Raw genomic sequence first — 72,089 nt, 5'->3', positions numbered from 1 at the left:
TGGTAACCTTAGTGGCCATAATATCTAGGATTCTACCCAAGGTGACGGTGGAGGGAAGGTCCCACTGTACCTGGAGCAGACGTCGGTTATACTCACTTGGATTTTCTGGGGGGTTCGCTTCACTTCGAGACGGTTAAAGTGGAGGAACTTGGTCCAGTCTATTCATTAAGCAGGTTGCCGGGGTAACTGTTCCACCCACCATTTCTGTACTGAATCCTGCGAGGTTGGGCCTAATCACCAACTAGCGCTTTTGGTCCGGAAGACTACTGTTTGTGTGTGGTTTGACGCTCTAGATTATTTAGGCGTGTGCTTCAAATTTGTTTGCTTCTTTAGAAGACTTTAGGTGGTTTGATTTGAAATTTTTACTTTGTTTTCGTGTGTTGTAGTTAAAATCTTTAATTGTGGCGGAATTACCGAGACAGTCCCGTAGACTTCGGGGCAAGTCTCCTGAGATTGTTACCAGAATAGATTTGTTAAGAAAACTCCGTAAATCGCGGGGTGAATCTCCTGAAGACATTCCGGGTCATTTAGAAGGGTTAAAGGTCCTTGTAACTCCTCCTAGTGGCAGTAGAGTAGGATCACCTGAAGAAGGAGAGTTTTCCTTGGTAGTCCATCCAGATTACCAAAGTTTAGAAACAGGTTACAATCCCGAAGCTGTTACAGTTTCCGAGCTTGCTGGTAGTTTTTCATCTGCCAGTGAAACAGGCGAAGAACCTGAAATTTCCGAACCTGTTACTCCAACTCCTAGTGTTCCTGATTCACCAAGAATAGAAAGAATTATCACCGAAAATCTTCCTGTTGGATTAATTGCTATAGAAGAACTTGTTCCAGAGGAAGAAATAGGCGTTTCTGATTCTGAAGATCTAATTACCCTTGATCTAAGGGAGCGTGAATCCATCTTTTACAGTCCTCCTAGAAGTGAATCTTGGTACCTTGCATTAACCAATTTTTTAGACAACTCAGTAGGTTTTTCTACACCTCGTACTCCGGTTCCACCTAGAGGAATTCATTCTCCTGTAAATATGTCTGGTCAGTCATCTGTGTTTTCACAAAGTCCTGAATCATTTTTACATGGCGGTCCTTCTGTTCCTACTGGGTATCAATCACTTTCTGGTACCTTTGCGGGAGCATCTCCTCAACCCGTTGATCATGGGTTATTAGTTGGAAACAGTGGTAATGTACCATTGAGTATAGGTGACGTTTATATGATGTCAGGTTCAACTCCCATTAACCAACCTCAAGGTGGCCAATTACCGCCTGGGGGGCAACCTTCGTTAATGCCTGGGGGGCAACCTCAAGGTACTTCATTCGTGACTGGGGGGCAACCTCAAGGGTATCAACCCCAAGGGTATCAACCCCAGCCTCAATATGTACCCCAAAGTCAACCTCAGTATCAATATCAACCTCAAGGATGGCAACCTCAAGGATGGCAACCCCAAGGGTATCAACCCCAAGGGTATCAACCTCAAGGATACCAACCTCAAGGTCAAGGTCAACCCCAGTATTCGTATTTACCTCAAGGTTATCAACCTACGGGTCAATACCCTGGTCAAGGTTATCAACCACCTCAAGGGCAATCATATGGGACTGCACCTTACAGTTATCAACCCTATCCTCAATACGGCTATGGATCTCAGTATCCTCAACCTGTTACGAGTCAATACCCTGGAATGTTAACATGGGATCCGTCACAGGGTCAACAGATGTCGCAACCAAGTATACAGTCGGTACCTCAAGCAGGACAACCTGCAGTTCCTGGTCCACCCCAGCAACCGCAACCTGTCCAGTCAAGTGTTCAGACCCCTGTAACTTCTGTAGTTACTCAGCCGCCAATTGCACCTGGTACTCCACCTCACACGGCTGCAGCAACTACCGCTTCATCTACCATGCTTACTTCTGGAGTATCGGCAGCTCCGGTTTCTACTGTCCCTGTAACCACTCCTCAGACATCTGTACCGTTGTCTGGACCCACGGTTCAAACCACAGTCCAGATGCCTGCAGGCCAACCTGGTACAAGTACGGTTGTTACTACTCAACCTCAATTTGTTCAACCTCCGTACCAGGGACAGTATCAACCTGGGCAAGCTGCCCAACAACCGGTTTACCAGTATCAACCGTATCCTGGGTACACTTATCAACAACCTCAGCAACCCCAGTACGGTCCGGTTAATCCTGGTTTTCCAGGAGGATATAATATCCCAAATGCGACTCCTGTTCCTAGTTATCCTGGATATCCTCCTCCTGGGGCTGGTATTGTGACTCAGAGTTTTAGAGATCCTAACCGGCAGTTACCGTTTATTGCGACTTTAGATTTACCCGACTTGACGCGCCTAACGAACGATCCAATTCAATATCTTCAGTTCTGGCCGCCAATGCCAAATAAGTTGCCCAGCGATATACCCAAGTTCGAAGGTAAGTCTGGAGAGGATCCGTCTAATCACGTGATGACTTACCACCTCTGGTGTGCATCAAATTCCATCTCAGATGATTCCATCCGCTTACGTCTTTTCCAGCGTACACTCATTGGTCTCGCAGCCAAGTGGTACATTGAGTTACCACGGGCCTCTTTTTACAACTTTAGCCAGTTAGCTACCTCGTTCTTAACTCATTTTCAGTTACCAGTCAGATACGATAATGGTACAGAATTATTAACTTCGCTAAAACAATCGACATCCACGTACATTTCTGATCACATTCATGAGTGGAGACGTCGAAGAAGATTAGTGAAAGTTTTTATCCCGGACCAAATCTTAGCTGAATGGTTTGTCAAATCATTATTACCAAGAATTACTGAAGATGTAGCTAAGGCCGGAGTAGTTACTGAGGAGCAAGTCATTGCTCAGGCACAATACCTTGACTTAGTTTACACTCAGTCGGGTACGTTACACGAGAAAATTCCGGATCTTCCAAAGTCAAACCAAATCGCTGCTGCTCCTTCGGGATCTCATGCCGCTGATGGTATGATTGGTATCGTGACTACGAAGAGTAAGAAGAAGTCTTCCAAGGCCTCCAATACTCCAATTATCACTTTGCCTGATTCTCCGACAGGAGAGTCTTCTCCTCCTGAACTTACCGCCGACATTCACGCTGTAGAGTCATCTACGGCCAAATCAAAAAACGGTGGAAAGAAGAAAGGAAAGAAGAAGGCTAAAGCAGACAAGGCTCCAAAGGAGAAAACGGAAAAGTCGGAAACCAATGACGAAAAACGCAAACCTCGATATCCTTGTCTTATTTGTGAAGAAGATCATTTTACGAGAGACTGCCCTCATCGGGCCGAGGTAGTGAAAATAGTCAAAGGTTCTCCCACTCCTGCTGTGTTAAAAAATCCATTTCCAGAGCAGGAGAATAAGATGATAGGTTCTTCTTCGAATGCCAGTGAAGAACCCATTTTGATGATGTCTCATGTCAGGATTGCGACTCGATCGCAAGATTATGGTAGTAAGGCTCCTGTTGATGGTAAGGAAGCAGAATCTTCTCACTCTAACCCATCAACCTCAGCTCCTGGTTCCGATCCACTACAGATCGAAAAACCTAACCCAGACTTAGTGATTAAGCCGCCCGCCAAGGGTGTACTTCGAAGGTCTGCTTTCAATCCACATGCGAGAGCAGCCCAGAATTACAACATTGTTGAAGACTTAGCTGTTTCACCTTCAGCAATGTCGGCACTCGAAGTGCTGCAATCATGTCCAGCGCAACGAAAATTGCTTTTGTCGGCTATTGGAGCTGTCGATGTTCAGGACCCGAACCTAATGATCTTTGATCTAGAAAGTAGTACACCGCGTCTCCCCCATCAAATGGCTTTCCAAATTCCAGTGATAGTCAAAAACAGGCCTATTCATCGGACTGTGATTGATGAGGGAGCTTCTACGTGTATTATGTCGATTCAATGTTGGAGATCGCTTGGTTCTCCTTCGTTGAACCAATCCCCCACCATCCTTAAGGCCTTTGATGGCCGTGGGTTCCGTCCGTTTGGTATTCTACAAGAATTGCCTATAGGGGTCGAAGGTAAAACCGTTAGTCTGGATGTGGAAGTGGTTGATGCCCCTCTAGACTACAACCTTCTTTTGGGTCGAAGTTGGTCATATGCTATGACAGCGGTCGTTTCATCGGTCTTCAGAGTCATTAAGTTTCCACATAACGGTAAGATCGTGACTATTGATCAGCTGACATACTTTTCATCCGACCCAACCTCTTCAGAAACTATCCAGCATGTTGGTAAAACGACAATCCCTTATAGGGACATTGGTGTAGGTTTAGTTAAGGATTCCGGTTTACTGGGAACTTTTCCTCTCCCTCCACTCAATGCAGACCCTTCGTTTGCAACAATTCATATGATCACGTCAGAAAACATTATTTATGATGATCCTTGGTATGTTCCATCTGACTCTGAGCTAGACTCACTCGGTGATGTTATGCCGTTGAGTCCGTATGAGATTGCTTATGAAGCTCTTATGTCTTTTACCGACTTTCATTCAACCGAAACCGACCAAATGAATGTGGTCAGTGAAGAGTCACTTTTCACCTCACCCTTAGAACGGATAACGTTTCCCGAAGAAGTGTCATCTGACGAACAACTTCGCGAAATCCTAAGTGTAGATGATCTACCATGGGAAGATCTCCATCACAGATCTTCGTTTTTACCTAAGGATGATGCATTTGAAAATGATTTTTCATCTATCTTTACCGCTGAATATGTCAAAGACGCTCAGGATCCAACGAAACATTCTGATTCAGAGCTGAATTTAGGGAATATTTCTCGTACTATTCCCATTGATATTTCAGTGAAGCCCGGAATCGAGGAGAACATTCATATAGGTGCCGCATGTACTGAAGAAGAAATCCAAACTTACAAGGCCCTATTCCAAGAATTCCGCGACGTGTTTGCCTGGTCTTACGAGGAAATGCCGGGAATTGATCCTGCCATTGTTGTTCATGAAATCAAAACCTACCCGGATGCTAAACCCATTCGGCAACGGTTGCGTCAGATTCACCCTCGAAAAGCGGCTGCGATTAAAGCAGAAGTCGAAAAGCTGTTGAAAGCAGGTTTCATTTATCCGATCCCGTTAACGGATTGGGTATCGAATATTGTTCCCGTCAATAAAAAACAAGGAACAATAAGAATCTGTATCGACTATAGGGATATCAATCGAGCTTGTCCAAAAGACAACTATCCTACGCCTTATATCGATCAAATTATTGATGATTGTGCCGGAAGTGAGATGTTTTCCTTCATGGATGGTTTCTCAGGCTATAATCAAATCAATATTCTACCTGCCGACCAACCAAAAACGGCATTCATTTGTCCATGGGGGACATTTGCTTATTGCAAATTACCTTTTGGACTTAAGAATGCCGGGGCCACTTTTCAACGGGCAATGTCTTATGCATTTCATGACATCAAGCACATTGTGCAACCCTATCTCGATGATTTGCCTGCTCATTCTTTACAACGAGCTGATCACCTTGTCCACCTACGAGCAATCTTTATGAGGTGTAGGCATTATCGAATTCGGTTGAATCCCCACAAGTGTGTTTTCTGTATAGAAACAGGTCGATTGCTGGGATTTGTTGTTTCAAAAGCCGGCATTCGCGTCGATCCCTCGAAAGTCGAGGCTATCATCAAATTGCCTCCTCCTTCGAGTTTGCGCCAACTCCAAAGTTTGCAAGGGAAAGCGAACTTTTTACGCCGATTCATCCCAAACTACGCCGAGGTCACTAAAGGTTTTACACGGTTGTTGAAACAGAACGCACAATTCTTTTGGGACGAGATTGCCCAACAATCTTTTGATGCACTAAAACACGCGTTGACCCATGCACCGTTATTGCATCCTCCCAACTACAACCAGGACTACTTCTTATACCTCGCAGCTTCGCATTCCACCATTGGAATGGTGTTAGTTCAAGAAGATGAATTCAAAGCAGAGCATGTGATATATTATCTTAGTAGAACCTTAAATCCCACTGAGTTAAAATATTCGCATGTGGAGAAATTGGCCCTGGCAGCCGTTCAAGCTGTCCAGCGTTTTCGTCACTACATTCTTCTCCGCAAAACTACAGTTATTTCGGATTGCAACCCTATGATTTATATTTTGACAAAACAACTGCTAGGGGGCAAGTACTCTAAATGGATTGTTATCCTGCAAGAGTTCGACTTGGAGTTCGAGAAGTCCAAGTCTAAGAAATCTTTAGTTTTTGCGGAATTGATGTGTGATTTCCCGAGTGCTGACACAGAGACTGTGGCAGAGGAGTCCATTGCGGACGAATCTTTGTTTCTTATTAGCACTTTAGATCCGTGGTATGGGGATATAATCATCTATCTCCAAACCCAAACCTTTCGGCCTGAAGCTTCCAAGGAAGACCGTCGAAAAATTCGGTTTCGATCCCAGCAATACAGAATTATTGGAGATACACTTTATCGCCGGGGGGCAGACTTAGTTTTTCGACGTTGTTTAACTCACGAAGAGGCTGAGAGAGTTTTGAATGATTGTCACTCTGGAGCATGTGGCGGTCATATGTCTGGGTATGCCACAGCTCAGAAGGTGTTGCGCGCTGGCTATTTCTGGCCGTCTATGTTTAAAGATTGTATCCTTGCTGTCAGAACATGCCACAACTGTCAAGTGTTTGATCGAAAGATGCGCGCTCCACCTGCTCCTCTCCACCCTATAATTGCCGCTGGTCCATTCGCCAAATGGGGCATTGACTTTATTACTTGTAACCCTCACTCGGCCGGGGGGCATGCGTATATCATCCTCGCGGTTGATTATTTTACAAAATGGGCCGAGGCGATGCCTACATTCGACGCAAGCGGCAAGACAGCTGCAGTTTTCGTATTCAATCATATCATAACTAGGTTTGGTGTCCCACAAGCAATCATTACTGACCATGGGAGCCATTTTCGAAACGTCATGATGACTGAGCTTACAAGCCAGCTTGGTTTGCGCCACGATAGCTCTACTCCTTATTATCCGCAAGCCAACGGTTTGGTTGAGTCAATCAACAAAGTTCTAGTCATCATGATTCGACGGATCATTGGTATCCATCGAACGAATTGGCATAACATGTTATTTTCGGCGCTATGGGCATATCGAACTTCAGTGAAAAATTCAACAGGTTTCACCCCTTTCCAGCTAGTTTATGGCTTAGAAGCTGTGTTACCTATTGAATGCGAAATCCCATCACTTCAAATGGCTGTCGAATTACTTCCAGCTACTTCCGAAGAGGAGAAACGGTTATTATACTTGGCTAAATTAGATGAGACTCGACGTGACGCTACTTTAGCTATCGAGACTCACGCGAAACGAATGAAAGCTCAGTACGATAAAAATGTAACCCCTCGAAGTTTTTCGGAAGGAGACCTAGTACTATTATATGATCAAGCTAACGATAAGCTAGGTGCCGGAAAATTCGTTCCCATGTGGCATGGGCCCTACATTGTAAAGCGAAAGCTAGCAAAAGGGGCTTATGAGTTAGTTGATTTTGATGGGGACTCTTTGGGTAAACCCAGAAATGGACTTTACCTAAAGAGGTATTATGCTTAAAATGATGGGTATGGAGAAATTTTTAGATAGGTTAGATTTCCTTTCTAGCTAGCAAGTGTGTTAGTTTAGTCAGTGTGCTTAGCTTAGCGAGTGTGGTTTTTCGTCATTATTCTGGCTTATCTTGGTTTTACTCTTGATATTGTAGATGTCGACGCCTCTCCAAACATACATTGGATTTGCTGATGGTGCTTGTCGTAATACACGGAATATCTCTTCCGCAGCTTGGGTTATCTATTCGCCCTCTGACGAGTTAGTTTCTATGCATGGGGTAAGCCTCGGTCAAACAACGAATAACATTGCAGAATACAGTGCAGTGGTTGAATTATTATCCGAATCTATTTCATTTGGAATTCGACGTTTGATAGTGAGGTTAGATTCTGAACTTGTTGTATTACAGCTTAATAGAGTTTATGCCATTAGAAATCCTGTGTTATTAAGGTTGTTTTTGAGAGTGCGTCTCTTGGAACGTGAATTTGATTACATTGAATATCAACATATTCCAAGGTCTTTGAATACATTAGCAGATGCAATTGCTTCTCGAGTGTTGGACAGACATTTACGATAATCATGCAAGTAAATTTAAAAACATTTCATCACATATGTTAAACAAGATAAGCCGGTAATAGTGATATATATAGATAGAAGTGTGTCAAAAAATATATACATCGTCTTCGATCATAGGTTTAAAACACCTTATGATCGGCAAAATGATAGTACAAAAAGTCAAAAATGTCACATGTGACTACAAAAGTGACTAGTCAATCACTGGTGGTGCTCTCTGTACGACACCACTGCGCGGGCTACCTTACGCAAAAATCTCCTAAACGGTCCAGGGACCGCGACTACGAAGCGCTGAAGCCTGATAGGAATGTCGTCCATAGTAGTCTCAGGTATATCTGCCGTGAGACGCTCTAGATCATGCTCCAACTCAGCTAGTACTTCTGCTGTCGCATCCTGTGGGGCCGGTACCGGTGCAGCTGGATGTAGTCTATCATAAGGCCGGAGGTTGGCTGGACGCTGTGGACCAACATCTGCATTTTGAAAGATTTACTATTAATTTTGAGACGATATAAAAAAAAATATAAAAAATACATAACTAGAAAACTTGTGAAAATAAAAAAGTACCTCTGTCGTCCCATTGTTCTCCCTGTGGAAGAACCATGTCCGGATCACCTCTGAAATCCATTCCGGCATACGGAAAGTCCTGTATCACAAAAAGCTGGCCCTCTAACCAGTCAAAATAACTATCTGAGAATCGAACTACTGTCGCGCCCTCGTCAGGATGCCGGGCCATCACCGCAACCCATCGTATCAGCTTTGGCTGCTGAGGACCCAAGATATCAACAGTGAGTTGCTGAGGGATCAGCATTGGAATTCTCTCCAAGGCAAAGCTCACGACTATAGGCCCATATCCAAAAGTCTTTAGTCGTCCGTTCTTTGCCTTGGTCAGTTGGCTCTTCATATGAGCCGACACAGCTTCACACCAGTTGAAAATGGTGCCTTGGTAACAGTCAATTGCCATCCGCATTTGGGATCCGGAAGCAATGTGTAAAGCGGCCGCGCCGCAAATTCTGGTAACCGTGAACGCTATGACTTTGAGTTCCGGTAGAGTGATGTGTTTTATCTCTATGCCTTTTGAATGGTGAGCCCCACGTGTGCACCAATCCTCGCGGAGACTATCAAGGGATTGGCCACCCGGCCTAGTCCCCGCAAGACTGAGTTGCTCACCTCTGTTTGGCAAGCCAGTGAGAAAGTATACATCCGAGGGCTCTATCTCGAGCTGGTGCCCTCCTATGTAAAAGCATTGTTCTTGTACGTTCCATCGCTCAACCAGCCATTCCAAGAATCTTACCTGGCCCCTCATGCCCGGTATGGTCCAATATTTGTATAATCCGCATGCTCTTAGGGCATCCAGGGAAGGTTGATGATTTATTGCAGCTTCATCTTCCTCTACATGCTCTCTTTCTCTCCAGTCTAACATGATTAATGCCCTGCATATCAAAAATAGCAATTAGAAATTAATTTGGGAATTTTTGGTGGTTTTTTGAGAGAGTTGGGGTTTTGAAATGCGCGTTTCTCGGAGGACGCACCCCGGCTTTGTAGCACAGGGCGCCCGGACGCAGCTGGCCTGAAGGCGGACTGCGTCTTCCGACCGTTTTCCCGTATGAGAAAAAGTCGGGGGACGCAGGTCACCCGAAGGGCACCTGCGTCCGCCGAGAGGCGCATTCCAAAACCAAAACCCCCCCAAAAAATGAAACTAAAACCTAAAAATTGATTCTAAACGGATAGAAATGCAGAGTAGGATGTGTAAAATACCTGGATGAGACGGCGTTCGATTCCGACGGTCAGATTTTCCGCAGCGACCACGGGAAGTTTCTTGTCAAAAGCTCCTTTTTCAACCTCAACAGTGAAACGGTAAAAATGACATGGTAAAAGGTCTTTTTATAGGTTTTTTGGATGAATTAGTTCATTTTTTACCATGAAAAGATGTTTTTGAATGTATTTTTGCCTATTTTAAACAGGTATGAGTAATGTGTTGCTTTTGTGCAGGACAAAGGGATTTCGAGGGAAATTGTAATTTTTCACAAACAAAAATATCAGAGTCATCTTTTAAGCCCTTTTCTGACTCCTAAAACATGAAAAGATCGCCGAGTGTTTCTTTTTCACTCGTTAAAACGGAATTAAAAGACGGTCCCCTTTTAGCTCTTTTCTGACCGCAAAATCAGGAAAAGATTGCCGGGTTTTTGTCGTTTCGAACTCGATAAGGAAATAAAACGACGTGTCCTTGATCGCTTTTTACTTTTCAGGTCAACGACACTATTATGAAAGTACTCCTTGGTCGCAAGATCAAGCGGTTCCCCCAGGTATTATTTTATACTTTTTCGGGCTTGAGGGACACAAATATACGAAAAAGTTCAACGTGGAGTCTCCTTTAGTTTTTTCAGACTCTCTAAAATTGAAAAACGCCGAGTTTCTCCTATACTGGGCTCGTTAAACTTTTACAGTAGAGGACCTGTTCAATTACAAACAGGAACGAACCACTCCTTCCTAGGGTTCGAATTTAAACTAGGTTGGACTCGTCCGAAGGATGAGCTTATAATCAAGCATATGTTATCCTCCTCAAGCTTGTTAAAAATAAAGAGGTACTTGCCAGAAATGGTGGGGGAAAAGAGAGAAGAATGAACCTGTTTGTCACCTTTTGTCTCAGAAGAAACTTTATTACCACTCTTGAACACGACACTTTTCATTCACCTGGGTTGGGAAATCTTTTACCTCACAGTTGACCAAATCACTTTGAAAGTCTTTAACCGGGTTTCAGGGATTAACTTTGAGTTATTCGTCACCAAGCCATCTGTTGTGTCGTTATGTGTTCAAGAGGTCTGCAAGCAAAACTTTCATCTGCAAAATACTTGTCATCCATTTGACCATCCCTGAGTCAGTCCTTACAGCAACATTTCTTCAACTTGAACAATGATTTCGTGTTGCGGGCTTGCCTGCAACGGGTCGCTTTCTATCGACATCGACACATTATCTAGAAAGATGACTTAGGAATCGACAGTACCTTGAAGTCTGCATGCATCAATGGCAGGTTTCTCGCCTTTGACGTCAGTTTACATCATTGACTTTCGATCAAAGGATTCCGTGAAGTGTTCGACATCAAAACATCTATTCACATTTCACGGGTTGTGCTTGGTACTTTGAGAACCATTGACATTACTGGTGGTTTCTCTCACGCTTGTTAACAGTTTACATCATTGACTGGTAATCAAGTGGTTTCTACCATGTTCGACATCGAATCATTTAATCACATGGCTAGAATCGTACCAATTCGGGAAGTAGAAGTGAAGACCCTGGATCTAGTTTCTACCATCCAGGCTGCGAGGAGTTTTGTATTCATTATCTATGTAGACTAATCATAAACAGATGGCTGCGTCCATACTGTGTCTACAAAAGTCTATAAAAATGATGTACTGCAAGATCATTCCTGTATCAGAATAGTTAGTCCATTAGTTAAAGTTTTGAATCTGAGTATGGGAATGCCTACCTCAGTGATGATATAATCTTATCCATGTATTTTGTGTTGAAAATTGCAGGTTCCAACCAGGCCATCCACAAGACAATCCTTGAAATGATAAAGCGCTTCACCCTTCCTAGAATTACAAAACCCTATTCTATTCCAGGCTTCGCACTTTAGGGGGCAATCTGTTACACTAAAAAATGTCACCTTGACTACTTACAGTTAGTATGGCTCAAATCAACAGTCATGCTACCCTCTTAGGCAAGTCTCATGCCTCTGTTATCCATCTCAAACTCAAAGAAGAGAGAAAGTCTTGTAAAAACTATGTTTATCTTTGGGGTCGCAGGTTCTCTCTAGCCTTACCTGCGGGGACGCTGACCATGTTCACAAAATCTGCGTCCATGGACGCTCTGTATGTTAAGGGACAGGTGCGTCCCTCTGTAAAAGGCAAAATGCGCAAGTTTTATCTTGAAAAAGTTACTTGTGGTTACTTCTAGAACATTCTAGAGGTCGGTTTGATGAAATGGATGCGCCTCCAGTTGGTTCTGTTATCACAAAACCAGTACTGAGGGCTGCAACTAAGCATGGTCTCATGTAACTATTTCAACCTATCTTTAGACCAAAGATTAGCCTCTTTGATCAGAGAGGGCTCTCTCAAAACTCTTGATAAAATCCTTCACACACTAGATGGCTAACTCTTTATTTACTTATGAAAACATAACTGGTTGGAAACACACCAAAAGATATCTCATTGGGCTATGGAGTCTATAATATCAAGTAGACAAGAAAAACACAGTGATCTCATAGAAATCAAGGCTCTTAGCATTACAAGTCAAACATATTCCACCACACATAGCTTGCTGTATACACAGGAAGTCAGAGCATATAATTATGAATTCTGAGTGATTGCATACAACAAAACCATAAAATAACATAAGGTATAACACATGATCACTTCATTTGACCATGACAATCCTTCGAGAATCTTGAGAAGAGAATAACTCTGTTTTACTATTACTGTCAAAAAAGGTCTTACAGTGGCCCAAAACAACACACTTTTTCTATTAAGTATCCAACCTTTTTTACATCTAAGTTATTCCTATATATAGCCTATCAAAACACTGCTGTACGAGACTCCTCATCAAGCATGAAGGGAGCTCGGGCTTTTGACATAAATGACCTTAACAATAACATAAACAAACTAATTGATTACAAGAGATATGATGCTACGAAAACAGAGGATTCCATCATATTGGCACTTTAAGTCTTCTTCCTTGTATACCCTGCTGTGTCCTTGGAGCTTGCCACCTGTAGTATTGCAATAATAACCATATCCAAACTTAAAACAGATTCAATGTATATACAGCTCTGGATACTTGATGCATAGATGATTCAACAACCGAAAAGAAAATGAAGCCTATATTCTTGGTTGCTGCCTCCCCTCGGTGTTCATATATTAATGATCCATCTTTAAGCCATTTAAACCTTGGATAGTCCCGTGTAACTGAAGAGAACTCATAACCCAGCCATCCCACAACTGGACAAGTGTATCATTTAACACCTCAGCAGCTCTATCCAAACCCTAAAATTTCGGAGATAAAGTGACTTTTAGGCAAAAGACAAAACTTCAGCTTTTTCTTTGAATATTTACACCTGACCTCCTTTTCAAAATATCTGACTGATCTTCTATAATCTCCATGCTGATATTAAACCATCTCTTTAAATATATGCTGACCTCAGCATTCCAACTCAAGCTTTAAACCTAACCAGTCATCTACAGCAGTTTCGTAGCGCGCTACGAAACTGCTGTAGGTCATCAAAATTAAATATATGAACCTCAAAACAGCAATATTTCAAATCTATGATTCCTTTAGTCTTTCCATACAGGTGTGAAGACACAAAAAAGTCTCAAAAACTTTTAAAAAAAACAATGGCCCAAAATATATCAAAATTTGAGAAAACACATTCCTCCTTGAATCATTTAGCTAGCTTGTCTAGCTTTTCTTTCAGGCTGATGACTTCCTCCTTCAACTTCTTGTTCTCTGCTCTTAGACTTGCATTCATTTGTTTCATAGTTTTTGCCTGTTTTAGAGCTGGTACTGTCCATACATAGGCGTCAGATACCGAACTAGCTTGACTGATCAAACTTGTTTTACCTTTCATCACAGCTTTCTTATAACTAGTATATCTCACTGCCTTCTCTTTAAAAATATTATGAACCTGAGGTATCTCCTTACTTGCTCCAGCTTGTTTTTTAATGGCAATCACATTTCCACTTTGACTAATAACCACCTTATTGTCCTTATTCTTGTTTTTAGCTGCTTGGACTATTTCAGAGAAGATTTTAAGTGCCTCTGTCCTAGGCATGTCTGAAGGGACTTTCTCTTTTTTAACCTTTTCTGCTTCCTTCATTTGCCTCCTAGTCATTGGTCTGCGAGGTTTAAAGGCATACTCTTCACCTGGTTCTTCAAACTTTAACCTTTTGGAAGCCTTTGACTTCTTAGAACTCTCAGGTGAAGATTGTGTTAGATCAATATGCATAGGTGATACCAATTGATCTTGTTCTATTTCAAGTGGTTCAACTTGAATTGGATGTTCTTGTTCTAATTCAATGGCTTCCAACAAATCATTTAGACTACCCTTAGAAACAGGACTCTCTTCCACATGAGCTGATTTTCCTTTTTCTTTGTTCAGCTGGCCTCTCGTTCTTACTCTTGAAACTCTTTCAACTTCACTAGACTTAATTTCATCTTTTCTTTTGTGAGTCTTCTGTTTAGATGATTCTGGTGTTTCTTTAAGAGGCAACTTAGAATCTTCTTTTTCAGATACTTTAGATGATTTTGAAGTTTTGACTACTGATGCTTCAGGAGTTTCTTTAACTGCTAACTTAGGAGTCTTCTTTGTTGATGCTTCAGGTGTTTCTTTGACTGTTACAGACCTCTCTGGCTTCTTTGTTTTAGCTTTGGGCTTCTTATGGTCTGTTATTTCTTTCCTAATCTCAGCCAAAGTAGTATCCTCACTCCTATCCTCTCTTTTTCTTACAGGTAATGGAGTGAGGCCCGTTTTACTAGGGAAACCGGCCATGAATACAAACGAATCCCAGTCCTTACCAATTTTATGTAGGCTATCCAACACCAATAATTTAACCAGACCATGATGAAAAAGAGATGTTTCATAAGCTTCCTTCTTCAACTGAATCTTGTCACACATCTTAGTAATACTCCTGAATAAGTAAAAAGGGATGTCTATTGAGCTCTTACCAGTGAAGTGTAGTAGCAGCTTGAAATGATATGAGTAGACTTTGTTGTACCGACCTTCACATGTCAAGTACTTCTGGATGCATGTCAATAATGTAGCATAATTCTCCTTAAGATAGCTCCTTGGGACAGCTTTAGTAAGATCTTCGTCTACATATGGTGCCTTTAAGAACTCCTTACACGGACCCATATCAAACTTGAAATTCTTGAACCATTCTTGGCCACCTCTTGGGATTTCTGTGACTGTAGAAATGACTTCAGGGGAAACCGGAAACTCCAGCATGGCCACTTTTGAATTTAATCCCGTGAAGTTCACTGCAAATGCCTTGGTCACTTCTGCATGTCCACCTTTGAGTTTTTCACAAAACCGCCAACAACCAGCACCTCTGAACGCCTTTGCTACTTCCTCATCCCTGAGGGTTACATCTAATCCCTCCGGCTCTGTTCTCACACATCTACCCGAACGGTGCTCCTTTCTTTCCATGTTTCTTTGCACAATTCTACACAAGGAAATGACGGTGGTTTGCAGCACGAAAACACTCTTTGGCTGTAGAATTCAGGCTCGCTTGCAGTAGTCTGTTTAGAATAAAGCTCACGCTTTTCATGGAGCAGAAGACATTCATATGTTATGAAAAACACATTATGGAATGACCACTTCCTATAACGTCCTCCAAACTGACACCTAACTCAATGAAATCAGACCTGATGGCAAAGTAATGGCTAATCATGACACATAAATGGTGTGAGGAAACAATCATAACCAGACTCGTGACTCACTACTTCTCGGATTAGACATTCAAGGAAAAATGCTGCACAACAGCCCGAAACCCCGATTTCGTAGCGCGGGCAGTTCAAATTTAAAGGAATGCGCTACGAAATCGCTGACAAACGGGCCGCTACGAAAACACGCAAACATTATTTAGCAGCAGAACTGACCAATCACACTCGCGCTACGAAACTGCGCAAGTACCTAAGAGATCATACCCGCGCTGCGAAACTGCGCAAGTACCAATGACATGACATGACATAACTAACCATGATGGAAGATGACTAATGCCCTTGCCTTTACACGAATTTCATTCATAACTCTTGAATTTCAAAATTTGAAATTGACATAAGTTAACAAACCTATTTACAAGACCTCAAGACTTTATAAAAACTTATGGACAATTAACATATACATGAACTATAGATTCTAGTGATAACAGGTTCATGTATCTCTATTAAGGGGGAACTTATCCCATCAATAAGGGAGCTATCCCACCCAAAGAGGGGGATGATCCCATTGATAGTGGACCTGAATAACCTCTTTACAGCACTATAAATAAAGGCATTGAGCCAGAAGGAGAGGAGGTTGGAGCTATACATTTTCTTTGGGTAAATGCTGCAGGATTTAGGTCTTCCATTAGAGCCTTTGTGAGGAGAGATTGTCTTCACTAGATTCTACTTGGGAGAGGGTGAGCTTTGTCAAAGTAGAGGAAAACCCTTGATGGACCCTGGGAGGAACTTGCACAACACCAAGGCCAGGTTGTAAGAGTTTCTTTGTTTCGTTATTAATACAAACTGGTTTATTTTTCTCAATAGCTTGTGTTAATGAGTTATTTCATGTGTTCCTTGGTCTGCATGTTGAATATATGTTTTATTATATGAAATGCAAGTGCTTGGTAATTGTTTGATTGTTTGTGGTTGCAGGAATTGACTTGAAGGAGGAGCTCATCCGGATCGTCAAGAACAGACTTCAACAACAGCGTTTTGGAATAAGGTAAGCCTAAACACTTGTAGTTTTCATGTTGTAAAAGGTGTATTTAGAGAAAGATCACTCCATTTTGTCTTGTTTGTCATTAGAACGTCTTAGACTTCTAGGAAGGTCAGTCATGTCCGCACCCTTGACAAATTCCGTGTGACATACCCAGTTCTCTCTCAACAAACAAACATAAAACACATACTTTACTTTTCTGTAATTGTTCTTAAAAGTAGGAGGAGGAGCAAGCACTTTACTTTCTTTTTACATAGGTTCTTACCTTCCGTTTTCAATACCCAATTCTTTCCCAACAACAATTATCTGATATACATCACTCTTTGTAAAATTGCGACACTCTCCCTGGCAACAACACCAAAATGTTGGCTGGTAATTGGTGTCTTTTAAAATTCCTAATTACCCCATATTAATCATCAACTTGGGCAAGTCGTTTTATTCCAAGATTGTACACAATATGTGCATGCTATAAATCCAGACAGTAATGTTTCTTAAAATGAAGTATAGACCTTTGATACGAGAGCAAATGGATGCATCTAAAAAACTCAAATTGCAATCATTCAAGGAAATATGACATCTAAGCTTCGAGACTCAATCCTCTACCGAAATTGCAATCAAATCTCACACAAACAATTAAACTAACAATAGCATCAGTCGAGAGCACATTAGCAATAAATCATATCTTTTTAGCTGATTCAATCTAAATCATACTCAATCTCTACAAAGCAATCCAAATAGAAATGATGTCAATTTGAGAGTTCAATAGCGATAACCAAACTCTTATAGTTAATTAAATCAATACGATTCGCTATCTAAATCATTAAATCTGGATTAATCGTAAATCGAATCAAATGATAGTGTTGTAAAACATGTAAAGGAAATGTACTACTTCAATACAGGAAAGCATTAATTAGTGAATAAGATAAACTCATAGAAAATAGGAAAATTATGAAACCAATCAAACTTGTGAGAATAAAAAATATATAACACAAGGAAGTAGTTTAATCCACCAAAGGCCAGGCCCTTAGCCATCAACGAACATTGTTGAGCTACTTCATAGAATACGAATGAATAACAACTTCAATTATATATTAATCATCGAACTTAAGTAGCATTACAATCTGGTTGCATTCTCCAATAGCACAAGCCTGTAAGTTAAAATTACAATTTGAAATAATAGAGATCGATTTCCTTTCTTCCTACAATCGTTTGCTTTTATAGTCAGAAAGAGGTAAAAGATAAGTGCGATCCCTAATAATTGCTATCGTCAGACACCTTTCCTATTTCGCGATGATCCTCCTGATTCATCCTCTGCCCTGTCGACAACCGACGCGTTGCATCCTTCATTTGCTGGTTTATGTTGTTCCATCATTAGGGAACAACAACTACTCCTTTTGTTGTTTTTCTGCATAAATAGGAGTAAAAGTTAGTTACGATAGCTAAATATTAACTGTGAGTAGTTCATCCATTTCTTATCATAATCCATAAATATGTTAGCATATTAAGATATGAAAAAGATAAGAAAAGAGGAAAAAGGTGATGAAATTATGAGTAATTACATACCCATTTATGATTTATTTCCAGTATGAACTACAAGATTGACACGTGGATACTAGACTTAATAACAAAATGATTATATATCTTGTTGTTATATAAAAGCATGAATGAGAGCCAAACTGTAGGGGGAAGGCACTATATGATAACCAAGATCTACTCTTCCAATGAGGGAAGGTCTAGAAATCTCATGAGGAAGGTATAATGTACATTGTTCTACTGCATTTGGTATCTACTTGATATGCACTCATATGACATGAGTAAAATGTAAATGACAGGTGGCAAGACTACCTGACTGGATTATTCTATGACAAGTCCAACCAGTGCTGTAGTGTGGTCCATATTAGGGTGTTGACCGTAGTTGTGAGGGGTGGAGGCATGTCCCACCATGTATCCTCCAAAACCTAGAATCGTGGGAGGGTAGTGGTGGACATGCTCCCCTAGATGTGTGATGATGATTGCTAGTTCCCTGCTGGGAAAGTTTGGTCGATGTAGTTGACGCTTCCACCATGTTGGTTTTATCAGTGGTTAATATGGCTGATGCCATTGGATAAAGCAACAGAGGACATATGGGGTGGGAACAGAAGTAGGACATGATGGACAGGAGGATATAGATCAGTTGGAGACTCTTGGGGGGAAGTAATGCCATTGTCTAACTTATCAATTTTACTACTACAACTCTCTCTATTTTTTTATGCTTTCAAACTCCTTGTATATTTTCACTGTAACTTTAGGACAAAGTTTTCTGAAGGAGGGGTGTATGTAATTCTCCACTTAATCTTATCATGCAAATTTTGTTAATGTTTACATTATCTAAAAATATTGAGAAATATTGGTGAATACCTTCATTTGGGAAATTGTAAATTTTATTTACTGATGTAAAATTTATTATTGCTATTATTCAAATTACCAACTTGTCTTCTCAAAATTTATCTTGGATAGGATATCCTTCCCTTATTCCAATTTAAATATTCATCTCACATCCCCAAAAATTACTCTCACATTTACTTGGGAGAAGATATGGTCCTCTCCAATTAATTACCAATTTATATATTCATCTCTCATCCCCAAAATGTACTCTCGCATCTACTTGGGAGAAGACATGGTCCTCTCCAATTAATTACCAATTTATATATTCATCTCTCATCCCCAAAATGTACTCTCACATTTACTTGGGAGAAGACATGGTCCTCTCCAATTAATTACCAATTTATATATTCATCTCTCATCCCAAATGTACTCTCAGATTTACTTGGGAGAAGACATGGTCCTCTCCCATTAATTTTCCAATTTTATATTCATATCACATTCCCAAATGTACTCTCAAGTTTACCTGGAAGAATAGAATTCAACTGTAAGGATGGAGGAGAAGTTAATGACATTAATGAGAGGAAGGGAATAAAAAGGGGAGGAAGGGAGAAAGGGGGATGTTGGGTCTTGTTTATGATTTTAGGTTGGATGTGATTTTTGGAGACCTAGGGAACCTGTGGAGGTTTCTTAGGTTATTTGAGAGGAGGGAAATATTGTTTACCTTGGTGTTGGACACACACACTACATCTGGTTCGATTTGGGATCGAAGGGCTAGGGAACATGTGGAGGTTTCCTAGGCTAGGAACTATTTCCTAGTTGGCTAGGAGGTAAATCCAGTCGGTAATCGAGAGGAGCATTTCAGCAGGAGCAGCAGCTCAAGGGCATCTCTAGCCACTAGTACAGGTATTCCTATATTCATAGATTACTCATGTAAATTATTGAAATGAAATGTTCACTATAAATGGTAAGGATTAGAATGTAAATGGTAAATTTTCATTGTTTAAATGTCTTGTAAGAAAGTAAATTATTGCCTCTTATTGCATTTAATTTCCTGAGAAGATAGATCTATTAGAAGACCCTAGGATAGGGCCTTACATGTAGCTTTTGAATTGTTTCCATAAATGCAGTATACACTGTAATCGATTTAAATGGATGAGATAATGCACAAAAGTGTGCATATATGGTAAGTTTGTCAACTACCACCATGATAACACTCTTTCCTTCGGACTTGGGTAAACCTATGATAAAATCCATTGAAACCTCCTCCCAGCATTGGCTTGGAATGGATAAAGGTTGTAATAGACCTGAGGTCTTAATTGTTTCAACTTTATTTTTTTGGAAAACCAAACATTTCGCCACAAAGTTTTGAATATCTAATTTAAGACCATCCCCAAAATATTCCTTCTTAACCCTGTGTTAAGTTTTTAGAAATTTTGAATGCCCTCCTAAGGGAGAGGTTTGTAATTTGCTAAGAATATTTTGTTTGAGGCGGGAATTCTTACATAGGTATAACCGATCTTTGTACCATAACGAATCATTTTTGCAGCTAAATCTATCAGATGTACTAGGATCTTGTTGTAACTTTTGAATGAGTGCCCACACTTCTTCATTATTCTTCCTTTCATACCTTGATTTGTTTATCCAATCTGGTTGGATAATAGAAATGGTGCAAAGAAATGCTTCCACATCCTCATTCTTCGTTACTTCTGGAGTCCATGAAAATGCATCTTTCTTCAATAATGTTGTTAGAGGTGCTACTATTCCCACATAATTCTTAGAAAACTTGCAATAATACCATGTCAACCCGAGAAATCCTCGTATATGCTTTATGGATGTGGGAATTTTCCGTTCCTTAATGGTTTTAATTTTGCTAGGGTCTACCTTAACCCCTTCATGAGATACAATATGACCTAGATATTCCACCTCTTGTACTCCAAAGAAACATTTAGATATTTTTGAATATAATTGTTTCTCCTCCAATAGTTTGAGCACCATGTCAACATGTTGGACATGATCCTTCCAAGACTTGCTGTAAAATTAGTATATCATCAAAAAATAATAACACAAATTTTCTAAGGAAGGGTTTGAAAATGGAAGTCATCAAACGTGGAAATGTAGAAGGTGCATTGGTAAGGCCAAAAGGCATGACCAAAAATTCATAATGACCCTCACGAGTTCTAAATGCTATTTTTGGAATGTCTTCAGTCTTCATTCTGATCTGATGATATCCTGAATGAAGCTCCAACTTGGTTAAGTAAACTGATCCATGTAATTCATCCAATAACTCATTAGTGACACGAGTGGGAAATTTATCTTTAATGGTGAGCTTGTTGAGCTCCCTATAATCTGGACACATGCACCATGATCCATCCTTCTTGTGAACCAATACTACTGGAGCAGAGAAATAAATTTGACTAGGATGAATTATACTGGCCTCTAGCATTTCTGCAATCATATGTCCAATTTCACTCTTTTGGGCATAGGGATGTTTGGAAGGCCTGATGTTTGGAGGAATACTTCATGGAATCAAATGAATAGCATAATCATGATCATGAATATGTGGGAGGCCTTTGGGAGTCTCAAATGCCCTAGAATGATTAAATAAGACTTTTTAGAGATCTGGAGAAATAAATGATTTTGATGTGGGAATCTCTAGTGAACATAACTGTGAAATTATGGCTCATTTTTATTTCTTTAGAAGCTTTTTCATTCCATTAGAGTTAATTATCCTTCCTAGTTTCCCTGCGATACCCATTAATTCAACCTCCTTTCCTTCTGAAGAAAATTTCATAAAAAGTTTTAGAAAATTAAAAGCTATTGTACCCAAGGATTGTAGCCATTGGACTCTTAGTACAACATCATCACCACCCATTTTAATCGAAAGAATTGGGTTATTCAATACATATTCTCCCATAGATAGCTTGATATTATGGAACTTTCCTAACAAAGTTATGTTTCCTTGACTTCCAACCATCACTTGACACTTTGGTGTTGGATATATGATGAAATTCAATTCTTTGGCTATCTTAAAATGACTAGAACTATGGGCACTGCTTGAATCAATCAACACTATTTCCTTTTACTTCTTGATATTCCCTTCTATCTTGATAGTCTGAGCAGTGGTAATTCCAGCCAATGCATTACAAGATATGGTCGGATTCATTTCTTCTTCTCTAGGGTTTGTTCCTGGTGTATATCCTCTTCTTTTGACGTTTCTTCTTCCTTTTCTTCCCCCTCTTCACAATATATGGAAAATAACTTCTTCTTAGCACACTTATGACCTTTAGTGTATTTTCTATCACAACTATAACAAAGCCCTTTGAATTAATTCAAACTAAATTTTCAAACTAAACTTATCCAAAAAGTAAAAAAAACTACACCTTTTTTCACTTTGTAGGAGCTCGATATTGAAATGATTGTAACTCTGTCATTTCAGATCTCCAATGTCTGAAATTGTGACCTTCAGTATCCCTCTAGGCACTATTTCTAATGCCACCAGTCTAATCGAAATTGGATTCTCCAAGAAAGAGTTATGCCCCACCTCCCAAGATGAACTTCTTATATCCTTTTTCCATAGAGCGAGCTTGTGCGAAGTGCCACATGTTATTGTTGCAACCTTCAGACCTAAAAACAATACACAGAAAAGTATTGTCCATCTTGTTTTTGTAGCTTCTTACAAAATTTCAATCTCATGCTTAGAGAGAAAGTTATGACGAATTTCCCAAAGTCACATGTTTATATTGTAATTTGGGAGTCTGCAAAAACCCTAACTTCCTCAGATGATATCTCCACAAATATAGTGAGACAAGATTTTAAATTCAGGCCCAAACTTCACAACGATTTAAGCTCCATTGGGTTTTAATTTTAGAGTCTTATACTTCGTAGAAAAAAAACTATAGCGAACCTTCCACAATGACATCTTTGAGATGAAGTTCTGGAGCTTGCAAAAAGCTTAACTTCCTCAGATCATATCTCCGAAAATATAGCAAGAAAATATTAGAAATATGGACCCAAGTTTCAGATTGATTTGTTCTTAAATGGGGTTTTCTTTTTAGCTTCTAAAAATTCACAGTGAAAAAGTTATACAAAAATGCCAGGATGACCTGTTTGGAGTAGTGAAACCCTAGAATTCAAAGCTCTGATACCAAATGTTATGAAACCAGCTCACAAAAAGATATAAAAGATAGATCAACAACTTAGAAATCAGCCTCCTCGAAGCGGCAACCTCCTTTACCTTACACAAATTAACAACTCTTTCATGATACAAATGAAAAAACCTCCTTTCTATATATAAGAGTCTAAGGGATTACAATATAACCAAAGCCAACTTAACAATAATAATATAAGGACACAAAAATAACAATAGTGTGCTTCTATGGGGCACAATAATAACAATATGGGGACAATAGGGGCACAACAATAACAATAAGGGATACAATGATAATAGTAATGGGGGAATCACTAGTATTATAAGGACCTAACAATTCTAGGCTTATCAAACTCAATCTTGTCTTTAAATGATACCAGAAACCTAGTGATGAATCTCTGAATATTTTCTTGCTTTCTCCTCCTCGGATAAGGAACATATCTCAAAAACTCCAAGAATTTAATAGTATTATCCTCATCAGTCATAGATCCCATCTTCAACTCATAGAACTCATTTTCCCTCTCATTATAGTATCTTCTAGATAGACACTTCTTCCTTGAAAGTCTCTTGAACTCACTCCAAGTCAGTTCCTCCTCTCGAATGCCTCTGGTATTCTTTACACCTTCCCACCAAATGTATGATTTTCCTTTAAGGATGAAAGTCGCTATCCTCACTTTTATATTTTTTGAATAATCATGCAATTTTAAAAACCTATTCATCCCAAGAAACCAAGCTTCTTCATCTTCTAACTTCTTCATTTCTACATCAAATGTAGGAGGGTTTTATTTCTTAAACTCCTTTAGAAAGTAGTGCTTCTCAATCCTCTTATATGGATGGTAGTGATGATGATGATGTTATCTGTTTGAGGCAAAACTAGAATAATACCCATAATCATTACCCCTCATATCAAGTGTATCCATGTACCTACCATCTCTAACTTTGTGATCCCTATCAAACTTGTATCCTAATTGAGACATATTTCCATATGCCCCATTACTTCTTTCCTCCTATCCATGATTGATCCTATGTGGTCCCTATCTCTCCAAATCTAATAGACTCTAAAACATGGCTACATTAACCTTTGGTTTATTTTCATGTTCCCTACCACGTCGTTTTCGTGACTGAATGATCCTATCATTACCTTCCTTACACATTTTGATTTATTCTTTCAAACTTCTCAATGCATCTGGTATCTAAGGGGAGCACTCATCTTTCTGTTGCTCAATTGATTTGTAGGGAGAATCACTTGGACTATAGTCCACCATTTTACTATTCATCTTTGATCTTCCACTTCCTACAAACATACAATGTCAGATAGAAAGCAACAAAGATATCCTTCCAAACATTTGTTTACTATCTCTGTTTCCCCATCAGATTGAGGATGATAAGATGAGCTATGAGCTAACTAGTTAACAAGAAAAGAAAATAATGTTGTCCAAAAATTTCTAGCGAAAATGGGATCTCTGTCGTTTACAATAATCTTTGGGTTTCCATGTAGCTTTTGAATTGTTTCCAAAAATGCATTAGAAACTGTACTCGCATTGAATGGATGAGATAATGCACAAAAGTGTGCATACTTGGTAAGTCTGTCAACTACCACCATGATAACACTCTTTCCTTCGGACATGGGTAAACCTTTGATAAAATCTGTTGAAACCACCTCCCAACATTGGCTTGGAATGGATAAAGGTTGTAATAGACCTCAGGTCGTAATTGTTTCAACTTTATTTTGTTGGAAAACCAAACATTCTGCCACAAACTTTTGAATATCCGATTTAAGCCCATCCCAAAAAAATTCCTTCTTAACCATGTGGTAAGTTTTTTCAAATCCTAAATGCCCTCCTAAGGGAGAGGTGTGCAATTCCCTAAGAATATTTCATTTGAGTTGGGAATTATTACATAGGTATAATCGATATTTGTACCATAACGAATCATTTTTCTAGCTAAATCTATTAGATGTACTGGGATCTTGTTGTATCTTTTGAATGAGTTCCCACACTTCTTTGTCATTCTCCCATTCGTCCCTTGCTTCATTTATCCAATCTAGTTGGATAATAGAGATGGCGCAAAGAAATACTTCCACATCCTCATCCTTTCTTGAGAGTGCATCTGCCAAAACATTTTTCTTCCCTTTTTTGTAGACGATTTCAAAGTCATAGTCCAACATCATTGTGACCCATTTTTGCTACTCTTCTGAAGATAACGTTTGTTCTAAAATGAATCTAAGACTATTCTATTTTTACCTTGAAGTGTCTTCCCATTAGGTTGGGTCACCATTTCTTAAGTGCATGTAGTATTTCCAACATTTCCCTCTCATAAATAGCTTTGTCTAAATACTTTCCTCTGATTGGATGAATTTCGAAAGCAATGGGTCTTTCTCCTTGCATTAAAACATCACCAATTCCATTTCCTAAGGCATCGCATTCGACAATAAAGTTTTTTGTGAAGTCCAATATAGGTAAGACCGCTGCCTGGCACATTGCCTCTTTAAGATGCTCAAAGGCCTTCATTACTTCTGGAGTCCATGAAAATGCATCCTTCTTCAATAATGTTGTTAAAGGCTTTGATATTCTCCCATAATTCATAACAAACTTGTGATAATACCCTGTCAACTTGAGAAATCCTCGTACATGCTTTATGAATGTGGGGATTTTCCATTCCATAATGGTTTTAATTTCATTAGGGTCTACCTTAATGCCTTCATGAGATACAATATGACCCATATATTCCACCTCTTGTACTCCAAAGAAACATTTGGAGCTTTTTGCATATAACTATTTCTCCTCCAATAGTTTGAGCATCCTGTCAACATGTCGAACATGATCTTTCCAAGAATTGCAATAGATTAATATATCATCAAAAAATACTAACACAAAGTTTATAAGAAAGGGTTTGAAAATGGAATTCATCAAACCTTGAAATGTAGAAGGTGCATTGGTAAGGCCAAAAGGCATGACCAAAAATTCATAATAACCCTCGTGAGTTCTAAATGTTGTTTTTGGAATGTCTTCAGTCTTCATTCTGATTTGGGGATATCTTGAATGAAGATCCAACTTGGTGAAGTAAATTGGTCCATGCAATTCATCCAGTAATTCATCAATGACAGGAATGGGAAATTTATCTTTAATAGTGAGCTTGTGAGGTCCCTATAATCTGGACACATGCACCATGATCTATCCTTATTATGAACTAATACTACTGGAATAGAGAAATAACTTTGACTTCGTTGAATTATTCCAACCTCTAACATTTCTGCAACCATACATTCAATTTCACTCTTTTGGGCATAGGGATATCTATAAGGCCTGATGTTTGTATGAACACTTATTAGAATCAAATGAATAACATGATCATGATCACAAATATGTGGGGGACCTTTGGGAGTCAAAATACCCTGGAATGATTGTCCGAGACCTTTTGGAGATCTAGAGAAATAGATGATTTCGATGTGGGAATCTCTAGTGAACATAATTGTGGGATTATGCCTCATTGTTCTTTATTTAGAATCTTAGTCATTCCATTAGAGCTGATTATCCTTATCACTTTCCCTGCAATACCCCTTAATTCAACTTCCTTTCCTTCTCAAGAAAATTTCATGAAAAGTTCTTGAAAATTAAAAGCTATTGTACCCAAGGATTGTAGCCATTGGACTCCTAGTACAACATCATCACCACCTATTGGAATTGAAAGCATTGGGCTATTGAATACATATTTTTCCATGGATAGCTTGATATTATGACACTTTCCTAAGCAAGTTATGGTTCCTCCACTTGCAACCATCACTTGGCACTCTGGTGCTAGATATAGGAAGAAATTCAATTCCTTGGCTATCTTACAATGAATAAAATTATGAGTATTGCCCTAATCAATAAACACTATTACATTTTTCTTCTTGATAGTTTGAGGAGTGGTAATTCTAGCCAACGCATTACAAGATGTGGCTAGATTCATTTCTTCTTTCTCTAGGGTGTGTTCCTGGTGTATATCCTCTTCTTTTGATGTTTCTTGTTCCTTTTCTTCCTCCTTTTCATAATCTATGTAAAATGATTTCTTCTCAACACACTTATGACATTTAGTGTATTTTCTATCACAACTATAACAAAGCCCTTTGAATTCCTTCAAACTAATTTTTCAAACCAAACTTATGCAAAAATTTAAAAAAAAACTACACACCTTTCTTCACTTTGTAGGAGCTCAATATTGAAATGACTGTAACTATGTAATTTCAGATCTCCAAGGTCTAAAGTTGTGACCTCCAGTATCCCTCTAGGCTGTCTTTCTAATGCCATTAGTCTGATCAAACTTGGATTCAGTAAGAAAGAGTTATGCCCCACCTCCCAGCATGACCTACTTATATCATTTTTCAGTAGAGCTAGCTTTTACGAAGTGCCACGTGTTACCATTGCAACCTTCAGACCTAAAAACAATACAAAAACAATTATTGTCAGTTCTCTTTCTCTATCTTCTTATGAAATTTCAATCTAATTCTTAGAGTGAAATTTATGACGATTTTCCCAAGGTCACCTGTTTATAATATAATTCGGGAGTCTACAAAAACCCTAACTTCCTTAGATTATATCTCCGCACATATAGCGATACAGGATCTGAAATTCTGACTCAAAGTTCACCAATATTTAGACTCCAATGGGTTTTAATTTCAAAGTATAATACTTCGTAGAAAAGCAATTATAGTGAAACTTCGACAATGACTTGTTTGAGATGAAATTCTAGAGCTTGCAAAAACTCTAACTTACTCAGATCATATCTTTGTAGTTATCAAATATATGAAATTTGGACCCAAGGTTTAGACCGATTTCTTCTCCAATGGGTTTAATTTTTTGCTTCTAAAACTTCATAGTGAAAATGTTATAGCAAAAATGCCATGATGACCTGTTTGGAGCAGCGAAACCCTATAATCCAAAGCTTTGATACCAAATGTTATGAAACCTAATCACAAAAATATAGAAAAGATAGATCAATGACTTAGAAGTCATCCTCTTTGAGGGGGAAACCTACTTTAAATTACACAAATGAACAATTATTTCATGATACAAATGAAAAAACCTCATTTCTAGATAGGAGTTTAAGGGATCACAATATAACCAAAGCCGACCTAACAATAATAATATAAGGACACAAAAATAACAATAGTGGGCTTTTATGGGGCGCTATAATAACAATATGGGGACAATAGGGGCACAACAATAACAATCAGGGATACAATAATAATAGTAATGGGGGGATCACTAGTATTATAGGGACCTAATAGATCTAAGCTCATCAAACTCAATCCTGTATTTGAATGATACCGGAAACCCAATGATGAATCTTTGAATATTTTCTTGCTTTCTCCTCCTCAGTTAAGGAACATACCTCAGAAACTCTAAGAATTTGATGGTATTCTCCTCATCAGTCATAGATCCCATATTCAACTCATAGAACTCCTTTTCCATCTCATTATAGTATCTTCTAGATAGACACTTCTTCCTTAAAAGTCTCTGGAACTCACTCCAAGTCAGCTCCCCCTCTCGAATGCCTCTGGAATTCTTTACACTTTCCCACCAAATGTATGATTTTCCTTTAAGGATGAAAGTAGCTATCCTCACTTTCATATTTTTTGAATAATCACACAATTTTAAAAACCTATTCATCCCAAGCAACCAAGCTTCTTCATCTTCTGACTTCTTCATTTCTGCATCAAATGTAGGAGGGTTTTCTTCTATAAACTCCTTCGGAAAGTAGTGCTCCTCAATCCTCCTATATGGATTGTGGTTATGATGATGATGTTATCTCTTTGAGCCAAAACTAGAATAATAACCATAGTCATTACCCCTCCTATCACGTGTATCCATGGACCTACCGTCTCTATCTGTGTCATCCCTATGAAACATGTATCCTAATTGAGACCTATTGCCATATGCCCCATTACTTCTTTCCTCCTATCCATGATCGATCCTAAGCGGTCCCTACTCTCCAAATCTAATAGACTGTAAAGGATGACTGCATTAACCTTTGTTTTATTTTCATGTTCCATAGAAAGTCACTTTTGTGACTGAATGATCCTATCATTATCTTCCTTACAACTTTTGATTTATTCTCTCAAACATCTCAAAGCATCTACTATCTAAGGGGTGTACTCATCTTTCTGCTGCTCAACTGATTTGTAGGGAGAATCACTTGGATTGTAGTCGACCATTTTACTATTCATATTTGATCTTCTACTTCCTACAAACATACCATGTCAGATAATGAAATATAAACATGATCAACATACCTCAGTGAAGTTCAGCGGAGGCTATCATGTTTGAAAGATAAATCTAGAATAGCAAAAAAATATGTATATCTAATGAAATCAACATATAAATTATCTCAATAACAACATCATAAACCTCTACATGAAAAAACTATTGTAATGATGACCATCACAATGCATTTGTAATTAACACATAGACAACTAACATGCATGCATCACAAACATGTTATGCCCATCTAGTCCAAGTGCTTGAACCTCAAAACTCTAATACCAGCCTATAACCACCCCTCCCCACATTTACCCAATTTAACTAGCCTTCCATTTTATACATAAGATGAAGATTTACTATGACGTGGACCAAACATGTAGCCTGAGTTAAATACATGGGGCCCACAACTGACCAACAATTGATAACTCACAAGATTCCATAAGGCTACAGGGACACTCAAGGGCGAAAGAACAACCCCAGGTGACCAAAACCTAAATTCAAGTTCCTTTTCACATAACTTTACCCCCAAACATGTGCATGATAAGGATTCCACATGGTGAAAGGTCTCCAACCACACTCAAAAGCATGCCTGAGTGCAGTTGTGGCCTAAATTATCTAGTTTGGAGGGTGCAACCCGACGGTTTGTGACAAAATTATAGGTCAACCTCCATACCACTACCCAGAAATTCCTGAAGGTTCTTAGAATAATTAATGATATGAAAGTAAGGCTAAATATATAAAATTAAATGCATAACTTGACCTAGACTTCCTAGGACATAGCAAACATTTTGTCAAACACATGGGAAACATGTAAGATATAGGTCATGAATTCATATTTGATCATAAAGGTCTAAGATTCATCTAAGAATCATTGATAAGGTGTTATTACCTCTCCACATCATTGCAATAACACTTATTATTCCATACATTCATTAATTGATTAATATCTAAACTTCTCATGACAAGAGCCATAGAAGATACACATGATATGAAAAACATATAACGTGAAAATAACCAACATATAAACCATGGAAACCTATCAACCTATTGCCAAAAAATATACATGAATCACAGCAGTGGAATAGCTCTTATATCACATATGTTGAATAGCTCTTATTAATATATGATGAGACCAACCAAGTCAAGGACTTCCATGTACCACCCAACCATAGATTGGGCTAAACCAAATCTCTTTCATCCAATCACCCTCACTCCATATTCCAAGCATGAATGTGGTATCTCATGGAATAAACCAAACAAAACCAAAATAGGGCTTCCAAAAGCCAAACCACCTCAACCCTCAACTAATGATTCCACCTCAAAGCCAGACATCACTAATACCTACTAGATCAGTCACTACTGAAGTTATCAAGGGCACTAGGAGCTAGTATCTCAACCCAAAAACATGTAGGGATCTATGGTGGCTTTCTAACTTGGATTAAGGGGCTATTAAATTAACCCACGAAGGGATCGAGAGTGTTTGTCCCAACTGAGGCTCCTCAACTAGCAACTCAACCTAGGTTGTTCCAAGGCTTCCACAACATTGGTTCCAACCTAGAGCCACAAGCAATTATTAGCACCAATCATAAAAAAATCAAATGGAGAAACCCACAACACCATGGCTATAGAGGAAATGGAAAGGCAAGGATCAAACCATTCTCAAACTAGGAAATTCTCCATGCCAATGACACCACATAACCAGAAAAGCACATGCATATACCATACATCCATAAATCAACAAGGAAATCACACATGCAACATGTCACCTACCAAGAAATCCAGTTGTAGTTGTTGATCCACATGTTCCCTTATTTTTTCTCGCTTTCCTTTTCCCTCTTCCTCAAAATCCAATGTATGCCAAAGTGCTCCAAGAAGACTCTAATTTTGCAAAAGTGTGAAAGAATGAGAGAATAGGAGAGATCTCCAAGCTCAAACTAAAAAAACTTGTGGGTTGATTCTCATAATCCTTTTTATCAAAAAGGCCATTATTTTCTTCATTTTCCTTTATTTTTTCCTTCAATTTGTCTCACATGAAAATCAGTGTCTCTTCACCTTCCTTTTCTCCTATTTTCATTTATGTCATAAATAAAATCCCAATTATTTCCACTTTGCCTTTGCCAATGCCTTCTCTAATTTCCATAGCCACTAATTAATCACAAGAAATACCCATCACTAAATTTTTCCCAACATTCATCTTCAAATATGTGTCCCATGACCTTGGTCTTAGTTTTATTTAGATAGGAAAATCAACCACGGGTTGTTACATTTTTCATGCTTGTTATGTGCAAAGAGTGCCTTACATCAACTATCACAATTGATTAATATTATTGGCCATTTTAAATGCTTGTTATAAAGGTGTGACATGTATGTCCATGAACACTTGTCTTCTTGTGATTATGAAACTGTTGATAATGCTGAAATCCATTAACAATAAGTGAATCTCCTGAGTATGAAGTCCCAATTTGACCACACATTGTTTGGCATAGGAGCCCCATTCGAAATATGGGCTTGATCCCCAATATGGGGATGTTAAGAATTATGTGTTGGCAGTAATAAACAACATAAATGACCATGTAAATATATTTTAGATCAACATGTGAGTAACCTTTGTGTGACACCAATTGCAAAGGTTTAAAAGGAACATCTACGAAAGGGAAAGAAAGAGTGAGCCTCTAGAAGAAAAGTAATAGTACTATCCTAAAATAGACACATGAGAGTAAGGAAAAACTCATTAGTTAACCTGAAAAATAGTTCGCAGCATAACAACTATCACAAAATCAAATAAAACAAACATTCAACCCGATATATACCAAATATAATGGAATAGTTCATTTTCCTTAGTATATATGAACATAAACATATAACACAAAGATTGAAAAAATAGTCTTACAATATTCACAATACATATATGAAATTGCGCTAGCTCTAATGGCTTGTGATGTTAAAGTTAAAGTTCCAAGTACATAATTATAAGGGTAAACACTAGCCCCAATAGTAGAACATGAAGCTACTACTTGCTTCTCTAAAGAGTTATCATGTGTCCTATGCTAAACTAGAGAAGCCAAAGCTACCTATCCAAATATCTAAATGTTTTCTTAAGTTATGAGGGTTTATTTATAATAAGTGAGGTGAACTTTCACCTTCACTTGTGACTCTTCATCTCCCTCCTGACTCTTGAGCTTCCATATACCTTTCAGACTCCTCTTAGACATTTGAACTACCTAATGAATCTTCACATTCCTTATGTCACTCCTTGACTTCCAATTAGACATTTTATATTTTCTCATTATTTTTCAAAGTACAAAATTATATATGGAAAAAATGTGGCTATAGCAAAAGAAAAAATAAGACATCATACATAAACCTATGGAAATTATAAATCGACAAGCGTGACATGTAATTCTATAGTAAAATATTGGTTCCAATATTTGTACCTTGGCTTTATGTGCTAAACCTTCAATGGTAGTTCTGTATTATATATAATTCTACTCTCCAGTGCATTTGGATATATGGTCTTGGAACCCACCTAGAAGTTTCTCAATGACATGATTAACTTCATGCTTATCTGAGTTAGCTTAGTCACATACTACATAATATATTCCTTGGTCACCTCGAGTTCATCCTAAGTGGTCACCTATTTGATATTGTTCAAAAACTATTCTATCTCTTACCTGATAATGGTCCTATAATTTACTTTTTTAAATGTACCAACATATGGAATCATGTGCCTCCTTACCAAGGCATCTAATCAATAATATAGTCACGAATATAGTGGCATGGCGTTGCTAACAATTTTTTTGAGTTGCTCATAAATCTATATAAGCATCCTGATTTGTACTCCTTCTAATTCAACATCCTGTGTTTCTTTCTTCACCAACACCTCAAGTGTATTTAGATATTTGTTTCCCCGATCCTGGATCACATCTATGGTTGTGCAAGTTGTCCTCAAAACCTTCATGATCTTCTATGATCCTTTCTTTAATTCATGCAAGAGCCCTGATGCCCCATGTTGAGTGATAATCTCATCATACAATCGGTTCATGGTATCCTCTAGTGGCTTAACTTTTTCATGTATTGTTTCCTTCAATTCCTTTCTACTAGCACTAGTGGAAGACAATCTTTAATTCTCAGCCATGAAATGATCTATATTTTTCCTTGCAACAACCAATTTCTTTGCTATTTTTTTATTTTCCGTCATCTATTGTGATTTCCCTTGCATTCTTCCTTGTATTCTGCATAATCACCCTTTCTGTGTTGATGGAAACAGTGTGATGAGGATCATTTAGAACATACATTTTTATTCCTTTTAATATTTTTCTCTTCAACTGATCTTTGGTGAAGTTTGAAATGTCCATGATCCCTTCATCTACGGAAGAACCTACTGCCATTTTAGTGAATAGGTTATGGCCACTAGTAAGAGGAGGTGTATTATAGGTCTATTTGGGCACATCACTCTCGATATTCATATCAGTACTATTAGCGCTTATCAAACTCTAATTAAAGTGTTACATGCCCTAGACAAGTCATCTCATTGAATGCTTCCATCCATGAAAGTTTCCTAGCTTGAACCCTTGCTGAAATACCTCCTTGGGATACTAGCGCAACCTTGGTCTGAGGTAACTGCACTGTAGAGTAGGTAGGTCCATTCAGGCTTGCACTGCAGTGCACTTAGGCCCTCTTTGACCTATGTTGGAAGAGATTGAGTGAATTTTGCATAGGGTTTTGGGAATATTCCTTGATTCTATATCATTCTAGAAGGATCCCATCTCTTATCTTCTCCTATGAGCTTGAAATTGGATAGGCTTAGGATCAATTAACCTCCTATCCTCTCATCCCTTGCTCCATGGAAGCTAACTCCAATTTTGGAAGGCCATTCAATACCCTCATTTATGATAAAACCACCTCCATTTCCTATAAATTGAGCACTCATCATAGTGATCAAGGGGCTAGAATTTGAAGTTTGTAAGGAAATTCTATTGGTTTGAGAATTGAGTTCATGTCAAGCAATGTTATGCTACTGGATTGGTGTGTCGTTGATGTGGCAAGGGTTGGACTGAAGCTGGAGGAGTGACACAGGATCCAGTTGTATTGGGTGATACTCTTCCTTCTACATTAATAAAGAGTTTATTCCTTTTCTCATATTTTTGTTCATATCTATGATGATTATGTGTTTCAATGTCTTCGATTGCATTGATTTATAGTAGATAGATCATGTATTATTTGTTCATTTCTTATCTATGTTTCTCTTGATACAGGTACCTTTTGAGCGGATTTAGTTCAAGTGGGAGCAATGGGAGTGATTCAAAAGAGATCAAAGAAGGGAAGGGGTTATTGAACAAATTACTGCCATGAGAGAAATGGTTCACATATGCAATGTCTTCTATGGGAGACTACTGACAAGTCGATGGAAAATACATCGACATTGATACATAAGTGTTGTCAGAGGATGCATACAAAGAAACATATTCAAAAGCTCCTAAGGAGTTAAAGAATTTGATTCCATGGATTATGATAGGTAAATAATTTTTACAAAAGTGTCCATCATTTTGACATCCAAAGGAGGAATCATGATAATGGATTCAGTTGCCTTCTACCCTAGTGGCAAATTGGTGAGAAGGTATGCAACTAGAGAATGAGAACGATCATTATCAGCTGCATCCATTTCATATATAATAGAGAGGTCATCATGAAAATAGTCAAGATGAGGATAATGATGAGAATAATTTATATATGGATCACATAAAATGTAAGGGTATTTCATGCATAAGGAATTATTTTTCATGGAAGACCTAGGTAAGGTGAGGTGCACCATATGGACATCAAGTCTTGTTGAATTGTGGCTTCAGAAATCATGTTGTTGATATGAGGAAGCTTAGGAAAATCATCAGTCACATGGCCGTGAATGTCGCATAAAGTGCATGGAGGAGTATGCTTAGGTGCTTTAGATGGAGTGGTGCCCACTTGGGTTGCCTTATCCTTGGCCCCTTTTTTCCGGGAGTTACCCCCTTCACCAAGTGATTTTGTAATGGGAGTAGCTTCTTGCTGAGAATGTGGTGGAACTGAAGTAGTAGTATGGGCACTTGAAATTGGTTATTCTGTTGGTGATGATATACCAAACAATAAGGAAAACAAACATGAAAATTTCCAAGTATTCTTTATATCTACAAAAATATTGCTAGAAAACACTCCAAAAAATAATCTACAAACACCGAAAAACATATGAGAACAACAAAGACAAGAAGACCCAATGGACACAAATTGACTTTATTATAACTAAAAAATATCTGTTGGAGAATAATATAGATGTGGGTCTACAACATTGTACCTTGTGGGATGAGTTCTTTTAGTCCCTATGCTTCTAGTAGTTGATCTATTTCTCTATGATTGCAATGAAAAAATAAGGAGTGTAGATATGATCTTAAAAGTGCAAGTCAAAAGGAATCAGATGATAATAACGACGATGAAATGGTCATGTTTGTAGAGCAAGGAAAACCCTCTCTATTTATAATAAAATATTAGGGTAGATCTGCATCTAGTCAAATAATAAAATATTATTAGACCAAATGAATATCTAATTGTTAGGAGTATTTAATTATATTTTAGAGAAATATATTACTCAAATGGCCAACAATCTTTATTTAGTGAACTAACTCAAAAAATAATGATTTATTTAGTTAATTAAGAAAAATGGTTAAAGTAATTAATAAATAAATATGATTTATTAATTACTTTAAGGAGATGTTGTAAAAGTGAGTTAGAAATAATTACTAAATAATGATTTGATAATTATTTCATGGGAGATAAGTTAGATGATTAAGGAATAATAAATAAATATTGATTTATTTAATTATTCCTATGGATGGGTGAAAATATTTTTAATTGTTGTCAGTAAATAAGTAAATATTAAAATGAAATGAAATTAATTAAATGAATTTCTAGGTTAATTTCAAGTGGATAGATACAAATAATTTAGCAAAAGTGGTTCTCGAAATTATTTCCTAAGGTGAAAGTGGGTTTCTAGATATAAAACCCATAATGCATGGTGTATTTCGATCATCCTAATGGAAAATTGATACGTGCTCACTTTTTAGGTGATAATAAATTAAACTATCGGTTGTTGGGCATGGTTCAAAAAACACGTCTCTCTTGTAACTCACATCATGCAATCCCACACCCTCCACCACGAGTTGAAAGGCTATAACTCATGTGCTCGCCCATGGGCCATATGTATGGTATGTGAAAAAGTTATGGGGATAGTGTAATTAGATAAAAGGGTCTTTTAGTTATTCAATAAGAATAATATAAATGAAATATAATTTTTTTTGTCTGATTTTGATAGTTTTGATGTAGTTTACTTAGTGTTAGTATGTTCATTATAGATCCCAATTTTCAGGGCTCCTAACACTTCCATAAATTTATAATTGAAGGGGTTGGAAATGGAAGTATCATATGGAAAATTATCAGTGCTCCTATCCCTTCCATAAATTCATAATTGAATTTAAATATTAATAGGATTGGGCCTTTCAAATCTTAGGATATTGGCTAAAAAGATTTTTCCTTGTGAAACAATCATGAATTTATTCAAGACACATATCTTATAGATTATTATTTCTTGAAATATTTGAATCCACTGAAATCTATATTTAAAAGTAATTATGAGTTGAAACTTGATTTATTATTTATATTTTCTTTTAATGTAACTCATCATATTAAAAGTTGATATCACTTGCTCAACTTGAAAATACATTGTAGCTAAGGGGTTTGAGCTCGCTAATTAAGGTCCTTTGCAGAATAATTCAACACGACTTCAAAAGATCTTAAATTATGAAAACAATGACTTTACATATTTTTCCTAGATCATTGTTTAGTTTCATAGTAACAAACATGATTCAATATGTTTGTCATTCAATGTGTATATCTAATATTTTAATTGGTTTCATTGCACTTTATGGTCAAGCTAATATTGATGAAATAAAACACAAAACTTATATCAATAAAAAAGTTCTTTGCAAAAAAAAAAAAGAATAAAATAGAAATACTAATAGCATTTAGATGATAGGCATAAATGTATACAAGATGTCATCTTAAAAGCAGTTTGAAAAATAAACCTATCATAAAAAACTTACCTGATGGGTAGGGTTCTCATCAAATTTATACAATAGAAGTACCATGTGTACTAGGTGGAAAGTAAACCATTAAATGTGATTTCTATTTTTATATATCAAAGGATTAGTTCTCATTAAAGGAGAAACTCAACACTAAAATAATTATGTTATGTAAATTAATATGTGAATGATATGAAAAGAATTTAATGCATTAAATATCCTTTTAGGTCAATTACAATCCAACAATATATCATATGATTATGTTGACAATTTCTATTATTTATTTTATTTATTGATATTTGATTGATTATGTTGAGAGGTTATCTATAATATGCAATGGGTAAATTTCCTAGTGGTAGGTTAAATAAAAAATTAAATTTAAAGAATAACTATAACAATAAAACATAATATCAACTCCATTAAAAACATTCAATTCAATTTAATTTGTTATATTGTAATTACATTGATAGAAAATGTTTATTTTGGAATAGGGCTTACCAAATTTTAATATCATTATCAATCATTACTAGGTGGGTGGTAGGGATTTAACATCCATAAAATAGTTTATAATATTCATAGTAGTATTGTACCATTCGTCAGTAAAGCTCATAAGAAATATATAGGATTAGAAAGTTTTGGTGCATTTACTAGCATGTAATATTCCCATTGACTTTTGACATAAATAATTGATTATCAAATTTTAAAGTCACCATAATTAAGTGAGGTAACCTTAGAAAATGAATAACACATCTTGTGAAAAAATAATGATCAGTGAAACTTGTTAACATAGTGAATTTTCTTGCGTTTTTGTATCTTTACATTGTTAAACTAATGAGTCCTTATTTATTACACATTGAATGATGTAATTTCCAATGTCATGCAATGTAAAAAATTCATCAAGATAACCAAATATAAAGCATATAGGTGAACACTGATATCCCTCGGAAATCCACAAGGAAAAAACCAACAAACATTTATTTCATTAAGCATTTTGTGAGCAAGTTCATGCCACTCAATGGAAGAAAGGGACTCCATACCTTGTCCATTGTTATAAATTTTTAGAAAGAAATATCTAATTTAATTTAAGCATAACTAACTAGAATCCACTATATTAATCATGATATCATGTTTGTCAAAACACTTTACCACACAATTCCTCGAGCATTGTGTTTTTGTGGCCGAGTTATTTCCTGAATTGGATTATCCTGCATTTGATGATCCTTCCCTCTGTATGGACCAATAATCAAGCATAATCGCCTCATTTGCTACAATAGTGTTAATTATAGTTTGTATATCATTGTTCCATAACGGATGTATTTGACATTATTAATTCACGCTTTGCATAAGTCAAAATTCTTTCCCACAATTACGATTTCAACAAACTTTGACATTATGATTAATATCAATTTATCAAGCCAAAATAATAAATCTCTACTAGATATGCTTTGATCATATTTTCATGTTCCACTCTTTTCCATATACACAATAAAATTAAAGGGTGTCTTTGATCTTCTTGTTGGAAATAATACTGAGAGGTGGGTGAATTAGTATTATCAGATCAATAATTTTATTTCGCAAATAGATTTATATATGCTACTTCAGTGAAGTGAACTAGCGTGTACACACTATTGTGCTTAAAGAAACCAGTGTATATGCAAATAACTTGTGATTTAGACAATTATCATGTGTTGAGCTTAAACCAATATATAAGAGATTTATTAGACAGTGCAGTAAAAGCATAATAAAGCATCACACATAAGCAAGACACATGAAAACCAAGATTTAAGGTTGAAACTGAATGTGGGTAAAAACCACCTGCTGTTGTCGTCTCTGTCTCCTTTTAATAATAAGAAAATATGTTTACAATCTTGTATTGGTGCAGACTCATACTAGTACGCATGCTTCTACTTGCAGAAGGTTACAACATTCTCTCGTTCTCCAACTTCTATTGGAAGGGAGCTACAACCCCCTAGCTCTTGTACTAGCCAATATGTTTATTGGTACGTAGGTGCCAGCCTACAGAAAACTCCACTCTTTCACCAGGGACCACATTTCCTGAATTTTCAGACTGGATACTCCCAAATCACAACAACAAAATCTGAAGGCAACGTTTCATCAAATTTTCACACTGGACCCATCAAAGGTTTTAAACTTAAACTACATCAACCAATATTTAGTTAATCTAAACATTCAGATCACTAACATCAGAACACTGTACTGAACCTAGAACCCTGCATCATCATTCAGAACCATCTGTAACCTCAAAAATCATGCATTATGATGTATACGCTACTTGGTTGCACCCAAATTGCGTGTATACGGTACTTCCGTTAATTGAACCTGTGTATACCTTCAAAACTACTGCAAACATAAACTTATGAACCAAGTCTGTACCGAATATCTACTGTCAACTTTCAGAGCTTTACACAGGGAGGGACAGAGATCACTTCTTCTCACTTATACAATCAATTAATCAAATTTCATCCTCCTTATGTATTCAGTTTTACATTCAGATCTAAGAAGGCTTCATTGATAGACAGCAATGAAATAACATAATTTGATCAGATAGTTCAATCAGATCTGAAAGAGAATATTTTCTTTTGTATACGCTACTTTAAAGAACCGAACCTACGTGTATACACTCTTTGGTCGAGGTGAACCTGCAAACATATCTGCAAATATTAACTTAGAACTTTGTGGCAATTCCAGACTTTCGAAAAACCCAGATATTGATAGATAACGAGTAAAATAGGCGCAAACGATCAGATCTAGTCTCAACCAATATCAGATCATTCAAGAATAAGTTATTTCATATCTCATGATCCTGATCCAACATTGAACTCAAGGTGCACATAAATATTTTAGACCCAGTCCCAAACACAACACTGCAACATAAAATATACTTCAGATAGAAGTATTCCTTAGAATCTTATTACTTGCATACCTTGCCTAATGATCTCCTCCTCCTTATATACTCTTAGGCCTCTCTCAATACCTTGGACCGAAGCCACTTAGGACCAATACCTTGGACCAAATACCTTGGATCAAAATACATTGGACGAAAAACTTGGTTTTCCGACATGTACATGCTTTTCCTCTTATGAAAGTGCACATATACGTTAGTGTATACACTTCTTGGACAAGGTGAACCTGCATATACCTCTCTTTCTTCATTCTTTGGAGTCTGATCTATAATCCTTTGTTGTTGACTTGCTGCACAATGAACTGTCATCTTAGTGAGTTGCCATCAAGGACAACACCTGTATCATAATGCCAACACTTCTTCTTTTATACACATCCTCAAGTGAAAAATGAATTTTTGGCACACACATCAATAAAATATGCAATGAGTATCGAGGCATGCCTATTTATTGAGACCGCACATGGATTATTTGAAAGCAGATAATCTGAAATACATGTTGATTTATGCATGCATGTGTGTGGCTATTAAACATGTTTAATAATCCAAATCTCATATTCACAAAATAAAATGCATAAATATTATCATGTCATGCACATATATCCATACTTCACATGAATTATAATGAAAGAGAATACTAACATTTTACCCATGCACACAAGAACAAGGTAATATTTTAAAAGACTCACTATGACTATTACTGTCTCTTCATAAAGGAAGAGGGAAATATTTCAAAAACATAATAACCAAAAATACTATTATTTCTTCACATAAGAACACATCGTTTCCAAACAGAAAGAAAACCATAACTACCCATAATTTTTTTAATGAAAACTAGCATAATAGTTATTGTCTTCGTGTATGCAAATACATAGTATTTTTTCAATCCAACCAACTATTATCTTTGTGCGTGTCAAAGCATATTATTTTTAAAGAAAACTAACACAATACTTATTATTTTGGTGCATATGAACATATATTCCTCTTTCAAGAACTCTAACACAATAGATATTAATTTTTTGTGCATCAAAATACATATTTCCTTTTCAAGAAATCTAACACTCTATCTATTCCTTTTGTACATATTTGTTTTTAAAGAAGTCAAGCACAATAGCTATTTTTCTAAGCACATAAACACATGTTACTTTTTGAGGAAATCTAACAAAATAGCTATTATTTTTGTGCATGCAAATACATATTTCCTTCTAAACAAGTCTAACACAATCGCCTTTATTTTTGTGCATTCAAATACATATTTATTGTTTAAGAAGTCTAACATACTAGCTATGATTTTTATACATATATTTTTTAAAGAAATCTAACACAATAAATGTTATTTCTATGCATCCAAATACATATTTTTTTTCAAGAAACATAACACAATAGATATTATTTTTCTTGCAAATAAATTTTTTTCAAGAAATGTAACACGCTAGCTATTCTTTTTGTACATATTTATTTTTCAAGAAATTTAGCACAATAGTTATTATTTTTATGCATTTAAAAACATTAATTTTTCAAGAAATCTAACAAAATAGTTGTTATGTTTGTGCATACATATACATAGTTTTTTTCAAGAAATCTAGCACACTAGTTATTATTTTTATGCATGCCAATACATATTTAGTTTTCAGGAAATCTAATATGGATTCCAACATTTTCATACACAATATCCATATGCAATATTTTTCAATAAAATATTACTTACCTATCTTTGAAACCATTTAATCTAACAATCGCCATCCAAAATTGACTCTCATTTCAATAAACATTATCCAAAAGAATCTAGGAAGGATATAAATGTGTTGTGTCATTTAACCCTTGAGTTATTGTGAACTTTTCCCTTTGTAGTGGATTTTTAAATCCAATATTTTGAGAATCCAAAACATTTGACAATAATTCCAGCTTTGATATGTAGATAACAATAAATTTACTTGTCAACATATGAAAATTGGTTGCTCTGCTATTCCTAGGAAGAAATACTAGGAAGGAAAGAGAGCTCTTATTCCAAATAATTTACTCTCAAAAACCAATTTTTAATGTTGGGGATATTATTAATTCTGGGACACATCATATAGAGGAATAGACTGAAAAATGAAAGAAAACATAGTATGACAGAGTAAACAAGTACTCGTCATTATCTGATGCAAGGAGTATCAAGTAGAATAAAACCATAAATGAAGTTATAATGGTACTTGTAAGCCATTCAAAACCCTAACAAATTATTTATGCCCACTGTATCATGGCAAGGGAATGACTACACTACAAGCATCTTAAAGAAAAATAATATTTTCATATTATATAAATGTTACACTTTAATATGTGATTTTAGGGATATTACATTCTCCCCCCATTAAAGATAAAACTGTCATCAATGTTCATCTCATCATTATTATATTTTCATTCAGTAGTTATCTCCTACTAGAACTTTGAATTTTGATTTAGATTAATTTTCTCTCAATCTGCTTTTAGGTAAACTTTCACTTGTGACATTTATCTCAATTCATGATACTTTTGTAACGATAACAATGAAAAGGGGGCCTACCGCCTACAAAATCAAGAATTTTATTTACAAGAAATACCAATAAGTAAAAATATAATTTTTTATTGATAATCATAAATATTTATAGCTACAAGAATATTTAATTTAATTTTAAATCTTTTATCCATTTTTCAGTCTTGAATAAAAAAAAAGGTTTTATGAAACTTATTGTTACTTGCTAACAATCAGGGAAATCATGGTCACCTAATGTAGTAATTTAATTACAGGTTGTTTATTAGCTATGGGAAGTACTATAGGATTTGTTTATCATTTTGATAGTGAGCACCTTGGGTGGTTTATCAACCTCGATGGCAAACACCCCTGGCATGTGAATAACATATACAATTAACATCTCTCAATAATAATCACATTATTTTTAACCATAGCATTTTCATTAAAATGATATTCATGATATTTTTAATTATTAATCATTTATCATAGTTCCTCTATGAGCACTTAAAGAGAATATAGTTCTCTTATCACAAAAATGATCAAAGTCCTCATAACTACACAAGGCATATATTTTCTTATCTCTTGTAGATGACGTCAATAATGCTACTAATACAGTGCTGGACACCCTCCAACTACACTTCTAGTAGTTTTTCCATGAGCTCTAGCCTCCTTAACTATCAAGAAATTAATCAAGAATCTTTCATAAATTTACACCTCCTTAACCTGAGAAATTTCTAGCTAGATATCAGTAGAGTTCCAATCGTGAACTCCCAGTGGCACCTTCAAATTTAAATTTCCTTTATATCCATTAGACTATTCATACATCTTCCATCTGTGAAATTTATCTCCAATCATGTGAGCTCTTGGTGGTAGGAACAATCAAACACGGTCATCCCTCTAATTGGAAAAGAAAATTGGAGGAATGTTTTTTTTTGTCCCTTCCTGGACAATAACTAATTTTCATTGTTTCATGATAGTTAGGATTCTAAGCTCTCATGTAGTGGTTCCTATAATGTTCTGATAATAATATTAAATAAAACAATTTAAATTTATCAATAGCATACAATTTACTTTCTCATAAAGGATATTCACTTTTCACTTTTTGGCTATTTAACCACATGTCATCTTAGAGAATCATAAAAGTCATTTTAAAACAAATTTACAACTTGGTCTTGAAATTAGTTTTCAATATGTATTTTAAAGCTAAAAATAAAATTCATAATTAAATTTCACCTATCATCGAATGTTTCCTAAGAACATTTTTGAATCATCATTTATGATTCTTATCAGCTCATAGTTCCTTCAAAATTTTAGGCCCTACTACCCATGAATCGTCGCAGTTTTGGCTTTCAACTAAGGGTTCCCTTGAAATCCAACAGTTCACAAGAATCATGACTAACTTCTCCTGTCCCATAGGTGGTGTTCATTTCAAGTTTTCCACATAATAATGAACATGCAATTTGGAAAAACATCACCTTATTTTCTATGCACAAATATTTCATGTCATAATGATAAACATTTTCCTTCACATTTGTAGTTGCAAATCACATTGAAACCTCTTACCTTTGACTGGTTCTTATATTCTGTGCTGCGAGAATCTTACTGACATCACTATGTTGCCATTAAGCTACCCCTTCTTAATCACCCTTAAAACATTAGTCACAACTTGATTTCATAAAACTATTCCATTAACAAAAGCATCTTATTTACAAACATCTTATCAAATATGCTCAAAATTCATTTCAATTTTCACAAGCATCAATGTTTTCTTAACACCTCAACTAGGTAAGATGATATTTATCATGTCAATCTTTCACTTAGATTTCCATGCATTAAGAGTAAGCATAGTAAATGAGGATGCATCCTGTAAACACTACATCCAAGAAAATTTAAGACACAATTTTCTATGATGTTTCCCAAGCCAATATTTAAGGGAATAGGTCCCTCTAAATGATATATAGCCATTCTAATCCAATTAATTGGAATTCACAATAATTGCGATTTAAGTAAAATGGAATTTCATTTTTAACATACGTGTCTAACCATTGTTCGTTATTAAACAGTAATAAATTGAAGTTGAGCATAAAGAATTTTCTTGGTTAAGTGAATCATTAATGGAAACAAACTTAAAATGACATCCAAATATTTCCTTAGTGATGATAATAAATATGCAGCATTTCCACAACATAATGGAATTAATTTCTTGGATGCAGGTGTACACAAAAGATGATATGACGACAAAGGAATGGGCCAGCAAGTGGCATTGCCACATGGCCACCTGGAAGCTCGCACACAGAGTAATAAACCCATCTCACAGCATTCGTAAATTCCATTCAATGTGGTGCTCGAACCAATTCACCAGTGCCATCCTACCTCGGCTCTGCATCATGGCGACCTCAGGTAATATTCCGCCACCTCCTCTACTTTTCTCCTTTGCCTCTGAATTGAAAATGCCCCTTGGTTGTAGTGGAGCCAAGCACTCGCACTGCAATAGGCAGGGGATGTGATATTCTCTACTACATAGAATTTGGAAAAGGCAACCATTACTCTCCGTGCCTGATGTGCAACCTGACTCTTGCTTCTGAGCCTTTTGAGCCTTCTGCCTCTAATTTCCACTTAGTGTTGACTTCTCATAGGCAGTCCCTTCCTCCCCATGCAATTATGCCTTGACTGTGCCAGTGAATTCATAGCAGGAGGGGTAGCAACAAAGGCAGATTGCTCCGTTCTTTCCCCTCAATGGTCTCTGACTCCTCTTCCCCCTCGTTAAATTACATCTTAGCTCTTTATCCTAATACTTGCAGTGGCAAAGCCCACACTCATGCTATTCACTCCTGGCCTTCGCAAACATGTCCATCAGCTACTACTCCCCCTTCCAGCTTTCAACAATCCAACTATTCTGCCTAATTCACATACCATTGCTCTCTGAATCGACTTATTATCGTAGCCACCATTACAGTCACATTTCAGGACCAGCCTTCCAGTGATGAAGGACATCCCACTCGTGCAACGGAGAAGAGTGATACTGCTCACAGTGAGCCATTTCCAGCAGAGACAAATCGAGAAACTCTGGTGAAGGAAGATACGGGTGAGCTGCTGAAAGACGAGGATGACCGCAATGCCTATAGGTGTCTAATTCTTGAAAAACCCCCGTCAACACCAAATGACAACTAAAACAACACACGTCTTCAGATTGCAAGTTCCTGGCAACCAAGTCGATGGGTTTACTTTTGCATTTTTGAGCAACATAGTTCGTTTTGAAACTAAATTCAGTAGAATATCACTCTATGTTTACATGCTGATTTCCCCTTCAAGGCAAGCAAATTTATTTTGGCTTGGACTGGTTTCCCACTTCTAGGTAGTCTTCATTTTGTTTTTGTTGCAATATGCCATGAACCTTGGCTAAGAACTGTATAGACCAGAGCCTCCTTGTATCATTTTGTTACAGTAATAGATCTTAGACTTATTTAGAAAAGAAAAAAAAACATAATGGAATTAATTCATTAATTTTGATAGGTAGTGTCACTCACAATATTCATACATACTGGATTAATTTCTAAAGGATGCACATACCATATTTGTTAGATGCATGATGTATAACGGTTGACACTGTCTCTAAATCCTCAACTTGTAGAACCACATTGTTATGCACGAAATTTTAGCAAGCAATGTAATTAACAACATCTCACTACTACTAGTTTTATCATTGAGTTTGTAGAACACGCATTAAACTATCAAATAATTCCTTTCTTCCCTTATCACACTAGTTACCATATATGCATGCTCAAATGGAACAACACACCCTTTTCCTTTTCATTTTAATATTTATATCACAATGTATTTCTATTTATCATATGCTAATTTTATGATGATTTAAGTTGTTATAAAATTCAAGAACTTATAGTCATATGTATGCATTGTTAAGCATAATTCCACTTCTATAGTCAATCATAGTTTCTCGTGTACTATATTAATATACATAAAAGCATATAGCAAGCTTTAATCATACAAGAACTCTAATTGACCATTATTAATTTAGTGTAGATAAAAAATAAGGTAATAATTTAGAATCCAACTAGACTCAAATTCAAATAGCATATTGTTACCTTTAGACAAATACTACTAGTATAGAACCATCTTAATCATGGATATTAAAAGCCAAGAAGGATCAAATCGCTAGAGCTGGAAACCTATTTTAGAGTGGAAAAATAGAATAAAAAGTTTGCACATGATAGATTTTATCCATCTAGGAGATGACCAGATTTGTAACTAGGATTGATTTATACTAGTTATACATTTAAGCAGTACAAGGAGTTAAAATCAATCTTAATTATAGATCGAGTCAACTTCTAGATGGGTCAAATCTATCATGTGTAATTTTTCATTGTTTAAATTGTATTTTTTAATTTGTAAAATTGATTCAATGTCTTCAAAATTTATTTAGAAATTTAGATTGGGTGCACTACACAACCTAAGCTTGCAATTTAAACACATATTTTCTCTATTTCAAACAAAATTGACCAAATATATATATATATATATATATATATATAGATATATATATATATATATATATAAAGATCCATAATATAAGTTAGTGAGATTGCTTAATATGTTTTAATGATAGTGTATATATAGTTTTCTTTAATCATATATAATATATCATATATTTTTTGATACATTAAATTTGATACTAAGAATTAAATCAATTACATATACCCTTCTAGTTTGTTTTTTTTAAATTTAATTACTATTCTCGCATTCAAATATTTTTTTATCATCAAAAATAAAATATTTTTTTCATTTATATTCTCTTCATATAAATATGTATGAATTTGACATTGAAATAAGTTATTTAACATACACATTTAAAAACACTAATTGTGTCATGTACTGAAATATTTTTAAAATTGTTTATTTAAGAAATGTACTAAACTATTTTTTATACAACTTTTTCATGCTCAAATGTGTAAATATAAGTTTATTTTTTTATTTTATTTTTATTTTTTTATACTTACCATATTCATATATAAAGTTGATATAAGATAATGATACTTTGTATGAACAATATTCAATTTATGTTTGAGAGATAGAGAGAGTAAAGCATGTGTCTTTATTTTTTTTTTTGTGGCCGATATTTTCTTTATTTAAATATTTTTTTTAAAGGGATGCATGTGAAATTGACATTGAGCATAAACATACATACACATCTCCCTCATACTAGGTTAGATAATGAGTCTCTTGGCTTGGTGCAAATGAACTACCACTATCACATTGTTTATAACTCTAATGAGAATCTTGAGTAAAAAACTGAATGATGAATATTCAAATATAGTTTTTCAACTGATCATCTACAATTTATTAGTATTTCATTTAGAAAAAATAATGTTATGCAATGCTACTTCATATGAGCTAGTGAAATATGCTAAATCGTGAATGCTACTAAATTATAATAAACTTAATCAAATTCCAGAGTAAGAAATAATCGATTATTTTCCATTACAATTTAGACCTACCACATGAATCATTGTTTAAGTCCAATATTCAAGAGGGTTATCTTAATTTCCTTTTAAACATACTATTATCCACTTCAAGGACAGTCCCTCCCTTTCTACATTCCTTCATTACCACCTCATTTCCATTACTGAAAAATGCATACATTCAATGTTTTCTTACAAGAAATGCATCTCAACTCTAGGCATTTATTTTTAATGCACCATTAAACATTAGCATAAAAGTATGCATGAAAGGGATGTTAATTAATCCACATTATTAGTATTTATAGGGTGAGTATTAAAAAAAATTTACGATTTAACTACAACAAATGCAACAAAATTTTAATTTGTAGTTTACCTACATAAAGCCTAAAATGCCAGGAGTACAATTATTCTTCAAGCAACCATGAACACTATCATTCTTCGATGAAATCATTAACACAATCATACATCTCATATTAAATGAATTTTTCTACATACATTTCCATACAATTTAGTTAGTGTCATACCTGAGCTTATATCCAATATTATCATATCTCTATTCCTCATTCTTACAGAATCCAGGAGGTGCCAGTACCACAACCTTGCTCTAATACCAATTCTAAGATCCCTTAGTAAACCTCATACAAAATACATAGGATTAGAAATTTTTACTAGATTTACTAGAATTTATTATTCCCAATGACTTTTCACATACTTGACTAACTATCAAATGTAAAATCACCATCATATATTGAGGTAGCCTTAGAAAAGGAATAACACATCTTGTAAAAAAAATGATTATCAGTGTAACTTGTTAACATAGTACATTTTATTACAACTTTCCATCATTACATTGCTCAAGATAACCAAATATCAAGCACATAGTTGAACACTGATATACCCTAGAAACCCCAATGGGAAAAACCATCAAATTTTATTTTATTAAATGTTTCGTGAGGGAATTCATCCCTTTCTCAATGGAAACAAGGAATTCCATCCATTATCTATTGTTAAAAGTTTTACAAAAAAATATCATGTTAAATTTAAAAATAACTATGTGTTATTACATTAATCATGATATCATGTTTCTCAAAACACTCTACCCCACAATTCCTCGAGCATTGTGTCATTATGGTTTGGTTATTTCCTGCAATGAATTGTCATGTGTTTGATGATCCTTCATTGTGCATGGAACAATAGTCAAGCATAATGACCTCATTGGTTTCCATAATTTTAATTATAATCCATCTTCCGTAGTTGCATAAGGGATGGTTTAGACACTATTAATTCATCCTTTGCATAAGTCACAATTATTTCATGTAATTAATACTCTCGCCAAACATTGACATCATGATTATATAAACTATCCATTTATCAAACTCAGGTAATCAATCTCTACTAGATATGATTTAAAAATAAATTCATGTCTTGCTTTCTTGCACATGCATAATAACATTAAAATTTGTCTTTGATATTTTTCTTTTACATGCATCCTCAAGTAAAAAACCAATTTTTGCCACATGATTGAATAAAATGCACAATTAGTATCAGTGCATGCCTTTTTATTGACATTTCACATGCATTAATTGAAAACACATAATTTCAAAGACATGTCTATTTATCCATGCATGCGTACATCTGTGAAACATGTCTAATCAATCAAATCACACATGTATAAAATAAAATCCATAGATATTATCAAGGAATTCCCATCTATCCATACTTCACATGCATTATAAAAAATAGAATAGTTACATTTTACCTCATCCCACAAAAACATGGTAATATTTTAAAAGACTCACGACGACTATCACAATCTATTAGTACAAGAAGAGGGAAATATTTCAGAAAGGTAATCACCCCAATTACTATCATTTCTTCACATAATAACACATTCTTTCCCAAAATAAATACCACCGCAACCACTCATAGGTTTAAAAATAGAAATAAAACTATCATGGTAGCTATTTTTTTGTGCATGCAAATACATAATATTTTTCTGAGAGAGACTAACCCAACAATTTTTTATCTTTGTGGATGAAAACATATATTCTTTTTCATGAAAACTAACACAATAGCTATTATTTTTGGCATATGAATGCATATTATTTTTTCAATAAATCTAACAAAATAATAATTAATTTTGTGCATGCAAATACATATTTCCTTTTCAAGAAATGTGACACACATGCTATTATTTTTGTACATATTTCTTTTCCAAGAAATGTAACACTATAGTTGTTCTTCTTGAGCATATGAACACATAGTTTTTTTAAGAAATCTAACACCAACTATTATTTTGTGCATGAAAATAAATTTTTTTTTTTCAAGAAATCTGTTGGACACCTAATCCTAAATGGGTTAGTGTGGAAGTCGAATGGACAAAGCAGTCCAAGAGACCTTGGGATCTGAAACCCAAGAGTCACAACATTGTATTATAAATGTACATCTCCTGTTAATAAAAAAATGTACTCACATGATTTATCTTTCCTATTCTATGTTTTCCATGTGTGTTTGACATGGTATCAGAGCAGGCGTATTCCTGCCCTGCATAAGTAATTTGAGCCATTTGTTTATGGCCTTTCTGTGCAGTTTATTTCTGCCATGAAATTCATAAATATTTCCTCATGAATATTTATTCAGCTCAATTTTAGCTGCAACCTGATTATTAGCTGCAACCTGATTATACTACTGCTGGTGTCTGCTCTTCCATATAATTAGCTGCTCCTGACACTGCGTGTGCTCTGTCCTGAGGATTTTCTGCCTGAAATCCACTGCTGACTGGCATCTCATTCTCTGCCATTACCTGCGTTCTCTGTCCATAAAACGCTCCATTTAAAAGCGCTGCTCCATCTGCGATTTACCATTATTCTCTGACATTCATCTGACATTCATACGTTTCATACGTTGTTCATTCCTTACGCCCTAGCCTATCTTTGGAAAATGGTATACGTTCCTGCTGCTGGATTACGCGGGAAGAACAGTGGATGCCCGCAGTCGAGGTGAAAACTGGCTATAGCAGTCGAGGTGAAAACTGGCCATATACCTGAGGTGAAAGCGGTATCATGTATTATGGGATTGAAAACTTTGCATGTTCTTTTGAAGGTATGATAGCATCCCAAAGTGACACCTGATTCAATACATTTTTTGGTGTCTCGTATTCTGCTGCTACAAAGATAAAGACCTGTTTTGTGTTCCATGTAAACAATGACTGCAAATCAGTTGAGATATTCATTGTCAAACTAACCTCATCATTTCCATTATGTTGCCTCTTAAACCTATTAATCTTTAGTACCTCGATCTGCGCTTGTGGCGAGGGCGTGTTAAAGTTATCGGAGACGGAGACCATTATGCACATGATGGCCATCTCTACAAATTCCATTGTGTAATTAACCCGTCGTTTCACTTCCAATCTCCCTGTACTGTCATCGAGATAAAACGACACATTAGTAACCCTCTCTTCCTTGTTGAAAACCATCCCAACAAGGGTGACATTGTTGACATCCACGCCATCTATTGTAAAATTCGAATTCTCATCTGAGAGCTTTACCTGGCTTATCTGTTTTACTGTCAGGAAAAGTGGTACCGGCACCGTCATTAACTTGGGTGGCCTGAGAGGGCATAAAGCCACCTCCGGAGAATAGAGAGCCTCCATCTGATTGACCTTGCAGGCCAAACATCTTTAATCTCTACTCTGTCACTCCCCATGGAGAAAAAGAAGAAATTTACAATGTAAAATATTAACGGGAACAACTGATATAGTGACCGTGAGACCGTGTGCTCGGAGCTCTGCATAAATCCATGTTTTAGAAGTTCATTGGTCGAGTATCAATGTTTATTTTGAAGGTCGTGGCCTAACATGTTGAATTTTAGAGTGTGGGAGATTAAGGTTGCAAATGAGTAAGGCGAGCACGAGAACAAAGTTATGAAATGAGTATTTTCTTGATTGAGTCATGGAGCATGAGGTAATGTGTTTGAACCAGCCTACTACCAGCTTGATGAAGATGAACATTCGGTGAAGAGATTTGAAGTTTGTAGAAGATATTCATTTTGTCATTTTGAGAAGCATCGACAGGCCGCTGGAGTAGGCGTCGGTAAGTCCGGAAAAAGCCTCTGACGAAGTGAGTTCTCCTCTTTCTACTACTAAAGATTTTGAGTGTAATATCTGCTTAGACATGGCCAGCAAACCCATCGTTTGAAGCGGGTCTCATCGCTCTTGGGCAGAGACTGCCACTGCGATACCATTCCATGCTGTGTTTCATGTTACATAGCGCCATACGCACACCTTCGCTTCCCATTTTTAATATACTGCTTCAGGTCAATACATAGTTACAGGGATGTGCATGGTAATTGGAGGAGCTTCTTTTCGTATTTAATGTATCGGGGTATGATTTGATACATTCCAGCTGCTAGTCTAAAGTGTCATCATAAATTTTCAATTCCTGGAACTTTATCTATAGAAGAGGTGCCATATGAGAATTCCATGGGGGTGAATTAAGAGGGAAATATTTTCACTACATTTTACCACTGTGCTATATTCCTTGTGGAGTGAAGTGGTGCATCTCCCTCAGGCTATGCAATCTGAGAACAAGGGTGAAATAAATATAGCACACCAAGCAAGGCCAGTTTTTTCTGTAATGGCAGATCACTGTGGAATATAGTTATGTTCTTGCAATTTTGACTCGGTAATTTCTGACGAGATGATATTCTTCAAACTGTTGTTTATTTTTGTGAACGACTTATGCTTGAAAAATTCAACTCTTATTTGAGGTACAAAAGGAAAAGACTCACATTGATGTGAAAGAAAAATGTCCAGGGGAAGGAAAATACCCTCTTTCTAATAAACTCAAGGAATTCTCCAGTCGCTTCCAGGATGAATAGGCAGTTGTGGTGAGAGCAGTGGCGGCGTTAGTAAAAAGACTGGTTAAGCCCGTTGATCGTTAATTAATAATTTTCATCATTCAGCTTCTTTTTCCCTTGTTGCTGCTTCTTCTGACCATAATTCATGCCTGCCTGCCTATCATTCATTTGTCCATCATCAAAGTTTCTACAGAAATAACCCCAGAATTTCGCTTGAGAAGGCGCACATTGTTTTTACCCATTCAGGTGAATTGAGGACTTAATTCAGTCTTCTGATTTATCTCGTTCGATTCTCACTGGTAACGGGTGCTTTGTCAGCGTTTTTCAATTATGTATACAATGATGATGAAGATTAAAGGTGTAATATCAAGTCTATGGTGACTGAAATGGAATGAAATATTTTATGTTCCTGACTTCAAGCTTTTAGCAGACTCAAAGCTTCACACTAGTCTTCCTATTTGAAGGGGTTTTTGAAATTCAAGTCTGACGGCTGAAATACATAGATATTCAAGTTATAAGACAAGTGTTATGACTTCTGCAAATGTTTGGGTTGTCATATATTGATTTAGATTCTTGAAGAGATCTCATTGTGTAACCAGGTTCTCTACTTCTCAGCTACTTCTTTATTACAATTTGTTGGCTAAGATACTTTTCTGTGTAATTTTGCGCAGAATATATATATATATCATATGGTATGAAATTGCATGGTATATGGAAGCATATTGAGAAGCTACATACTTGAAGAATTTTTGAAGACAAAGTGGTACACCAATCAATTTTTTTTTCGCAGTGATATTATTGTGAAATGGATAGAATGAGTGTTGTATTAGAATTACTGAATACTCTAATACATTCTACCACTAACAATACAATTGTGATTGATAGAGCCATTGTCACAAACATTCAAATCTGTTTGAAAAATGCACAAGAAAAGAGAAAAATGCACAAGAAAAGATAGAGTTTTTGCAGCTTGAATCACAACTGCAGCAGGAAGAATTACAACAGTGGAGTCATCATTCTGAATCTGTTTCTGTTCAGAGGATTGAAACAGACTCCCATAAACAGCAAGTCAATAATGTTACTGTTCTTTCAAATAAAGCAGCAGTTGTACATGCAGATGCAGAAACTCAATATGCACTTCCCAAGCCCATCATCAGACCTTGGGAACAACTTGTCCACAACAAGCACAGAACTGGTCTTGGATATGACAAGGACTTGTCCTTTCATATTCCAGACTATGCCAAGCCCATTTAGTTTCAGAGTGCTGGATTCATTCATAACAGTTCACTTGCTCCTCATGACAGTTCACCTCGAGCTGTTCCAGATTCTGCCCCTCTTCCACAGCAACAACAACAACAACAGATTGAGAAATGCCAACACTGTGATCGAGTTGGCCATATGAAAGATCACTGTTTTGATCTTCATCCATGTGAGCACTGTCATAAAACCAGCCATTCTTCACACAGATGCTTCAAAAACAAAGGTCCTGCAAGAACAAAGATTCATCTTGGATGGATCGCTTCTTGGCAATGGGCATCAACAGCCAAGAAGATATTCCAAACACATGTCAGAACTTGTTCCAGAGTATTGAACAGTCTTGCAGTTGAGTTTTCTCCATCTTCTCACCTTGTATCTGACAGGGGGGGAAATGATGGTCATCTACAAGCTTCAAAGTCACATCAAGCGAGCCTAACCCACAACCTGCCACACCAGTTTCAGAGTTGTAGCCAGAGACAAAGATGCCTGAGCATGCCTTCAGTTGGCAATCTGGGACACTTCCTCTAGCAGAAGACTTCAGCTTCTTGCCAGTTTTTGAAGAGTTCCAGGAACAAAATTGAGAACACTTCCTCTAGCAGAAGACACCAGCTTCTTGCCAGCTTTGGAAGAGTTCCAGGAATTGCATTAAGCATTCCAGAGTTGTTGGTCATCCTTAAACCATCACAGGTTGAGACTTCCCTTTTTAGGTTGAAGTTTTACCTTTTATGCGGGGTGAGACCTCCCTTTTATGGTTGAAGGTTTCCCTCTTTAAAACAATAGGATCACTTCCTCTAGCAGAAAACTTCAGTTTCTTGCCAGTTTTAGAAGAGTTCCGGGAACTGCACTAAGCATTCCAGTGTTGGTGGTCATCCTTAAACCACCGCCCTTTATACCAACATTTCATAGAGCACATTCAGCCTAGTGCTGCCATGCATTTTTTGCACATTTTGTATTACAGCTCTCTTCTTGGACTCATACATAACCCTTCGGATTAAGGGGGGGAATGTTGGACACTTAATCCTAAATGGGTTAGTGTGGAAGTCGAATGGACAAAGTAGTCCAAGAGACCTTGGGATCTGAAACCCAAGAGTCACAACATTGTATTATAAATGTACATCTCCTGTTAATAAAAAAATGTACTCACATGATTTATCTTTCCTATTCTATGTTTTCCATGTGTGTTTGACAAAATCTAACGCAATATAGCTATTAATTTTTTTCATGCAAATACATATTTCTTTTTCTATAAATCTAACAATAGCTATTCTTTTTGCGAATCTTTGTTTTTCAAGAAATCTAACACAATATATATTATCTTTGTGCATGAAAATACATATTTCTTTTTCAAGAAACCTAACAAACTAACTATTATTTTTATCCATGAAAATACATATTTCTTTTCTATGAAATCTAACATGGGTTCCTATCTTTTCATACACAAGATGCATATGCAATATTTTTAAAGAAAAGTTTGGCTAACTATATTTGCTACCATTATAGCTAATGATTCCCATTCAAAATTGACTCTCATTTCAAGAAACATTAATTAGAGGAATCTAGGAAGGATACAAATGTCATGTGCAATGTAACCCTTGACCCGTTGTGATCATTTTCCCTTCGTAGTGGATTTTAAAATCCACTATTGTGAGAATGCTAAAATTTGGATAATAGTAACAACTTTGGTATGCATAGAATCATCAATTTAATGCTCATCACGTGGATATTGGGCACTGGGATATTCATGGGAAGGAATACTGTAAAGGAAATAAAGCTCTATTTCCAAGTAATTCACTATAAAAACCAAATTTTGAATGTGGGGTTTATTATTAATGCTGGGTCACACCATATAGAGGAAAAACTGAAACATAAATGAAAATGTTATATGACCCACTTATGAAGTACTTCTTTTTATCTGGTGTAAGGAGTATCAAGTAATATAAAGTTTGAAATTTGTTTATCATGATAGCTGTAATCCACTCAAAACCCTAATGGATTCTTGATGCTCACCATAGCATGTCAAGGGAATGACTATAGTTCAAACAAATTAAAGAAGAATGATATTTTCGTATTATATAAATGATAAAATTTAATATGCCATTCAATGGATATTACAAGTATACACAAAGGAAAGGTTAAGATTTTTCTCTGTGTTAATTAAATTGATTAATTGAAAGAAAAAAAATGATATGAACAAATCTATTTTGAAGTGACTTATAGTTTTTTGGGTACGTGGTGTTCATATTCTATGGTATTGGTCGATCATATTGCAACAAAGTCTATTTACAAATTAAGAATGTTGATAATAAAGAGGGGATCAATCTCCATGCTAAATAATATTGTTCCATATTTTTTTAAATATATATATTTTTAACTTATATATTAATTATATTTATAATTAATAATAATAATAATAATATAGTTTTTTAGTTTTACGATTCTTTAATTTCAGTAACTTGAGTGATATGTCTAATGAAGTGTTTTGATGCTTATTAAAGATTAATAATTATCGACATCTGCCAGCCACTTGATTTATATAGCTAAGGTAGTTTTGATTTTATCATATTTTTTGAACACAAATAAGTATTGTAAAAATATGTGCCCAATCACTGTAAATATCTGGGACACCATTACAATTATATATTTTTAGAGGATCCTTCATAGAGTTGTTATCTATCGAGACAAGAAACTAGTAAATAAAAACATTGTAATATTAGGTCGAAATACGTATATTTGGAAAAATTAAATCGACAATAGCACAACTTTGTAGTACGATTCTATTATAGAGGAAAGAAGATGCCTTCATAAGTGAGTTTGTTGAAGTCGACATGCAAGTTGACATAGGTTGGGAGTGGAATAGAACTCATAGAATCCGCATTCCCTTTAGAGTTTTCATTAATTTTTAGATCATTAATGTCATGTACTTAGGTTCCACAATTTTTTTTACATAAAATTCAAGGTCCCTTCAATTTCACTAGGGATTCCTCAGATGAAGGAAGGGAACCCAAACCCAATGATCATTATTACGTTTAATGTGCCTAAAATAAAAATAAATAGTTTGTTATATATGTTTTGCAAATAGTATGCATTAGTTTTTAAGTAATGAAATCTCTGGTTGGTGGTAGTTGCTCATGATCTGAAGTGATCATATGTTAAAACTGAAGTAGAATTGATTATGCCAATTGTGAAATGAATGTTAACTTAAAGTCTTGAAACTGTGAGAACTGTTTAGGAGCAAAGACTTTATGAAAATTGATAAAAAATATGTAAGATACAAAATAGAAGTGAAAACAACAAAAAACATAGTGATGCCAGACAACAAGATTGGTTACAGAGTTCATCCGTGATGGACTATGTCTTTGGATCCACTTTCAATATCAGCGACCGCTTTATTAGGATTGAATCTGAGGAGGACTATTACACAAAAATTTCACAATATTGAATGTGCACATAGGCACTTCTGCTCACTCTCATAAGAAATCTCTTTGAACCATCTTTCGAATGCCTATCACGGTTCCCAATTCTCACTCTGGATGCTCCTGTTACACTGAAAACAAAACAACCTATATCCTCGAGAACCTGCACATAAAACTCAAAACCACTCATCCCCTCTTCAATGAGAAAAACAACCTTTTAAAACCTTGAAAGTACATTCGAACTTCTTCATCCAAGTTTAGGAATGAACTGGATGATTTTAGGGGTTAAATTAGGGTTTTAGTTGAAGATATTATGTCACTTAATGACATTTAGGCCTAGGTGTGATTTAAATATCCAAAATCTGAATTAACAACCCACTTTCAACCTTATAATAGCCTGAAACCATTAGCAATTTGCTAACCGAGCAGAGGAGCACTATCAGTGCATGTGCATGCCATTACTAACCCATGGTTATAGCCTTGCAGTTCCGACTAATGGTCAGCCATGTCATCGCATGTGACCAAACTCCAGCTGGTCTCGACAATGGTACGGTCTTGGCGGTTCCGACATGGTGAAATAACCTCTGACTGTTTAAACCCTGACTGTGAGTTAACTCTTGTTAACATTCCTTCTATCTTCGTTGCGGTCTCCATACCTGTGCAATTTAGGGACTGCTTCATGTAACCTCCCAATCGGTTCACTACCATGGTTGACTCCCCATGCAGTTTATGATTGTTTTATGTTTTATGTAATGTTTTTGTAATGTATTACATAGCCTAAGGGTTGATAACTTAGGGTTAAGGTTTTCAATGTTTATGCAATAGGGTTTCAATATACTTTGTAATGGTTTTATAATGTAGCATGGTCCAAGGGTTGTAGACTTAGGGTTATGAATTTTTTTATTGCATTTTTTTAATACATGGGTTAGGTTTAAAGGGTTTATATTTGTACCATAGCTTTTTAGGGCTAGGACTTAGGTTTTAGATTTTAGTCATTAGTATTTTACATCAAGAACCCAATTTTTTACAATCAATTGTCACAACGTGACATTAACCCATGTGAAGAAAAACCCTTGTCGACAAATGAACTCTGTGTGGTGGATGACCAACACACATCAAAAACCATATCTTGGTGGACTGACAACAATCACATGTCAACAATCAGATACTAAACCATATTCACCGAACACCATGAAAACCATATACATTATCAGACAACCTAAGCCATAAACATCATTGTCAAAGCTGACGACTCCAGACACTGAATGCTGATGATGAAACTGAACCTCTGTAACTGATTTGACGAGATCCTCCTAGATCAATCCTCTCCACTTGAAAGATTTTGGACCACAAAAGTTTGACCAGACAGATAGCAGATGAGGGTAAAGCTCCCTCACTTTCCACCTTGTGTGACAGTGATGACCCTGAAGGTGATGACCCTGATGATGATGACCCTAGCAAATTTCGAATCGGTGAACTATTCCATCTATCTGCAGTATGTACAACTTGCGAATATGGTGAAACAATCTGTTATGAACATGGAAATTGAGTTCTTTCCATGAAATACCATGAGTTAGAGATTCGTAATCATCTTTGAAAATAGTCTCTACAGGATATTGTTCAATACCATTGACATGTATTAACAATCTATATTGTGGAATAATAGAGACAATCAAAGACATTTTTGACATCAAACCAGTTACTTGATTTGATATACTTTCCTCATTCCTGTTTACTAAGTGAACTTCCTGCAATAAACTCATCAAACTGTAAGGTGACAAATGCTGTAACTTGGTTTGTTTTTGAAAGTATTGAAATAGTTGTTGATTTGTTTGAATCACTATTTCCTTATTCATTAAATGATGTTTCCATTGATTTTCACTTTCCTCTAATGTATAAGTTTCACTTAGATGTATTGGATACTTTGACACTGCTTTAGAAAATACTTTGATATGAAAACAAAAGGGCTTCCTATCCACTTGAAAAGAGGCTTCCAAACTATTTGAAACATGAAATGGTGACACAATACAAGAGAAATTTAACATTGACTTTCCCCAATACTAACCTGCATCCATGTAACTATTAACTTCTAAAATTAGACTGAATTGAATCATTCTGACATTAGGAAGAGGAGCTTTACTCACAAACTGTAATTCATGTTGTATTCCTTTCTTATGGGTAAGATGTTTGGTTTCTTTAAATAGAACTGGAAAAGTTTATACGTCTTTGATCAAACTATATTTATGTTGAGACTCATAACTTGAACAACCATCATGTCGATTCTTATGTTGTCCCTTTACACACATGATCACAAATCTCTTATTTGAGCTTATTAATCGCTTCATCTAATTAGCAACAGCTAAATTCAAGAGATTTTTACTTTGATGTGCCCTGACAATAAACTCAACCCCATCTTTTTTAAGGTGATATTTATGCTCTCTTCTATAAAATACTACATCATGATCATAAAGATAAGGACTTCCTAAGACAACTCCACATATGTCTACTGGAACCACATCTAATTCCACTTCATCAATGTAATTAGTTGTAATGGCAAATCTTAATCGACATTGTTTTGTGACTTTTATCTAAGTTGATTTATTTAGACATCCTAATGGGTAACGTCTTGGATGATTTTGTGTCTCCAAACCCAAGTTCTTAACTAAATATTCAGATATTAAATTGGTCTGTGATCCACTGTCAAACATTGTATCTATCTTTGTGTGCTTCGAAGTTATCCTTATGTTAAGTAATTCAACTCTTTTACCCTCATTTAAAGGATTTATGTTTGACAAAGATGCAGTAGTATTCAAACTTGAACCAGTTTCATAGCTTTTACCTGTCAAAACTATGGTAGTTTTCCTCCTTTCATCACCTGAATCGAAACCTAGATCTTGCCGGACTATTGCAATTGCCTTCTTTTCATCCTTCTCTTTAAGGAACATTTTTGTCTTAAGTTCGAGATGAAGTTTCCAACACTTATATTCATCATGACCAATTCTCTGACAATGAGGACAAGTAGGTCTTTCCTTCTGAGCTATCGTTGATCTTTCTTTCTCTTTGAATTGTTCTTCCCTCTACTATCATTGCAATCCTTCATTTCCAACTCTTTGGATGATTGCGGTGAAAATTTGAATGGTCTACCACCTGATTCAATATGTATGGCTTGAACACACACTTCATCAAAATCATCAAGATTAAACATAAATAATGTATGCTGCAAATATGAATGTAAATTTTCGATGTATTTTAATAAATTTTCATGTGTATTGAATGAAATACCAAACACCAATGCTTTCTTTCTCAACACTTGAGTAAATTCTTGAACACTCTATCCTTTATCTTGCCTCAAATGTTTCCAACCAATAACAGCTTGCTACATGTATCTTAGAGGATAGAATTGTTTCCTAAGAACTTTCAAAAACATAGACCATGAAGAGATGAATTTACCTTTCCACTTTACATCTATCTGACTTTTACTTTCCCACCAGATTAATGTTGTTCCCCCCATTATAAGTGTAGCTAACTGAATTTTAATTTTATTGTTAGAAATTTTCTGAATATGAAAATACACTTCTAACTACTTAATCCAGTTATCTAGATTTTCATGATTCATTTCGCCAACATAAATAGGTAACTGAAATTCTACATCAAGTTTCAAAGGAGATGTTTTCTAAGGTTTCTTTTCTATTTTAGATTATGTAGAGGAAGAATAAGAAAAATAAGATGATGGTGGAGATGATGGAGGTGAAGGTGGTTTGTCAACCTTGCCTTTACCTTTATCCTTCTTCAATGTCTTTGAAGAAGAAGTTGCATCTCTTGCCTTCTTATCTTCGTAGAGTTCTCCCAACATGTATTGCATAGTCAAGAATGCTTGCTGAAACTATTCATCACTCATCTTGGTTTCTAGCATTTCACTTGCATCAGATCCTGTCATGGTCAACCTGTGAATGACTCTTCACTTTCCAATCTGTGGATTAATCTTCTCGAGGATTGCTTCTCTACATTGCAACATTGACCTGGTCAACATTCAATGGAAAAATTATACAAACACAACCTACTGTGATACCAAATTATATGATCTGAAATGATCATATGTTAAAACTGAAGTAGAATTGATTACCCAACGGTGAAATGAATGTTAACTTAAAGTGCCAAAACCCTGATAACTGCTTGGGAGGAAAGACTTTATGACAATTGATAAATCATAAGTAAGATGAAAAACAAAAGTGAAAACAACAAAAAACACAGTGATACCAGATAGCAATATTGATTATAGAGTTCATCCCTCATGGACTACATCTCTGGGTATGCTTTTAAGATGGGCAACCACTTTATTAGGATTGAATCTGAGGAGATTGATTAGATAGAAAATTGACAAAACTGAATGTGCATGCAAGCACTTCTAGTGATTGTCATAAGAAGTCTTTATGAACCGGATTTTGAACGTGTGTCATGGTTCCCAATTGTAACTTCGGATGCTCCTATTACACTGAAAACAAAAAAACCTATATCCTTGAGAACCCACACATACAACTCAAAACCACTTATCCCCTCTTCAATGAGAAAAATATCATTTTAAAACCCTGCAAGTACGTTCAAACTTCTTCATCCAAGCTTAGGAATGAACTGACTGATTTTAGGGGTTAAATTAGGGTTTTAGTTGAAGATATTATGTCACTTAATGAAATTTAGGCCTAGGTGGGATTTAAATATCCCAAAATCTGAATTACAACCCACCTTCAACCTTATAATAGCCCGAAACTATTAATTGTTTGCTAACTAGGTGGAGGAGTGATGATAGCACATGTGAACACTATTACTAACCCATGGTTATATCCCAGTGGTTCTGGCTAATGGTCATCCATGTCATTGCATGTGACTAAACTCCCAGTAGTCTCGACAATAGTGCGGTGATCATGACGGTTCCGATGCGGTTACATAACCTTTGACTATGTAAACCCTGACTGTGAGTTAACTCTTATTCGCATGCCTTCTACCTCCGCTGCGGTCTCCATACTTGTGCAGTTTAGGAACTGTTTCATGTAACCTCCCTATCTGTTCACATGAGCTAGCTGCCACGGTTGACTCCTCGCGCGGTTAAGGCCCGCGGTTTATGACTATTTTATGTTTTATGCAGTTTTTTGTAATGTATTACATAGGTCAAGGGTTGATAACATAGGGTTAAGGTTTTCAATGTTTATCCAATATGTTCTCAATATATTTTGTAATGGTTTTATAATGTAGCATGGTCTGAGGGTTGTAGACATAGGGTTATGAATTTTTTTATTACATTTTTTTAATACATGGGTTAGGTTTAAAGGGTTTAGATTTGTACCATAGATTTTTAGGGCTAGGACTTAGGTTTTAGATTTTTTTCATTAGGACTTTACATCAACAACACCTTTTTTTACAATCATTTGTCACAATGTGACATTGACCCATGTAAAGAAAAACCCTTGTCGACAAAAAAACTCTACAAGGCGGATCACCAACCCACATCGACAACCATATCCTAGTGGACTAACAAAAATCAGATGTCGACAACGAGGTTCCAAACCAGATTCACCGAACACCATGAAAACCATATACATTATCGGACAACCTGAACCATGAACATCACTATCAAAGCTGACAACACCAGACACAGAATGTTGATGACAAAACTTAACCTCTGTAATTGATCTGACGAGATCCTCCTTGATCAGCCCAATATTTGGTAAAATATGTTGGTGACTAAGCTTTTAGTTTCTGATTCTTCTAATCATATAATACATGTGGGACTTAAGGGATCAAAGGCCAAGATGTCATTGGGTTTTTTGTTTGAACTGGTGGTGGCCGTGTCCTCACAACTCATGTGATCTTCATGAGATTTTTAGTACTTGGAAAAATGAAGGGTGAGGATGCTTTTTTACCAATCCAAGGGTGGAATTTCATTGCTTCATCCGTAACCCTATGCTTCTGAGCTATTCTCCTTATCCTTTAGTTTTCTTACACAAATTTTGGGTAATGTCATGTCTACAAAGCATTGTCATGCAAGAAATTGGTATACTATCATCTATGACTTCCGAGTAGGGTTTTGTGGTAGAGATGTCCCCTCTATTTGAAATAGTGCTTATCCCCAAAAAAATGTTTGGTAAGGGTTAAAAAAAAATTGTTGCATTATCTCTTTGGTAATAGCTCAAAATCTTTAGTTTTTGTTTATTGATTTAAGCTCCTCCTTAATTTATTTGAGGACCGCTCTTAAGCCTAATATGTCAATGTGTATTCCACATCAATTTATTCTTATCACCAAAATATGTAGGCATTACTACATGATTTCCTACATGTAAGCTACTTTTCACCCTAATTGTGATTTTCGTTGGCAGAAATTTCGGTTTGGCTAGTAATTTCATTACCATGCATTCGACAACCCTTTCTTCATATGTTTATTTTCTTGTGGTGCAAATACCTCTCCTTTTAGGATTGGTTATATTTCTTCTGGAGCGATCCTCATATGGGGGATTCACCCAATGAATTTCTGACATATCATCTGCCTTCGTGGCATATTAAACAATACCCTTAATTTAACTATGAATACCTCTAAAAGCCACATTATTTAACCCCCTACCAATACGAATCCAATAGACCTTCCCAATTTAAAAGACCCCTAATTTCACTAGATATTGTAGGTATCTATTTTTTCATTAACATTTTTCTTACCCCTTTATATTTTTTCATTAATTTTGAAGTCCATTTTTTATACCTGCCAATATAAAAATCCTTTATCCCCCATATATCCCCCAATATATTATGTCATTTTTCCCTGATAAATATCCCCCAATATGAATGCAAGTGATATGGTATTTCTCCCCCAGTGATTCCCCTGTGGGTCTTCACTGTGATAGAGAATCAAGTAATTTTCTTTGAAGGATTTTGTTATTTTTCAAAAATATTTATGAGGGTCTAGCAAGTTCGACCCACTTTTTTTGAGTTAATTTCAGAAGTGTTTCAAGACATTATGAAATACATTATTTTATCATATGTTATTCCTTTTGCATTAGGTATTTTACCATTGTCTCTTCTTGGTATGACAATTTGTTGTCCACTCTATCGGGGCTAATGGTGTTCTACATTAATATGTAATAAGAGAGCATTGAGGTTCTTCATAGCTATAGGTATAATTTCACTATTTTCTAGATATTTTTATTTTTATTTTTGTTGTATTCCTTTACCCATAAATTGTTTGGACTCACAACCTTCTTTGAACCAGTGGCTATAGGTATGTTGATGTTATAACCAACTTGGGTTCATATGACCGAGGGTATGGCTTCACCTGTAACTTCTGCTTATTATCTTATAGGTCAGTCTCCATCTTGTTTCTCATGGGATTACTAATTTTTAGTTCAGATGCAGTGATAAATTTGGTTCCATTCCCTTTCCTAGTTATTCACTATAGGGTATCTACTACTAGTTTTCCCCTAGAGGAAATTTTTAGAGGAAATTAATCAAACTATTGGTGTTTATTATAGTTGGATTGCCTCTGACCTGTATTTATATAAATTTCAAATATATTATAGTTTATGCATATTTTTTTTGGTCCTTGGTACTAAAACTCGATGTATGTTGATTTGTAGTCAATATATAATGAACTAGAAGCCCTCAAGGGTTTGTAATTTCAAATGTGAATTTTTTACGAAGTAGATTATATTGTTGCAATGGAGTTTTTTTACTTAAGTATCTATTATAGTTTTCTTTTTCCTATTACTTTCCCAAACGATTCAAGGGCTTGCTTCATTATATATGCCTATTATGAATGTTTTACGCCAAACTTTATAGACACCCTCTTTGTAGTGGTTAATGGTTGAACTAGTGAATAATGTTTGAATATCAATGGAAAATACTCTCTTTATTAAATGGGTAACAATGTGCACACCGATTCACCCTTCATTGCATGTTCTTTACAATTTTTGTTTATTTACCCTTCATCACTTGTTCTTTACAATTTTGGTTTGAATATTTCCTTCAAGTTTGAATCCATGTAGTATAGGCTCTAGTTGTGGAATTCCTTAGCCAATAGGTAGAATTAAACATTTTCTAGAGGATTTTTTTCATAAATGAAAATTATCCCAATTCTTGTGCAAGACAGATGCTATGGAATTTTTTGAATACTATACTTTTCTTAGATGAAACATGTCATCATGACTTGGTCTGTTTACTGCATTGTCACATAACTGTAACTTAAAGGGACTCCATACTTATGGATAACTTTATCTGGTAATGATTTGGTAGCTAAATACCATCCTGAACTAACTATGTTCACCAATTATCGTAATCACTTCAGAATTTGTTGATTTTTATCAAGAATGTGTTGCTTATATAAAGAGGGGTCTCCTAGTGTATGTATATAGCAACAATTACCTATTTTCTACAAATGTTAATTGATAGATTAAATTCCTACGCCTAAAATATCCTAACTATTTTGTTACAAAATTCACAGTAATATCATGACTGACTCTTGTAAATTATGTTTAATAATTTTCACTAAAGGAATTCACGATTGTTGGGATAGGGTCCCCAGGGTCAATTTTGGGTTAGTTTAACAATTCTTTGTAAAATATTTTGTAAAGGATGTAAATTTTCCATGAAATGTGGAACCAAAGCACGCAACTAAGTAGGAGTTGGAGGGGCTTTAGCCCCTTGTTTGAGTAAGTAATAGGTCAGTTTTGAGACTCACCCATAGGCTGTGGGCCATGTTATTGTATTCGAAAATCTATATATATTTGATTCATAACAAGCATAAAGGGGGTAGGTAAGTCAAGATGAATATTTTTTTGGCAAGTCTTAAGGTAGGAAAGCTCTGTCTCCTATACTTAGGTGAAATGGGAAGGCTCCTGGAGTTGAGTGCACATGATACCTTGGTAAGTTCGTAGCTCTTTTTCCTCTAATAGGTGAAAGGGGAAGGCTCCTACATCTGAGTGGATGGGAGACGTTGGTAAGTCTCTAACTCAGTGCGCGGACCCCTGAAGCTGAGTGCGTAGGGTGGAACAATCTATAAATGGAACGTTGAACTCAATAAAGACTTATTTTAGAAGAAATGTCTTGCCTTTGATTATTATTCTTATTTTTTCTTGATCTATGACATGTTTTCTATGGAATAATGTGTAATTTTTGCACGAACTTATTCAATATTTAATATTTATGCATGAACTAAGTAACTGTCTGTTTTCACAAAGATAAATGTTGAATCTATTACGATTTCTATTGAATTGCGTAGATCTACACAAAGGTAGATCTAGGTTACTAATTAGTGTGTGGAAGTGGATAGACTGCTTCTTTTAAGTCCCTAAAGTTTGATTGCAGACCTTCACAAAGGTCTAGAGGTCGTTTCCTTAGAAATGCAATAGCGAGCCATAGAAGGATATATATCTATGCAAAGGCAGATCTGAGCTACGATGGCTTAAGATCACTTATCACACAGTCTCTAGATGGAAAAACCTATTTCTATCATTCCCCAATACTACTTCGGGTGAGACTGTAACCTGCACTATGTAGGTTGTTGCCGAAAGGACAAGTAGTTAGGGTTTTGTTGGTTGGGACGAACAACTCTGAACCTAGGTCAGGATCCCTTAAGCCAACAAATGGTTTTGCTTCCAGGACTGAGATATATCTAAGAGATGTGTGATAAATGGCTTCCTACAAAGAAAGAGATTGACAAGTGGATTGATTGAAACATGCACACATTCGCAACTCAAGAGAATAGGAGCTCTAAATTATCTAAGGAATAGTGGTTGCAAATATTCTTGTACACAGACAAGACCGACGCGTTCTTATGTTTCTTCCCTAATGCACTACAAGAGTGGTTGTCTAAATTAGTTGATAGTCAAGGGATGTGCAGGTTTTAGAGTCCTATAATGTGGACTCCTAAACTGGTACGATGTTTTCAAGCATCACAAAGTAATATCACACAGGCTATGGATCCTTGGATTGATTGTACATTGGGAAGTTTTGTGACTTATTTCATGATCGACAGAAATATCAGCTATAGCGAAGTAGAATGAAGGCTCTTTAATGGACTGCGAGGTATGTATTTGAAATCATTAAAGACCGGGATTAAAATGTTGTTATGTGAAAAGAGGGTTATGCAATTACCTTGATTTTTGGGGCTACGTGAAGTGGGAGATTCTTTAGAAGAAATGGAGGATCAAGCCCATAATATAGTCCACTCATTGAAATGCTATAAATCGGGTTCGAGTTCATAGCCCTCCTAGTCCCCATACTAACTCTTCTCCTCGTCCTTTTGATTCCTCATCTGATTTCGTGCCTCCTTCACTGCATATCATCACCATGTATGGACCCACATCTAGTGAAGGAACCTAACTTGGTGGTGGCCCTAGTTCTACACCGGTAGTCACATCAGGGAGAACAATCTTAGGAGCCATTCTGACAACCCTTATGCCCTTGTTTATGGTTGGGTTAAGTCTACCAGATCTTAACCAATTAATAAACGACCCCATATACCATGATTTTGGTTGGCCCTCTATGCCAACTAAGCTTCCCTCAAACATCCCAAAGTTTGAGGGTATTACTGGAGAGGATCCTACTAACCATGTTTGATCCTTCCGCATGTGGTGTTCGTCTAACTCCATAATCGATGACTCCATTCGTCTTTGGCTCTTCCAACACATGTACACTAGAGACATTGCAAAATGGTATGTAGACCAACCCTCTGCATCTCATTCTGTTTTCGCAATGCTTGCTAAAGCGTTCCTTTCATATATCTAGTTACCTCTCTGATACAACACTCGTAATGAGTTATTAACCACATTCCATCAATCCTCCACCACTCTCCTTTCTGACCATGTTCAAGAGTGGCGTTGAAGGAGTAGCACATGTTATGCCTCACCTTTCGAAGACTGGGTCTATCTAGATTGGTTTCTTAAGAGACCTTTATCCCCCATCGAGAAAGATGTCGCTTCCCATTTTCCTCAGACTGAGGAAGAAGCTCTCCAAAACACTTTGAGATATGACTTGATTTATGCACAATCCAGTTATGTCTATATCATCATTCTAGACCTCCCTTGAGCTAGAAGTTCCAATGCACTAGGGGCATCTCATGCTGTCGACAATATCGTTTGATCCCTTTCACAATCTTTGCCATATTCTCAATAGATCTATGGCTACTCGTCAGGCGGCACCAGTTCCTCCAACATTTATGCCCCTCCAACTAGCAACATGTATCCAGGGCCCCAATCTATCTACCAAACTTTTTCTTCTTCTTATGCACAGCCTGGCGCTCTAGCCCTTTAAGAATTAGAGTCACAGAATCCCATTCATCCTCATCCCCAGTAGCCATCGCCCCCTCAGGGCTAGTTGTTTGCACAGTAGAGTGATAGGAATCCCCAAAATTTGGAGAAAAATAATAAGGGGAACGGTAACAAGGGTAACCAAGGTAACTACCCAAGTGAACCCCAGGGGAAACAGCATAACACGAAAAACTAGCAATAGGGCAGCTAGCCCAAGCAAAACAAGGTTATTCGTATGAATAAGCCTTATGCATGTTGTGGTGTACATGGCCACTATACACATGAGTTCCCTATTTTACCCTAGATGCGCCAAATGTGGAAATCTCAAGTAGCTTCTAAATGTCAACAATCGCCTCAGAATCATGCGACAACCTAATTGACCATGCTCACAAATCCTTTCTCTCAACAAGGATTTGTTGTTTCTCAATCCCAGCTAGGTCAAGCAGCCCATCCCCCCAACCTTCTAGTCCCGGTGACTACCAAATCCTCATGATGGATTCTGATGAGGTTAATACCTATGATCAATAACCAACTCCTCAACACTCTATTGTTACCATCTCAGCTGAGTAATTTAGATCCAACCACCCAAGACCTCCTCCATTTGTGTTTGCCTCTCCTATGTTTCCACCAGTAACTGTTCATCCGGGTCTTCACCATCCAAGAGCTATTCCACCGGGACATTACCCTGCAGGCCAAATACATTTCTTATTCCCCACTTTGAGAGTATTTTCTGTCCCTATCATGGCTTCGATGTTCCTTCCTAACATGACTCATAAGATCCCAGTATGGTACATCGATCCCCTTGAAAAGATTCCTCTTGGTCAGCCAAGGCCGTATCATGCTTTGAGTCGTGTTGAACTAGTCCCCATGACCCCTGTCACTGCTTCAATGCCATTACAACCACAACAGGAACCAACTCTTGTTGTGAAAGAATCTAGCCGGGGGGACAAAGCCAAAAGGAAAGATTCAAAGGACAAGGCTCCCCAAGATCCTCCAGCCCCTAAAGCCTGAAAGTCATCACCCCTGTATGCTTTGTGTCAAGTTGCTGGGAATGCCACCAACATTTGTCCTGAACTTCCTCAACTTAAACCTTTGGTTCATGAGGCGTTCCCTGAGTCGAATATTCTATAAGTTGATGTTGACTTACTAGTCCCACCTAAGAAACTCAAAACACTATGCACAAACCACCCTTGTGCATTTGTGATCTTCATGGTCACTATTCCTATTGTTTCCCTCGTCTTGATGAATTTCACGATTGCCTTGGGGTGATTCACGAATATGAGGACACTCGTAGTGGAGCCTCTACTCCTCTACCTATGGATTTTGGTACCACAAATCAACCAAAACATGGAGACTCTGGCCCCACTATTGTGATCCTTCCCCCTGATTTCAAGATGATAGACACCACGGTCCATATCCTTTACCTGTCATCGTCCTTGAGTTTCTCACATGCAAACCTTTTTGAGGTTTTTGTGTGTGCTTCTATCGAACCTCTTTCAATAGAGTCCCAAGTGTCAACATCCATAGATCCTCAATCTACTAGACCATCGTCTACCATTCAAGATGATACGTATGTGAACCTTATTTCTGAGGTTGATGCACCAAGTAATGTCATCGTGTCATGTAGTCAATCTTCCTGCCATTTTCCCATCTCCTAGCCTAATGAGGACACCATGGAAGGTATTTCTACCCATGATTACCCCTACACTTAAGTAAGGGGGCATTTATTTAGAGGATTTTGTAGGCCCTTTCCTTCCTAATTCTTTCAATGCACTCTACCTCAAGAAATTTCACTCATAACAAATCCCCTTGATTTGCGTGTCTTTATTTCTTCCATGAAGATAGGTAGATTGAATCATCTCCTCCGTTGTCTTTTGCACCTTTAATATGGATCCACCATCCAAACCATATATCGGTCATGCTGATGGTGCTAGTCATTTTTCCCTGAATCTAGCCTCGACAATATGGGCCATTTTTAGCCCCTTACAGATGCTAGTCCATTCAAACTGCATGTGCATTGTGTTATGAAACCAACTCAAGAAAAGATAGAAAAGATAGATCAACGCCTTAGAATTCAGCCTCTTCGAGGGGGCAACCTCCTTTACATTACATAAATGAACAATTCTTGGATGATTCAAATGACAAAACCTCCTTTCTATATATAGGAGTCTAAGGAGTCACAATATAATCCAGCCGACCTAACAATAACAATATAAAGCCACAAAAATAGCAATAGAGGGATTCTATGGGGCACAATAATAACAATATGGGGGCAATAGGGGCACAACAATATTAATAAGGGGTATAACTACAATAGTAATGGGGTAATCACTAGTATTATGGGGACCCAACATGCCCCTCTCCTTCAAAAAAGTGTTTTCCTCAACGCTTGAGTAGTTCTGGATACATCTGCATAAAATTCTCATCCTCCCATGTGGAATCTTCGGTGGATAAGTTCTTCCACTTGATAAGATACTCTGAAATTGATCAATTTCATAGCTGTCGAGTTCATGTTTCTGTGACTGCTTCTGGTTCCAATATAATTTTTCCATCCTCGTCAAGTTCTGGCAATATTGTTTGAATTGGGAGCTTGTCGCCTATAACCTCCTTTAAACATGAAACATGGAAAACTGGGTGCAATCGAGAAGCTGCAGGAAGCTCCAATTTGTATGCCATAGTACCAATCTTTTGCAACACCTTGTACGGACCATAATACTTTGGTGATAATTTATTATCCTTCTTAGCTTGCTTGAGGGACATTTGCTTATATGGTTGTAGCCGTAGGAATACCCAATCACCTACATCAAAACTTCTTTCACTGTGATGTTGATCTGCCTGCTGTTTCATTCTATTTTGTGCCAACACGAGGTTATCCTTTACGAGTTGGAGGACTTGTTGTTGATGTTCAACGTGATATTCCACTGCCTGAACCTTAGAATTTTCTCTTAAATATGATGTG

Source organism: Pinus tabuliformis, chromosome J (assembly GCF_031772625.1).
Source record: "Pinus tabuliformis cultivar Carrire ecotype Pingquan chromosome J, CPIR1, whole genome shotgun sequence".
Classification (NCBI taxonomy): Eukaryota; Viridiplantae; Streptophyta; class Pinopsida; order Pinales; family Pinaceae; genus Pinus; species Pinus tabuliformis.
Note: the sequence above shows the minus strand (reverse complement) of the source record.